The sequence below is a fragment of the Miniopterus schreibersii genome, assembly GCF_964146895.1.
Source record: "Miniopterus schreibersii genome assembly, chromosome: 19".
In the NCBI taxonomy this organism is placed as follows: Eukaryota; Metazoa; Chordata; class Mammalia; order Chiroptera; family Miniopteridae; genus Miniopterus; species Miniopterus schreibersii.
The window spans coordinates 31,029,628-31,092,088 of NC_138119.1; the positions used below are offsets into that span (position 1 = coordinate 31,029,628).

Sequence of the window (62,461 nt, forward strand, 5' to 3'; positions counted from 1 at the left end):
TACTAACTACTCACTTGCTTAATATCTTGAGCATTGCATCAGGACCGTGAGAATGACTTTATAGCCACTTAAATTAGTATCAGCTCCCCTCCCCCCCAGACACACACACAGGTCCAGGTACAGCAGTAAATCCTGCCAAAAGTCACTCCAACTCCAGCCTATTCCCCACAACTCCTGGCACATTCAGGCCATCCCTTCCAGAATGGGAAAAGCTGCCCACCCTGCAGGATCCCCAACATCAGATCGCCAAGATGGGGCCCGCCACGGGTCATTTTACCCATCCCTTATCCCTGGGCTATATTGCACTGGACTCAGAGAGCTTGCAGGGCACACTTCGGGAAGGGAGGTTAGAGATTTTACATCGTATCTCAGATGCCCAGGGAAGTCCTTCCTCTAGTCTGACTCCCATTCCTTCTTGCTACAGTTTTAGTGTTTTCCCTCTTGTTTGGCCCTCCTTGAGAGCACTTGATGGTGGGTACAGCAGACTCATCCCCCTGTATTCCCGCCTCACAGCCTAGAGTCAGCCATACAGGAAAAGTGGCAGCAAGACCATGGGTCCTCTTGCCTTGCGCCCTCCTGCCCCTCGCTTGACCCCTCTATTTTCCCCACTCTGAAGACTGTGCAGTCACAGCAGGCAACAAAATCCCCTTTGAGCTCCTCTGCCTCCTGATCTGGGCTCTGTCTGGGCCTGCTGCTGCTGCGGTAACGCTCACCAAGGTGCAGCGCTGATTCCGTGAGAGCCGCGCCCTGGCTTCGCTGCCGCACAGGGACCGCGGGGCTCTGAGCACACGCAGATGCGAGGGCTCCAGCTCTCACTGCTTCAGCTCTGCCATCTCGGGCAAGTTACTTGACCCCAGTTTCCCCATCTGTAAAAGGAGGTGGCACCTGCCTACCTTACAGGTACTTGTGAGAGTCAAACCGGATGATGTCTTCGAAAGTGCTTTGTAAGCTGTTAAGTACAGCACAGAAACGAGTAATTATCATTCACGGTCACCAGCATGCTGGCCTCAAAAACTCAGTTCAGAACTTCCCAGCGCTGCCCAGCTTCCCTGGGTTTATCCCACTGAGCTCCGATCATTTATGACCTCTGGAGTTGGTTCGGAGCCTTGAGATTTTGCACTTGCTGACATGCTGCTGAATAATATTTTTGTACCACTTTCTATTTCCCAGGGAAGACTGTAACCTCCATGAAGACAGAGGATATATCTTGTATGTCCTCCTGCATCTCATGTAGGAATCTGTACACAGGACAGAATGAACAAACATGCATTGAGATTCTCCGTTATTTATGCCATAGCTGCATTACTCCCAACAAGTTTTCTGCATACATTAAAAAAAATTTATTGATTGATTTTTAGAGGGAGAGAGAGAGAGACATTGAATTGCTGTTCCACTTATTTATTCATTCACTCATTGCTTCTTGTATGTGCCCTGACCAAGGGTCAGACCTGCAACCTTGGCACATCAGGACAATGCTGCAACCAACCAAGCTACCCGGGCTCTGCATAAAAATTGAGACTCAGAAGTTAAATAATTCACTTGCAGGGTAAGGTTAGTATATCCTAGCATCAAGCCTGATTCATAATTGTTACTTAATAAATGTTTGTTGAATGAGAGCTGAATGACTGGATGCATAGTAAGTGGCATTGAGTCTGTCTGGTCCCAGAGTCCACACTTTTTCTACTATAACACAGAGCATCTCATTGACTAGCTGGTAAAAGATCTCCGTGGGGGCGTGGAGCTGGCGAGCTCTGCTGCCTCTGGCTGTCCCTCCCCATTCTCCCAGCCACACGGAGTTAGCCCCTCAGGCATCTGAGCTCCAGAGTAGAATTCCAGGTATTCACGGTGAAGCAATCACCTCCTTGCTCCAGGCATTTCACAGCCCAGCCCTGTTAACTAAGTGTCTTTACCATTTAGAGACTTGGAGGGAGATTGTCTGCTTCACTCCTGAAGCCTTCAAGGGAAGGGACAGCATTACCATCTTTGCCTCTGCCTCACTGCCCCAAACGAGTCCCATGAAGCACCTAACCCCAGTCCCAATCTGTCCTGTTACTTCCATTTCTAAAATTGAGCAGCTCCAGTTCTAGGCTTTGCACTAGGCTCCCTGACTCGTGTGTTCTGCTGATGCCCCCCAAATATGGGAGGCTAACAGACACAGTTCTGGCCTTTGAGAGGAGAGTGGGTGGGTTTCACTGACTCTCAGAGATGAAAAGAACTATTGTGCTCACCTGGTGCCTGGGAGCCCTGCAGAGCCCCCCACCCTTCACGCTTAATCTACTTAAAGCTGCTTCGGACCTGCCCCTTAGTGAACTCACCTATGATCTGGCTCCCCATGACTCCCTCCTCCAGGTTGGCCCTCTGAAGCCATTCCCTTTCTCCACGGACTTTGGAGTTGCCTGTAGAAAAGTCCTCTTTCCATGGGCAGAGACCCCAGCTCTCTGCTCAGCCAGATCCCAGCGGTGTCGTGGGGGCCTGCATTTACCAGCAATACTAAGCAATGACAGTCAGGGGGCTCACTGGCGACCTCACAAACCAGAGGCCATGGCCCTTCCACAAGCTTGCGGTTTGAGAGGGAAGATGCGGCTTATTTCAGGAGTTTCCATTTCTCTCCTGTGCCCACGGAGTGTTGGGCGATGGCGGAAATATGGCCGGGCGTGTGAGGACAACCCTCCAGTTCCTTCTTCACCTTCTCAAACCCTGCTCCATCTTATTTCTTCACCCAAACGGTTCCAAACCCCTCCCTCACAGAGGCCCTGAGGGGCTGGGCTTCTCCTGTTCGGCCCTGACCTCCCTCGCCCCAGCCCTCTGAACAGAAGTGGGGTGTAGGAGTCCACGCTGGAGCAGCCCTGGGGTGGTTTCTCATTCCATTCTTCCTTGGCTTTATTTTCTTTATCTCCTTTAAAAATGATACTTATTGATTTGTTTCTTTCTACTTACAAAGGCAATTTATGATCCATATAGAAAACTCTGAGACACAGAAAATTTTCTCTAGGGCTCCCCACCCTCACCCCCACTCCCACCCCACCAGGGGCACTCTCCTCCACTTAAATCAAAATCATCCTTTCCAGTCACAGAAAACCAGTATTCAGCCCAGCCGAGCGTGGCTCAGCGGTTGAGCATTGACTGAGGATTCAGGTGATCGGGGTTCGATTCCCGGTCAGGGCACATGCCCAGGTTGCGGGCTCGATCAATGACTCTCTCATCATTGATGTTTCTCTCTCTCTCTCCCTTCTTCTCTCTGAAATCAATAAAGATATATTTAAGAAAAAAAAAGAAAACTAGTATTCACCTTTTGGTTATGTCTTTTTTTTTTTTTTTAAAGTTTATGTTTTATTCAGATTATCTTAATTTTTTGTTTGTTTTAGAAAGAGAGGAAGGGAAAGGGGGGGAGGGAGAGAGAGAGAGAGAGAGAGAGAGAAACATTGATCAGCTGCCTCCTCCATGCCCCCGACTGGGGATCGAGCCTGCAACCTGAGCATGTGCCCTGACCAGGAATCGAACCACAATCTCCTGGATCATATAGGCCCACGCTCAACTGCTGAGCCACTCTGGCTGGACCTTTTTTTTTTTTTTTAAGTCATTTCTTCTCTCTCTTTGGCTCTGCTGGTGGATTTTTATACATTACATATAAATTTAGAAAATTTTAACCCAGCCAGGATGGCTCAGTGGTTGAGCATGGGCCTAATATGATCCTGGAGATGGCAGTTCGAGTCAGGGCACATGCTTGGGTTGCGGGCTCGATCCCCAGTAGGGGGCGTGCGGGAGGCAGCGGATAGATGACTCTCGTCATTGATGTTTCTCTCTCTCTCCCTCCCTTCCTCTCTCTGAAATAAATGAAAACATATTTTTAAACATTTTTTAAACTTTAGAATGTTAGATTTACAGAAAAGTTTACCCTTCGACCAATATCCCCTGACGTTAACATAACCATAGTACAGTGATCAAAACTGAGACATCAACGCTGGTGGAGTGCTATTTACTAAACTGCACACCTTATTCCATCTCCACCAGTTTTCCACTAATGTCCCTTTTCTGTTCCAAGATCCAGTCCAGGAGATCACTTTGCATTAGTATATACCTGCTTTTAATTGATTTTTTTTAGAGAGGGAGGAAGAGGGAGAGAGAGAGAGACATCGATGTGAGAGAGACACATCGATTGATTGACTCCTGTACCTACCCTGACCGGGGATCCAGCCAGCAACCCAGGTACGTGCCCTGACCCGAAATCAAACCCGAACCTCCTGGTGCATGGGACAATGCTCCAACCAACTGAGCCACACCAGCCAGGGCTATACCTATTTTTTTAAAAAGGTGTATCCCACTGTAATTACTATTTTGTAGCTGGCTGTTTTCCTCGGTAATATATCATAAACATTTCCCCCGTCAATTAAAATTCTCCTGTCATCACCACTTTTAATGGCAGCATAATGTTCCATAATTTGCCATAATTTGCTTAGCCAATAACTTATTGTTCTATATTTAAATTGCTTCTAATTTTTCACTGTTATGATGAGATGACCATCATGCACATACTTTTGATATACGTATCTGATTATTTTGGGACAAATGAAATCCCAGAAATGGAGTTGTTATGTCCAGGGGACCCATCCCTCCCACTTCCAAGTCCATCGCCAGGATTTGGCCCTGCTCTTTTATACTTAAAAGACTGCTCACCCCTGACCCTAAGGCGGGCAGGGGAAGAAGCAAAGAGACCTCAAAGGGGACCACAGCCTTTGGATGGTGGAGATGGCAAGGAGATGGGAACATCAGGGGAACTCCAGGTGCCTCATGGCTTCTCAGCCTTCTTCCAGGGTAACCAGCCCCAGTTGGGTAACATATTCTGTAGAAAGAGAATAATGCTTGCTCTGAGCCCAAGGATAATGGGAAGGGGCCGTGGAGGGAGGGGGAGTAGAAGCTGCTAATGCACTTTTGCCAGCATCTTTGGTTTCTCCAATATTCAGCCAGACTATTAGCAGTTCCCCAAGGATGGCCTTGCTCCTCGCGTCATCCCCCATTTCCTATAAATGGTAAGTAGCAAGGGAGTAGGGTGTGTGTGTGAGTGTGTGTGAGTGTGTGGTGAGGGAGGGAGAAGGGAGGAAGGGGAAGGGACATAATGGTTTTTCTACCACTGACTTCGTGGGGAACTGAGACCCAAAGAAGCATTTACTTGCCCAGAATGGCCCAGCCTGTGAGGAGTAGTATGGGTGCTGGGACTTTCTCTAAGGCTCGGAAGTCACTGACCAGGCTAAAAGAGGGATTGCTGCCTCTGCCTTGTTTCTGGAGCCCAGAGGCTGGGTGGGGGTGGGGGTGGGGGTGGGGGTGGGGGAATAGTAATTGAACTGAGGAATTACCTCACTTTATCTGAAAATAGTACCCATCTTTTGAATGTCATAAGGATTAAATGAGTAAATATGTAAAAAGTATTTAGAACAGTGCCTGGCACAATCAGTAATAGTTAATTATTATTATTATTATTATTATTATTACATGAGGAGGCTTAGCCAGCAGAAAAAGGGGGAGGGAGCATTTTTACAGCACCTTGTACAGGGCACGGCCTGGACAGTGCATCCACCTGGCTTGGTACAGAAGGGTCACCTGCATTAGGGAGGTGTGACCTGGCACTTACCCAGGTGAACAGGCCACTGGGTGGGGTCCAGAATCTCATACCATGCTGTTTGCTCACAAGGCATAAGGCTTCTAGGCCTCTCGCAAAAAATGAGGGAGGGAAGAGGGGGGCTCCTACTGCTCTGAGGCCGAACAACTCCCTCTTGCTCCTAGGGTTCTTTCCCCAAGCCTGGGAAAATACCACGTGCACTGTCTCTTGGCTTTGTAATTTTCCAGCTGACCTGGAATTCCCCCTGACTCCTGCCCTCCTTTGTGGGGCAGTGGGGACACCAGCTCAGGGACCCAGTCTCTCTGTCAGCCACAAATGGGTATGCCAAAGGCTTTGGAAAGCTACTGGGAACCTGGAGCATCACCTGCTGGAGGGGTAAGTGCTTCCTAGTTTTCAAGTTAAACTTAAGTGACTCAAAAGAGATTTTTTTTTTTTTTTTTTTTGGTAAAAATTGAGTTTTAGAGAGAGAGGAAGGAAGGGAGAGGGAAAGAGGAACATGCATGTCCCCGACCAGCGATGGAGCTGCAACTCGGAACAGAATCGAAGCTGCAACCTTTCATACATTGGAAGACATCCAACCAACTGAGCCACACAGGCCAGGGCTTAAAAGAAGGTTCTTTATCTTTCTTTTCTCTGCACTCTGCTTCATTCTGTGTTTCCCAGGCCACCAGGGCTCTGCTGTTCCCCTGTCTCTTCTCTAGTTCCCATTCTTCTTGGCCTTCCAGCGGGAGGTGCCCTTGGAAATGACCTGGCCAGTCCTCCTTTTAACAGAGGCCCAGAATAATGAAGGGACTTGTTCCGCGTCATACCTGGTTGGTGGAACAGCCAGCATTGGAAGCCAGTGCCCCCAACACCCAGTCCACAGCCAACTAGGCGTATTCCTGTGATTTTGTAGCATTCAAGTCTACAATCCGCAGCAACTGGATTTATCCATCCTGATGAAACTCCATGGAGGAAGAAAGACCGGAGGCCAGCCTGGGCCTCCCGCTCTCTGCCTCCCGCCTGCATTGTTCCACGCTTGTCAAAGGCATTCTGCAAACAGGTATCTGCTGGGACCTTGTTCAGCAGCTGACAAAGGGAACATTTTACTGGGAAGTATCAACCCCTCGTCCCCACACACACCCTAAGAGAGAAAAAAAAAAGGAATTTGGCTTGTAACTTCAGGAAGAGGGATTGAGTTAGGTATCAGGAAGCTCTTTCTGCCTCAGAGAATAGCAAACAGTGGAAAGAGTAACCCAGGGAGAATGTGACATCTCCTTTCAAAAGCTGATCCTAGGTGGGTGGGGTGCTGCTTTGCCTGGGGACAGGGGGATGGCCAGGGGGGCACTGCGGGTCAGGGTCACAGACTGGCTCCCGAGAGGGGAGGCGCCCCGCGGTGCCGGGTGGCTTTTACCTAAATGTTTGGGTGGCGAGCGGCGAGGGGGCGGTGCACTGCCCTAGGTAATGACAGGCCAGTCTGGGAGCCACGCGGGGGCTGCCCGTCGCGGTCGCGGCTACAAAGACAGCCTGGAGACCTGGCGCTGCCGGCGCTTGGGGACCACCCCACCCCTCGGACCCCCTCCGGCCCGCCTCGCCCCGCCCCCTCCTGGCAGCCCCAGCGCGCATGCTCTCTCCCCCCGCGGAGTAACCTGGAGATTTAAAAGCCGCCGGCTGGCGCGCGTGGGGGCAGGAGGAGGCCGAGCTCGATCGCTCGGCCCCGGTGACAGCCGCTCGCCTCGGCCAGGTAGGAGCGCGCCCCCTGCTCCTAGGGGACTGGGTCCCGGCGCGGGAAGGGGAGGGGCGCTGGCCCGGCCCAGCGATGTCGCGTGCTTCTCGCCCCGCGGGCTGGGACCGCGCGGTGGCCGTCTGGGCGCCGTGTCCCCTCGAGTCCCAGAGGAGGTGGCTGGACGGCCAGGCTGCAGAGTGCGCGGCGCCAGCTCGGGTCCCCGCGGGGCTGTTCTTTCTCGGCGGAAGGAGGGCTGCGCTGGAGGCGCCGGGGCCCCGCTGTCCCCGGCCGGGCGGCGGGTGGGCGGCCGCGGGCGGGCGGACGCGCGCGCGCTCCTGGTGCACCTCCCGCGTCAGAGTTTTCTTTGGAAAGTTGCAATATTTTCTTCCCTTGTCTCGGCTTCACCGGAAAGGGGCAGATGAGTCACCGCGGCGCGCACAGTCCCGGACTTGGGAGCCGGGAAAGGGGCCGTGGCCGGGGCGCCGCGGGAAAGGTGACTGAGCCCTTTGGGACGTTAATCTGGGGGCCAGGCTCCGGGCAGGGAGTTGAGGCTGGAGTGCGTGCGTGTGCATGCGTGTGAGTGTGGGCGCGCGCGTGGGTTCCTCTGCGCCGCCTCAGCCGGGGTTACCCCTCGGGGGAGGAGGGGAAGGAGAAGCTGGGCGCTCTCCTCTCCTGCCTGCCGGGGCTCGGGGCTCGGGGCTCGGGGCTCGCGGCTCGGGGCTCGGGGCTCCGTGGGGAGCATCTGAGATCAGCAAACAGGTGTGATGAGGTGGCACCTGAGCCCCTGCTACAGCCCCTCCGGGCCCTAGGCTTAGGCTGGGGCTGCCTGCTGGAGAAGTCCGCGGGACCTGCGGGGTGTCTCCAGAATGAGGGTCAGTCCTTCCCATCGTCTCCTGGAGCCCTGTGAGTTGCTCTTGCCCTTGACCTCTGAATCAGCTTCCATCTTCCTGACGCACACTCTTGACCTGCTCAGCTTTTCCTCCAGCCCAGGGCCACTCCCCTGTGCTTCCTCTTTTCTCAAGAGGCCAGAGTTGGGGGTAGGGAGAGGTTTGGCCTGGTGGGTACCTGGTGAGGACTTGCCCTTCAGCTGTTATACAGACCTGGTCCCAGTGGAGCAGGGACTAAGAATAGCCCAGCTGCTGTCTTGCTGCCCTGGAGGCTGCAGCTGGGCATAGCCAGTGGACCAGGACCCAGAGTGACCCTTGCTGGGCTCCTGGGAGCATTGATCAGGGATGGGGGTGAGACCCTGGGGGCTTCTGGCTGCTTCTCCTGATGCAGCCTTGGTGTGGACTCGCCTGCCCAAGCCTGGGGAACAGGCTGGCTTATGGGGGTGGGGAAAGGCAGGGGCCAGGAGGTGCAGGCTGGATAGAAAGCCCGAGGAAACCCATAGAGCAACTTCTCCTAGGGAGTGAGTGGGACCATTTGCGAGGTCACAGGCCCTTTAGTTGGATGGGTCCCATTCCCTCATTCCTCTCTTATCTCCTACCCCCAGGCCTGTCATGGAGCCAGGACTCTGTTGCTCTAAAAATGCTCAGAAAAATGGAGCTTGAGTCAGCAAAATGAGTCTGAAGATAAAAATACAGCTGTGGATGAACGTGCAGCTGTGGACATACGGGCCCCAATTTAGTGGGGAGTGGAGGGAAGTTTTCCTATGCACTCCTGGAGTGAATGGTGAACTCCCCTGCCTCTCCTGGCTCTCTGAGTTTCCCTGAAAGAGGAAGACAGGGAGGAGGAGGAGCTGGCCAGTGATCCTTGGTGGCCCACTGAGGTCCTTCTGGGCCACTGGGTGGTGGAGGGATGGTGTGGATTCCCCTTTCTCAGCCTGTCCAGGCCTCTGGAGAGAAGAGGCCAAAAGGCGGGGATGGCTGAGGACTCCAAAAGTGAAATTAAGCCCTAGTATCTGGACCATTATCGTCTAATAGCACAACATTATAGATAAAAACCCAGACTGTCAGAAAGACAGGGTTTATATCTTGGCTGCTCTACTAGCTATGGAATGTTGGACAAGTTACTTAACCTCTTCTAAGTTTCACTGTCCCTGGCTGCAAAATGAGGATGGCGATAACACTAATAATGACCATACCTACTGCGTAGCTTTATTATTTATTAAATAATAAATATAACAATGTAAGCATTTATAAATAATAGTTCTATATAATATATAAAACATAAAAACAATTATAGCTTTATTAAGTCACACGTATAGAGCACCGGACTGACTGTGTTCCTGCTAAGTGCTCAGTAAGTGTTCGCTAGTATTAACCATATCAGTATATCTATCACCTGAGACTGACTGGGCAGTGGCACCCGGCCTGGGACTCCATTCTTGGGCTCTGCTGTAGACCCCGTGTCTTTGGGAGCGAGGTCTCCTGGACTTTGGGGAGTCAGTATGACTAGGGAGGAGGCTGAGCTCTAGAGCCCAGTTGCCTGGGTTTGAATCCTGTTTCCTCTTTGGAAAGTTCCTTTACCGCTCTGTGCCTCTACTTCCTCCCCTTAGAAGAAGGATGCTGGTACCTACCTCACAGTATCACGAGGATTAAATGAGCTAATGAAGGTAAAGTGAGCTTGAGAAATGTCAGCTGCTGTTATCTGGTCACAATGGAGACGATCATTGTGGTTTACAATTAGAGACCAGAGTTTCCTAGCAAGGGAATTACACCATACATAACTATATGCGAACTGTGAATGACACATATGCAGTGAACTTGTGGCCCGGTGCAAAGAACACACCAGGGCTGGATGTCTTGGTCTCTCCCTGTCAATATTGTGTGTGACTTACTTTTTAATCTGTCCAGTCACCCCTGCCCCACTTACCTCCTCTCGTTAGTGGTGATGGAAGTGAATCATGAAGTGATAGAGATGGACATATATTTTGAAGGGTAAGAGCCTTCTGTGCAAAAGGTTATTTGTTGTGATTTTTAGGGAAAGTGTATGATAGGGAGGAGGTGCTCTGAATGTGGGTTCAGCTCTCTTCTCTCTCCACTGGGACCCTTTGCACTGCTTTCCGGTGTCCAGAAGAAAACCCAGCCTCTCTTTCTTTTGAACAGTCAGTGGCCCTGTTTGCTGGACAGCGAGGGTAGAGGCTGGACCAGTTGGTACCAGGCCCAGTGTCTCGAGCGCCGATGCCACTTGACTCCCAGCAGTAGGGCTGGAGTGTGGAGCTTTGTCCAGTGTATTAAATGTCCCTGTTTGGGGGCAGGGGCTGGTGACAGAGCCATCACAAGATGATCCTGATATCTGGCCAGAACTTCCTGTTTAAGCCCTTTTTCGACTGCCTGGTCTGTTTCCTCCCCGGGGAGAGAAGTGCCGCTGACCCTGAATGACTTGTTGGCCTCTTGCTTCTGATGTTGGAGATGGGCCTTTTGCACCTGTTGACTTTGGTTTCTGTGTCTGTAAAATGGAGATGATAATATTCACCCTGCAAGGTTACTGGGAGGATTAAACAAGGTAGGCACATTTAGCAAAGTGCCTGCACAGACCAGGAGCTCGGTACATGTTTATTTCCTTCCCGTTGTTAATTCTGGAGACAAGACTCTCTGGAAAGCTGGGATAAGACAGCAAGAAGGGCCCCATAGCCCCACAGTCCTTCAGTCACCAAAGTTAGGCCAGGCCGAATTCCTAGCCAGATAGGACGCCCTCAGGAGCATCCAGCCTGAGACATCAATCCTTCTTTCCCAGTGCTCTCTGTTGCACCCCCCTGCCTCTCTAATCTCAAACATCCTTTGAGCTGACAAATAGTGTCCAAGCTGGCAGCACCTGGACTATTTCTAAGGATGTGACAATATAGCTTCCTGCTCCTGGCTCCAGTCATTAGAGAGAGCTGAGCACTTGAAAATCTTGCATATGGCCCTCCCATGAGTCCCAGGGACACTGTTAAATCACATCAGGCAGGAACCCTGATTCAACCTCACCCGTGAGGCCTTCTGTTGAGCACCCCTCTTCTCAGGGCCTGGGCAGGGACTGTGCTCCCTGCTTCCTAGGAGCTGAAGGTCTAGTAGGGTGGGGGGCAGGGAAGGACTGCGAGCCAGACCAGGAGGACCCTGGGCTATCAATATCCAACCCTGGTGAGTGCAGGCGAGATCTGAGAGAAGGGGGATCCTTGACAGCTTGGGCGCCAGCCCTGGAGAAGGCAGGGGACTTGAGCTGGACAGGGCTCAGGTGAGAGGCAGTGGAGCGCAGGCAACTAGAGCACGATGACTACTTTGGAAGCAAAAACAGGCCTAGTGATGACGAATATCCTCATCTTGGACCCAGATCTGAGATCAAAACTCATCCCATGATTTTGGGTCTAGTATCCTCTCCACCACACCTCACTGGGAGGGCCAAAGGACAGGTGGGTGGGTGTGGAAGTCCCAGGCCTCAGTGGCTACGTTTTGCAGATATCTACCCTTTTCTGCATAGGTCCCACCAACTTATCTTTCAAGGCTCAGCAACATGGCTGCCACCTCCTCTAGGAGGTCCTAGAAGAACTGAACACACCCCATTCAAGGGACTTGTGTCTCTGCGCCTGTACCAGCTCACTGCACTCGGATTGCATTTGCCTCTTCTGCTAAAGGGGCTGCGGTCCATTGTTCCCAGCACCTTCACAGGGGGCTGTCACATAGCTGGGGCTCAGTGAGTGTTGGATGGATAGTGGGTGAGTTTTAGTGCTCTTTGATGCTCCTTTGGGGGAGGTTAGGTTGCACTCACTGAGGCATACTTCCTCCAAAGGTGGGCAAACTAGAGCTTAATAATAATAATAACAATAAAAGTCTTTTTTTGGAGCCTGCTTGCACCTGGCTCACCAGTGACTTTTTTTTTCTTTTTTTTTTTAACCCTCATCTGAGGATATTTTTCCATTGATTTTTAGAGAGAGTGAAAGGGAAGAGGGAGGGAGGGGAGAGATAGAGAGAGAGAGAGGAACATCAACATGAGAGAGACACATGGATAGGTTGTCTCCTGCAAGTGCCCTGACTGGGGCTGGGGATCGAACCTGCAACCCAGGTATCATGCCCTTGACTGGGAATTGAACCCGTGACCCTTCGGTCCAGGGGCTGGTGCTTTAACCACTGAGCAACACCGGCCAGGGCTGAGTGACTGTTTTTGAGGACACATTTCCATAGGACTGAGTCTGGCCCAAGCCCTCTGATGATAAATGGAGCTGGTCACAGACCCTAGGATATCAGGGCTGAAAGGTCCTTAGAGACTGTCAAATTTGAGATCCTAGAGGCAGGACAAGGCAGAGCTGCGACCAGCACCCTGTAGGACTCCCAGCTCTGCTCTGCTCATCTGTGGGTCTACCTAGGTCCTCTATCCCTCAGTCTCTTTCCTGTAAACCTTACCTGTAAGGGAGGGCAGGCTGCAGGTAAAGGACAAGGGTCATCTGTGCACAGATGGGGAGAGCTGCCTGGACTGGCTGACTGGCAAAGTTCAAGTTCACCAGGAGGGAGGCCAGTTCAGGTTTCACTTTGCAGGGGCTGTAGGAAGAAAAGGGAACAGGGGGCAGGAACTTCCCAGTGGCTTGGAGGATGTGCCCAACTCCTCATTCTCCCATGTCCTCTTTCCCCACCCTGGACTTAGGCATTTCTTGGGACCACTGCCCCACATTGTAGGGAAGCATTTATTGTGGCCCAAGTAGAGAAAGAATTTGGTTACTAATTTCAGCCAGGAACAGAGTCCAACTCTGAGAGGGCAAAGGGAAGAGGGCAATTCTGTCCCGAGATGTCATGGTTACTTGGCTCAGTTTCAGTTGACCGCTGACCCTTGGCACTCTGTTGTACTTGAGCAGTGTGAAGGCAGGTAAAGGAGGAGTTTTTGCGGGGGGGGGGGGGGGAGTGGCTCTTCTCTACCTGGTTCCCCCTGTCCCTCAATGGAGGGCTATTACCCTCCCCCCCATGGCACGTGGCCTTGTCAGTGAACACTCACTGGGCACCTGTCCGTGGAGAGCACCCTCCCTGGGCAAGGTGGTGGTGGTGGGTGTGAGATCACATAGCTGTACAGTTGTAAAGACCCCGAGACAGCACCTAGACTAGTTCTCATTGTACAGGTGTGGAAACTGAGTCCCAGAGAGTTTCGTGATTGTCTTGTCCAGGCTACACAGCTATACAAGTTGCTGAAACTGGACTACACTGTCCTGGCTCCCAGTTCAGAGCACTTTCCAGAATTTTCAAATGGTCTGACTTTTTCATTCAACCCTTTTTATCTGTACATCCTTGGGCATGTTAATGGATTTCTCCGTTTTCATCCCTGGGCAATAGGAATATTAAGTAGCACCTACTTTGTAGGATTATACAGATGGCATGGATTAGAGGGAGAGGGTATGTCAGTTACCCAGCGCACTCCAGACACCTCCTGGACAGTTAGTAGGTATCGGCGGCTGTGATGAGTTCCCCTGTGGGTGGCAACCACCCTGTCTTATAATAACGGGGTGTTTATTCCTTCCTCCACCTGCCTTCGCGGCCTCAGCCTCCGAAAGCTGGCAGGTCTGCTGCAGTGACCTCTGCTCACCTGTTGGGGCCAACACCTGGGGAGGCATTTACATTCTTGGCATTCCTCTTGCCCCTGGGGGCTGAAAGAGGCGCTGGTGTGGGTCGGGGAGCCTCCAGGTTGAGAGGAGAATGGAAGGGAGAATAAAGGGGTAGCTGGTCGCCCTCTGACCTCTGCTGCTCCTGTGTGGGAAAGAGAAGGCCCTCTCCCAGGTTGCTCTACCCAGGAAGCCTGGACAGCTGAAGAGTCTGCCAGGGACTTCCATGCGCTTTCTGTCAAACACACTACATGACTATGAAGCTGGTCATATTGATCCAAGTTTTCTTGCCTGTCAAATGGGTCCACCCATTATACCCACCTCATCGGGCACTTGGAAGAGTGCCTGGCATGTAGCGCCGCAATGTTAGCTGCTATTATTAACTGCAGATGGGAAAACCGAGCCTCAGGGAGGTCAATTAACAAGGTCACACAGTCAAAGTGATGGAGTTGGCATGCAAACCCAGGCCAGGCTGATTGCCAAGTTTAGGTCACCCTACAGAATCTGCCAGGTTCAGAGGACTGTGGCCCCTGGGGTGGAAGAGAGATCCAGGTTGAAGAATACTGGTTGGTTTGGCTTGGAGGGTACTTGGTCAAGATGACTCAGTGTGACCTTGAATCCCAGCTGTTCTCAGAAAGGAAGTCTGGTTGGGAAACCCATTGCCCAGAATTAGATGTGTGCTTGTGTGGACTGTCACCATGGGATTGCCAGGTGACCCCTGGGAGGGGTGCTTTACCTCTACTTAGGCTAGCCAAGGTGAGGGTCAGGCCTGTCACTGGATTGGAGAGGGGAGGGGAGATCAGAGCGAGCTTGGGGACTGTCCTTCCCCTCCCTTCCCCCAGCCTCTGGCATTTGTTTCCTTTCAGAAGCTGGGCTGGGGCTCCCAGACAGGGCAACAAAAGCAACTTTCCTCCGAGCCACTGCCACCTGTTGGGCTTTCACACATTGGGGGTGAGTGCGGGGAGGGAGCCGTTGCCCTTTTCCCAGTGTCTGTGGTGTGCCCCCTCTGGCCCCCCAGGGCCTGGGATTCTCTTTGCTGCCTAACGTGACAGGGCTCATGAGCTGAAGGGGGTGGGGGGCCCACAGCAGCTGGAAGGGGAATTGAGTGGGAAGGGGCTGGTGCTGGCAGCCGGGAGAGAATTTGATGGATTACTCTGTGGGCCTAGAGGTTTCTCCCTAATCCCCCTTTGTGTCCCAGCCTGCAGCCCCCTCGCTCTCTCTGACAAGCTGCTAAGCAGAAGGCTTCCAGTCCCAGTGAAGAAAAGGCAGCGCAGCAGGCGAACTCTAAATCCCTGGCCTCTGGGCCCTGGGGGAGGCAGGCGCCGGGGAGCAAGGCTGGGAGGGGACTGATCTTCCTCCCTCTGCCTGGCCCTTGCTCTTTCCTGGGAGTCCCTTAAGGTGCAGAGGTTGCATTCTGAGTAGTGTTTGCAGGTGTCTGTGGGAGCCCCATGAGGTTGTGGGACTTGGCTACTTGTGAAAATCACTGCCTTTCTATAGGGTGGGGTCAGGAAAAGCAGAACCTCGCTTCTTTGCAAGTAATTGAGCCCAGAGAATCAAAGACTAAATGTGGGAGGGCACTGAAGCCGTGCACAGTCTAATCCTGTGCCCCTTCCACCCAGCTGCCCAGGTAGGAATTCCCACAGTCTGCTGCCCCTAACGGTGGCGGCTCATTGCCTCACAAGGATGCTCATTTCAGGTTTCCTGGCTGGCCAGCATGACATCTTTCTGGGGTGTCCTCGAGGCTCCCGGTAGAGCTGCCATGAGGGTGGAGCTCATTTTGGAAATGCAGTGTCCTGGGTTTTACTAGGTAAGCCCAAGGACGTTGGTCCCCAGGGACTGAGGCAAAGGGGTGGCTGGTAAGGTGGCTGGGCTGGTGAATCCCCAGACCTCTTTCCTGCCCCCAACCTAGAGGGCCTGGGAGAGCTCCACTTGGAACCAGATTCTGGGGCCCAGTCCTGTGTGGAGGAAGGGAGTCCTTCCCACCTCGAGGTCTTGCAAGCCTCCACCTCTGGGCCTGGGGTAGGACAGCCTCGGGTAGGGTGGTACACTGGGGAGACTGGCCTAGAGTAACCCCACCCCTGTGCCGCTGAGTCATTACCCCTCTGGCTGGCCTACCCTGTCCCCAGTTTCCTCCTCTGCAGGGAGGGGGAGGGGTATAGGAGCGAGTTCCCCTGGAGCTGTGAGAAAGCCGGCCGTCTTTGTGAGTGTGGAGGGAGGAGGGCACAGTCGCCTGCTCTGCGGGGTCAGGGTGGGGGCTGCTGCCGTTTGATGTGCCTGGGCGGGGTGTGGGGACGCTGCCCGAATAAAGAGGCCATAGAATTGCTGCCTGACACTGGCCCACCGTGGGGCTGCCTCGGCCGGCTCCCTCTGGCCTCTGTCTGTCAGTGTCAGCCGAGGGACTCCGCTCCCCCCAGCTCCACTTCAGCCGTGCGTGCGGGGTGGCAGGAGCCCCTTTGAAAGCCCTCAAAGGCCCCTTTATACGTCCCCCTGACCCTCCCTTCCATAGGGAGCTCCGGGAGTGGGCTTGGTTGCCTTCCTCCCGCCTCCTCCACTCTGTCATCAGGATTTTGGAGAAAGTTCAGGCAAGCTTGTTGCTGTCACTCAGCTTCAGTTCCCCTTACTCCTCGCTGGGCCCTAACCTGAAGTGGGTGTGACCGAGCCCACTGCCTGCTGGGGTGCACGCGTTGGAGCACAGGCCACGTTTAGCTCTCGGTGGCTGGGGCTGGATGGACGAATGCAAGTTCGCTGATCCTGCCAGGGCCCTTGGCTCTCTGGCTGGGGTCCTGCTCCCCCAGGGGTGAGGAAAGATGGCCTGGGGAGGAGCTCCAGGAAGGTTCTCAGAGCTCTTGGGTTTCCTCCAGCCTTCTTGCTGTCCTGTCATCAGGGGCCAGGAGAAGAGGGAAGATATCTGGAACTTGAGAGGCTCTTGTCCTAGAAGGCTGCGGTTCCTTTCCACGAGGTCAGGCCAGACTCCCCCTTTCAGTACCTCCACGCCCGCCTCTTCCCACCCCTCCCCGCCAGGTGTGATCAGAGTCTGGTTCTTTGAGTTGATCTTCTGTTTGCCAGGCAGGCAGAGTGCTCCAGGAGCGGCGAGCAGGAGGATTTGAGTCAGAAGCATCTCTGAGACTGGAGGATATAAGGGAGAATTGGATCCCGCCTCCCTTCCTGAATCCCTGAGGACAGGGGAGCTCCCCAAACAGGGGATTCGGCAGTGCTCCAGCACTTGCAAGCCTTAAGATACTTGTGCCCTGGAGCTGCATGTAGGAGTCTAGCGGGACAGTGGTGCTTGTCTCCCACCTCTCTGGGCCTGGGAGCCAGAGGGCCTGCACTGCTCTGTCTGAGTCCCAGGGAGGAAGGCCTGGAGGGACTGCCGGGGCCTGGAGTTAGTGCTGTGGGTGCCCTCTGTCACTTCCTCCACCCTGAGGGCCCTGGAGTGGGGATGAAGGGGGCAGACTGGGGCACTGGGCAAGAGGCAGGGAGGAGAAAGGGGGCTTTGGAAGGGAGAGCGTTCAGTTGGGTTTGGAATTCCTCAAACACTTCCAGGACGGAAAGAGGAAAGCCTGAGGGTGGTGAGAGTGCCCTGGAACCCCCAGGAACAGTAGAAATCAAAAGGGGGCGGACGGGCTCAGCAACCTAAGAACAGAGTGTGCAGAGCAGGACCTGAAGTCGGCGGACTTCCTAACCTACTCCCTTCAATGAATTCCTCACCTGGCCCAGCCCCTGGTTTCCAGGTCGAGCCTCCGCGGGGTGGAGAGAGGTGCTGCGGAGGGGAGGCAGCTAAAGGGCCGCCTGGGTTATAGGCGGATGAGGGGACATTCCTCTTATCGCCCCTTTGTACCTTTCTCCTTTGTGGGCTAAGGAGCTGGATTAAGGGACGGAAGGAGGCAGGTGGGGTGATTAATAGTTGCTGGAGAGCTGCAATTTATTTTAAACAAGGGAGAGCAACCAGGGCTTGAAAATGGGGGCAAGTTGTGGGTGAGGTTGGGTCTGACCACTTCTGTTTGCTCAGGGAGGACCTGGTTCTTAAAAACCCAGAGCAGGTGAGCGTCCAGGGTCCGCCCAGGCTAAAGGCAGGGAGTGGAAAGGGCTGGAAGCCTTTTCATCCTGAACCCCTCCCTCCAAGCAGGAAAGCACCCCTGGTCTCTGTGAGGTCTACTGCTTTCCTTCTGGGGGCTGCTATGGCAGTGCAGCCACGGGGGGGGGGGGGGGCTTGGCTCAAACGGAACCTACAACTGCCCAGCTAAAGCTGTCTGGTGCCCCTGCCCCCTTGTGAGCCAGTGTCCTACACTCCCCCTCCCGTGCCACCGAGTCTGCGCCCTCTCCCAAAGCTGCCGGTCTGGGTCTGAGTGGAGCTTTGGGGAGGAGGTGGCCCGGGCTTCTCCGAAGCCCCTCCCTTCCTGATCTGCCAGCTGCAAAGCCCCAGAAGGCAGTTATGGGATGGAGACCTCTTACCCAGGATTGATAGCCATCTGATTTCTCTGTGGCACAGCGCAGAGAGCACCTACAACTCCAACTCGTTCTGTAACACACAAGGCCCCGTAGGGCTGTCATTTGAAAAGATAAAAGAGGTTGGGCGCCAAATTATGCGACACTGGGTGAGATTGGAAGAGGGGATGAGTGAAGGCTGAGGGTGCTCCGGGTGGGGAAGGAGACTGGAGCCAGGCCCTCTGCCACTGTGGATTTCACACAGGAGTGGTGCCCTTCACCACATTTATAGGACTGAGCCAGCCAGGCAAGGGAAGGCACTCCCCACGCCAGCCACCAGTGCCGGAAGCTCTGTGCACCCACCTCCTTAGAAAAGGATGACAGGTTAGAGGCCTCTGGCCTGTTCACACCAGGATGCCCCTCCTATACCTCCTCTTCGTGGGTGGCTGACTTGATCTTCCCTCTTCTGTGGTCACTTCTGAAGGAGGCAGACTTAGCAGGTGCTGAGGGCCAGCTGCCTGGGGTGAGGGGGCACAGGATGGGTGCTTCCCCCATGGGTCTGTATGCATAGGAGCCAGGCCTGGAAGGAGGGGCTGTGGGGACTTCTCTGCTGAGAATGGAGTTGTTTGGGGAGCAGAGAAAGGCTGCCGGGGAAGTGGTGGGACATCCTGCCAGCCCAGGGTGTCACAGGGCATGGCAGTTGTTGACAGTTGGTGCGGTTTCACGCCTCCGTGAAGCTGGGACCTGGGAACTGCCTGGCCCAACTGTGGCCCCACTGTCCTGTGACAGGAGAGCGGCACATACGAGAATGTTTCTTCTCCGTGAACAGTGAGCGCAGGAAGAAACTAAGGGAGAGGTTTTCAGGCCCAGGCTCTTCCCAAGGGGCGCCCTTTCAGTGGGTCAATGACAGATTCAAACCCACCCAACAAACCACAGCCTCTCCTGCCTTCCCCGGGTCCTGTTCTTGGAGGTGGGAGTTATGGTGCAGTGTGGCTCAGGCGGTGCAGAATAGGAAGTATTGCTCATAACAAAAGGGGAATTGAACAGCCAGCTTTGGGAAATGGAGAGAGAAGCAAATAAGCCCTGTCCAATGGAGGGTCTCCAGGGGCACCTTGATAACAAGGCCTGGGGATCTGGGAATTCAGTTCGTTTGATTTTTTTTTTCCCCATACTAGCAGGCCAGGGCAATTGTGAGGGTGTTCCAAGACAGAATAACCCACATTTATTTAGCTCTGGAATGTTCTGAGGTTTAAAAATAATATTTACCTTACTAATTATGTCAGCCTTGGGCTGATATTAACATGTGTTTCCTGATTGGGCAGTAGGGGGTGGCACCTAGGTGTCAGGGCCCAGCACCAGCCCAGGAGTGAACAGGATTCAGAGCAAATCCTGGAGACCTGGTTCCCAGGACCTAACACTCAGTGTGTTTGATTTGTACCTACCCTTTTAGGATCTGAATGATATGTCCCCAACGAGGCACCCACAGCCACAGGCGTTTAGTATAGGCTGAGAGCTGGACCTGCACAGAGGGCTGGCAGAAATGGGCTCCTGCCTGAGTCCTGGGCAGTCTGTGGCAGCAAGGAGGAGAGAGAAGCCTGGGCGTCTGGAGCGGGGCTGGGATGAAGCAGTTCTGCAGTGAGTGACCGGATCAGAGCCCGGCCCGCCTGGCCCACCATGGTCCAGAGGCTGTGGGTGAGCCGCCTAGTGCGGCATCGGAAAGCCCAGCTCCTGTTGGTCAACCTGCTGACCTTCGGCCTGGAGGTATGTCTGGCTGCAGGAATCACCTACGTGCCGCCCCTGCTGCTGGAAGTGGGGGTAGAAGAGAAGTTCATGACCATGGTGCTGGGTGAGTCGCCACCTCCTCCTGCCCCCCTGTTTCAGATACATGCCACCTGGAAATAGGGCCATGGTGCCTCTGCCCAAAGAGCCCCTTGTGGGGAGAGGTGGCTGTCTGCTGGGTTGGTGTGGCTGGGGACAGGGGTGACTCTGGGCTGAGGGGGGTCCCAAGAGGAAGAAAAGAGTACAGGGACATGCCCTGGTTCCCACTATACCCCTGCATATAGGAGACACTGTAGAAATGGCCCTTTCCTTTGGCTAGCTCTTTATAATTTTATCTATTTTCTCATCTAATGCCTTCAGCAAGCGTTTGAGGTTCTCTAGTCCACAGAGAAAATAATGTAAGAAGTTAACTGACCTAGCCAGGGTGTACCCTAGCTACTGAGTAGTAGCCAGAGCTCTTGCTTACCCGTGGGTCAGGAGCTGGGCTGACTGCAGAGGAATTCTGCAAAAGCTGCAGAAAGCAAGTAGTCAGGATGCAACTCCCAGGAAGAAGGGGCTCTGCCAAGGTGACAGGGCCTGGAGTTGGACCACCTATTAAAGCCCTGCCTTCCGCCCTCCCTAGCCTTGTGCCTGGACACAGATATCACTTATCAGTTGCTCCATGCCTCAGTTTTCCCATCTGAAAATGGGATGTTAGTGATCCTAGCTGTAAGGAGTAGATTAGACTCGCTGAAGCACTCAGCATAGTACCCAGCACAGGATCGGTCCTCCCTGTAATAGTGTCACGGCCATTTCCATCCTTCTCAAGGTAGTTGGGCCCCCCCCCCCCCCCGTTTAGGGCCCCAGCCTCTGGCTCATTCTACTTGCCCTTCTTGCAGGCATCGGTCCAGTGCTGGGCCTGGTCTCGGTTCCACTTCTAGGCTCAGCCAGCGACCATTGGCGTGGGCGCTATGGTCGCCGGAGGCCCTTCATCTGGGCCCTGTCCCTGGGCGTCCTGCTGAGCCTCTTTCTGATCCCGAGGGCCAGCTGGCTGGCAGGGCTGCTGTGCCCGGACACCAGGGCCCTGGAGCTGGCCCTGCTGATCCTGGGAGTGGGGCTGCTGGACTTCTGTGGCCAGGTGTGCTTCACCCCACTGGAGGCCCTGCTCTCTGACCTCTTCCGGGACCCAGACCACTGTCGCCAGGCCTTCTCCGTCTACGCTTTCATGATCAGCCTTGGGGGCTGCCTGGGCTACCTCCTGCCTGCCATCGACTGGGATGCCAGCGCCCTGGCCCCCTACCTGGGCACCCAGGAAGAGTGCCTCTTCGGCCTGCTCACTTTCATCTTCCTCCTTTGCATGGCAGCCACGCTGCTTGTGGTAGAGGAGGCAGCCCTGGGCCCAGGCGAGCCAGCGGAAAGGTTGTTGGTCCCCTCCAGGCCAGCCCGCTGCTGCCCATGTCGCGCCCGCCTGGCTTTCCAGAACCTGGGCACCCTGTTTCCGCGGCTGCACCAGCTCTGCTGCCGCGTGCCACGCGCCCTGCGCCGACTCTTTGTGGCTGAGCTGTGCAGCTGGATGGCATTCATGACCTTCACGCTGTTTTACACGGACTTCGTGGGCGAGGGGCTGTACCAGGGTGTTCCCAGGGCTGAGCCAGGCACCGAGGCCCGGAGACACTACGATGAAGGTAAGGCTCAGCGGCCAGGGGCGGGGCTCTTGTGGAAGCCGCCATGGGGGGGGGGTGCTCAGGCATAGGGGGATGCCCACCACCTGTGCCTGGGCAGGTAGCTGTGTACCTCTACACCTTGACTTCCCCATCAGGAAAATGGGCCCAGTCTGTGTATGCGGCTCCTCAAGGGTACAGAGCAGCTTAGCCTGCAGTCTCCGTAGAGCCTGGGGCTGCTCTGGGAGTTTGATCAGGGTCTTTGTCCCAACTTGACAGAAGAAAAGGCTGAGCTGATTTAAAGTCCAAAGGGAGGGGAGGAGTTAAAGCTGGAGTGTTTCAGGTTTGCCTGACCCTAACTTCAGTGTGTCCTCTGCTCCCCCTGCTGACTTTCCAATCCCCTTGCCAACACCTCACAGCTCAGGTGTTCTGGAACTGTCTTAGAGCCTCTGGCACGACTGTCTCTGTGTCCCCTCTCACTGTCCTAGCTAGCTGGGCACTAGCTAAGGTTCCTTCCCAATCAGCTCTCAGAATCCCTTCCTGTGCCCTTAGCCAGCAGCTCTGGCCTCATTCCCTGAGGTCAGTGGAACAACCTAGAGGGAAGGTGCTGGGGAGCAGGGCTGATCTACAGCAGGTCTTGGGCAGCAGGTGTCCGTGGCCCCTAATTCTGAGCACCCCCAGATTGTATCAGACCCCTCCCCTTCCCTGCCTGACCGTCTCTTCCCTGCCTCCCTGTCCAGGAGTCCGGATGGGCAGCCTGGGGCTGTTCCTGCAGTGTGCCATCTCCCTGCTCTTCTCTCTGGGCATGGACCGGCTGGTGCAGCGATTCGGCACCCGGGCAGTCTATCTGGCCAGTGTGGTGACTTTTCCTGTGGCTGCCGCTGCCACGTGCCTGTCCCGCAGTGTGGCTGTTGTGACCGCCTCGGCGGCGCTCACCGGGTTTACCTTCTCCACCCTGCAGATCCTGCCCTACACACTGGCCTCCCTCTACCACCGGGAGAAGCAGGTATCACGCTGGATGCGACCCTGGGCGCTGGGGCTTGTGGAGGTGGAGTGGGGTCAGGCGAGAGAAGTTGGAGAAGGCAACCTTTGATCAGAGAGGAAGCCCACGTAGCCCTGGGGCAGAGACCAGAGACCAGAGACGTGGGCTGCGGAAGGAGGGTGTAGATTAGATTCTGGGAATGACTTCCTGGTGTCGGGATTATAAAACACTTGAGTGGATGATTGCAGGAAATGCAAAATCCTTCTCCGGATCCTGAGGAGTCAGCTCACAAGCCCTCAGACTGTGCTGGGCTGTTCTGTGAGTGGAGGGGCTGGATCAGGTGACCCCTGGGCCTGGCTTCAGCAGATGGTGGGTGGGAATGGCCTGGTCTTGGCAGCACCTCTCCTTATACAGGGAGGGGCCGGGAGAGGCACTGTGACTGACCTGTGCCTGCTGTGGTCTCCTAGAGGGGATGGCTCCTCACTGTCCCCTCTTGTGATTTATCGTCCTCTTTCTCTCTAACTCTCTTTTCTTTTCCTGCCTCACTCCTTCGCCTTTGCTCCCTTCCCTCACCCCCATGGCAGATCACAGCCTGATACTACTTGCCTGGGCACTTTGTAAGTCAGGGGCCTCACACTAACCAGCCCCTCCAGGGGGGCCCTTATGTGGGAAGCCTCCTGACCCAGGCTGTATGGTCAGCTTTGTCTCCTCTGCTGGCCTCACTGAACTACAGCCCAGATGGGCAAGAAGCTGGCATGTCCCCGGGGAAGAGATGCAGGTGTGCCCTCAGAGCTGCCAGACTAGGGAAGATGTGTTTCTGCTCTTTGTAGGACATGAGTGGAGCAGCAGAGAAGCACTGAGCTGGAAGGCTGGTTATCCGATCGGTAGCTGTGGGGGTGGAAGGAATGGAGGGAGGGGCCTGGGCTTTGGTTGAGGGAACCTGGTTCCTGAGACCCCTGTCAGCACATGATAACCTTCATCAGCCTCTACTCTTCTGCTGCCCTGGCTGCGAGCTTGGGGGCTGATGTCCAGAGGCCAGGCTTGGGCACATGTGCTCGTGCCAGAGAACATATTGGGGGCTGGTCCTCCCTTTGGACTGAGGAGCACCTTTATCTCCAGGGCCTCTCTAGCCTCCAGCCTTACTGGTCTTTTCAGGGGTAGCAGGCAGGGAGGGGAGGCCCATTCCAGCGGCCGCTGAAGGCACACGTGGCCCTGTGCATTGCCTGCACCTGCCTTTGCCCGTGTCCACGAGTTATGGGTTCCCCAGGGGTCAGGTTTGAGCTCTGCCATGGATCTGCCATCCACCTGTTCCAGGAGAGGCTAGAGGAAACCTGGACTTCTAGTTTCAGATTTGTCCTATCCCTGCCCCGCCCCTGCTCCCAGTCCCGAGGAGGGTTCTGATTAGACCCAGACCAAGCAGGGTCTGCTCAGTTTTCTGACCCGCTGCCTGATTTTCACTAAGGCCTGTGGCCTGGTTTGTTCTCATAGCTGGGGGACTCCCATGCCTGGGTACACACCTGTTCTTGTCCCCTTTTCCTTCCTCTGTTCCCCCAGATGTTCCTGCCCAAGTACCGAGGAGATGCCGGAGTTGGTGCCAGTGAGGACAGCCTGATGACCAGCTTCCAGCCAGGCTCCAAGGCTGGATCCCCCTTCCCCAATGGACACGCGGGTGCTGGAGGCAGCAGCCTGCTCCCCTCCGCACCGGCACTGTGCGGGGCCTCTGCCTGTGATGTCCCCATGCGCGTGGTGGTGGGCGAGCTGCCTGAGGCCAGGGTCGTTTCAGGCAGGGGCATCTGCCTAGACCTCGCCATCCTGGACAGTGCCTTCCTGCTGTCCCAGGTGGCCCCTTCCCTGTTCATGGGCTCCATCGTCCAGCTCAGCCAGTCTGTCACTGCCTATATGGTGTCAGCTGCAGGCCTGGGTCTGGTTGCCATTTACTTTGCTTCACGGGTAGTATTTGACAAGAGCGACTTGGCCAAATACTCACTGTAGAGTACTTTCCACCCACTGAGGGAGAACCTGCCTCACTGGGTCCCGGCTCCCCCTCTTCAAGCTCCATAGGGCTGTGGGGCTGGCCTCCCAGTTTCTATTGCTGCCAAAGTGGCGTGGCTCTCTGCTGCCACCGCATGGCGGTAAGGTGCATAGCTGCACAGACAGGGCCCTGGGGCTTCCCTTCCACCTCTCCTGTCTTTAGGGCTGTGGCTGACTCCAAACGGGCCTAAGTCTGGATTTCTACAGGGAGAGAAAGTCAAGGCATTCGATTAGCACCATGCACTGGAATTCAGGACTCTGGCGGGCTTACCCAGGCTCAGGGTTAACAGCTAGTGACCTGATCAGGACATACCAAGAGAAGGTATTTGGGGAGCTGAGTAAACTCAGCCACCATGTAGGTTCCCCCAGGGTTGCTCTAGGGTGAAACTTTCCTCCACAGGATTTGAAAGTATGAAAGTTACTTGGGGGGCAGATTTCTGAGGGGAGAGGGGACACTGGCCCCACAGCACTGCCTTTCCACTGATTCCCCCAGCCCTATGTTTTATCAGGACATGGCTTGTTGGCCCCTGTGTGTCCATCATAGGGACACAGGCCTTTAAATATTTAACTTATTTATTTAACTAAATACAGGGGAATCAATTCCCAGCTTTGCCTTGTTGGTGTCTAGGAGGTGACATCCTCAACGACTGGGTCCCATGAGATGGCTGGTTATTGGGCTAAGTGTTGCCAGAACCTCCTGTTTTGGGGGTGATTGGTCTGGCCCCCAACTGCCTAACCCAGGAGCTTGGAAGCTCTGCTCACCCCAACTGATACCCTAACTCCTCTTACCCAAGGCTGGGTGAAGGCAGAGGGCTGGGCTTCAGGTCTCAGCAGCCTCCCTAGCCTCCCTTCCTCTCTTGGGCCAGCCTGCCCCGCCCCACTCCCCTCTGCTCCCTCTGGGACTGGGCTGATGAAGGAGCTGCCTACCCCCCACCTTTCTTCACTGGCTTCACAGCCTCCCTTTGGGGCTGTTTCGGGACCAGAAGTACCCAATATGGCTCCTCGAGCCTTTATCCGTCTCAGCCCCCACGGCATATCTGTGCTTGGGGACTCTCGCACAGAATCTCAGGAGCACCCCCTGCCTAGGCTAAGGCGGGCATATCTCTGGGGGGTTTTAAGTGCCGTTTGCAATAACGTCATTTCTTATTTATTTAGCGGAGTAAATATTTTATACTGTATGTGAGCAATCAGAATATAATGTTTATGGTGATGAAAATAAAGGCTTCTTATATGTTTAACTGGCCTGTATTTATCTTTTCTGCTGGGGAAGGACAAGATTTCTCCAAAATTATCCTCCGCTCCCTTCTCGTGGAAACAGGTGTGGGTTTTTTTTTGGCAGCTTCAGTTCCCAACATCACCAGCAGGTGGAGCCATAGACCAATACTCGGTGGTCCTTTGGTGATTGGGTGTGGCTGTGCCTCCCCCTGGATTGGGGGGTGCCCTTGGGAATGTTGGGGAGAGGAAGGAGGTGGGAGAGTAGGAAGTGAAGGGGAGTGGGGGCATTTTCCTTCTGAAAGGGCTCATGGTGTGTCCAAGGAGATGGAGCAAACACCCATTATCAACCACAGCAACACAAACTCCCCTGATACAGGTGAAGGTTTTGACCCCACTGTGCCTTGGTCCTGCCCCTTCTCATCTCCTTCACCCTTCCTGCCAGGCTCAGGTCAAGTTCAGAGGCTTCTCGGCCTTGTCACCTCCCTGACCTCTCCAAACTTGACAGGTCTTCTTGTCCCTTAAATTCAAGTAGTTAATAGCAAAAACTAGCTTTATTTATTTTTTTAAATGTTCTATATTTTATTTAATTTTTTATTATGGAAATTTTCTAACATATGTGAGTAATGAACCTGGTATAATGAACCCAACTTCAGCAGTTATTAACGTTCTGCCACTTTTGTTTCATATCCGGGAACACCCCCCCAGGCCCCTCCTTTTGTGTGTGTGTGTGTGTGTGATATGTATATATTTTAACAAAGAGCTTTATTTATTTATTTTTCTTATTGGAGAGAGGAAGGGAGAGAGAGAAATATCGATGTGAGAAATACCGATCCGTTGCACTCTGCACACACCCTGACTGGATATCAAACCCGCAAGTGGGGCATGTGCCCTGACTGGGAATGGAACTGGCAACCTTTTGGTGCATGGGACAATGCCCAGCCAACTGAGCCATACCACCAGAATCTATTTTTAAAAGATGAGGACTCATTTTTTAAAAAACATAGCCACATTACTATTATCAGGTCAAAAAATAGTAATTCCGTAGTGTAATAAAATATCCAGTCAGTGTTCACATTTTTGTCTCATGAATTATTTTGTAAAGTTTTTGTTCAAATTAAAATCTAAATAAGTTCCACACATTACAATTGGTGGGTGTGTCTTTTAAATTCTTATAATCCTTAGGCATCTCCTCAATTTTTTTTTCTCCTTGCAATTTATTTGTTAAAAATGTTGGGATTATTTGCCCCATAGATCATGGTTATATTTCACGTTTTTATTGCCCCTGTATTTTCTGTTACATTGGTAATTAAAGTCTGAGACCGGACTAGATTTGGGATTTTTGTTTGTATTCTTTCAATTCAAGTTTCTCTCGCACTGAAACAGGCCTCGCCCAGAGGCTGTGTGTGTGTGTGTGTGTGTGTGTGTGCCATGTCAGCCTGTGCCACCAGAATGGAGAACCTGGCCCACCAATGTCTTCATTTTTCTCCCTTGGACTGGCAGCTTCCTCCTCACTGTGCCAACTCTTTCAGAATTCACAAGAGGAGACTGCAAATCCTTAGGGAACAAGAGGCTTGGAGCAGAGGCTTTTCTAGCACACGTTTTCAATATTTAGGACCAGACAAGCCAGCTCACAGGCAATTGGGGCCTCTGTTGGTAGTTCCTCAAGTTTTAAAATATGAGAAGCATAGAAACATCAATTTTCTAAAAGCACAGCAAGAAAGGCATAAAGCAGGAAGTGGACTCTGGAAAGGAGGAAGAAACTAAGGAGGCACAAGGACATCACAACTAAGTTTCCTGAGCCCTCTCCACGTGGGGTCCCAGACACGTGCAATTGGCTCACCCCCTTAAGGAACAAACATGTATGAGTCAAATGTGCGTAGATGTGTCAGGCAGGATGTACGTGAAAAATGCAGAGCATGAACTAAAGATACTAATAGAGTTTAGGGGATGGAAAAATAGGATTTTTTGTGTGATGGAGAAAGAAAGGGTCAGGCTATTCCACAGCCACCTCTCAACCCCCCTCACCCTGGATCCTGCCCGTCTCCCAGAGGGGGGGGCATGCAACCCTGGGCCCTGGACTGTGGTTTGAGCCCAGGAACCGGGGAACAGGAGGCTGGCTGGGGTCAGGTGGGCAGGGCCCCATCCTTGTGCATTCATGGATCTTCCTTTCTGGCCGGGAGCGCCCCTCCCTGCAGAGCCAGTGCCAGTGGGTGGGGGAGCAGGGTAGGGGTGCGGAGTATGTCCGGGGCAGCTCGGGTCTCAGGTTACTTCTTGTGCTGCTGGGGAAAAAGCCCTTGTTTCCAGGGTGAGATTTGATTACAGTGGCCTGGCCTGGCTGTTCTGCCACTGTTGGCCTGAGGGCTGCTCAGAGCTGGGACTTTCTGACACCCAACACTGTCACTAGATCTCCGCACACATTAGGGGGCAGCTTGTCACTTGACCCCAGTCTGCCTCTTACTAGCATCTGACTTTCAACAAGTCATTCTGCTGTAGGTACAGTGAGGGGTTAATAGATCATCGCCATAGAAACGGCTCTAGAATTCCATGACTTCACTGTTCTGTGACACTCCCCCCACCCGGTAATCTAGCAATTTCCAGTCCCCGTTAATGCTCTCTTCTTCCTTCCTTTTCATAGAGAATATCTGCCTACCTTCCTACATGCCGGACCCCACTGCAGCTCAGATGAGGCTGTGAGGAGCCGGCTGGGAGCAGCCCCGTGCCCGCTTAGGGACCCGGGTCCTGGAGGGGAAGCTGGCTCCAGGGACACCAAGGTGTGGGTGGGCCAGTGAGCAGCAGGCTGGGGGGCAGTCACCCTGACACAGAGAGCACCCCACAGGCTGGCCTTTATTAGAGTGACACAGGAATAGCATGTAGCAGGGAGGCACTCGCCCTCTTTCATCAGCGACAAGACCGAGGCCTGCTAAGATGCTGTGACTCGTCCAAGGGCACACCGACTCGGGGCTCTTTCTGTTCCACCATTGCCCAGTTTAAAGGTGGGAGGGAGGGACATCGAGGAAGCCTCTGCATTATCTTCACAGCTTTTCTGTAACCATATTACCCCAAAAGAAAAGGGTCACTTTGTTTTTAATGTGGAGGACTTTTGTACTGTGTCATCCCCTTCTGATAAGCACCAATCGGTCATCAACCTTTACCGCAGACGGATACCTGATAGGCCCGGGGTATGGAGATTGCGGGAGTCCTGGCTCGCCCAGCTCTCCGATTTCCCGGGGGAAAGACGACATGTACAAGTGAAAGGTTATTTCTAACAGTGCGAGGCAGGATGACAAGCGCCACCAATGCATGAAAGTACAAAGGGGGGTGGCGGGAGAAACCACTCCTAGGGGCATGTTTTTAAATAGGGACAGACTAGTCTACAAAACAAGTTCAGTGTTTCTGACTTAATGAGCACTTGCAGATACATAAGCACGTCCACGAGTCAGACGTACGTTTTCTTAAGTCTTCATGCATTAGTCATAGAGAAAACCACCAAGACTTATTGATTCTGCATCCTAAATCTCCCTCCCATCGATCACCTCGTTGCCAACCCTCCCTGCCGCCGTCACATCATCTCTCCCTTGGACTAATACATTAACCTTATTGATCGCCCTCTCTAGTCTCAGCTCCCCCTGACTGCTGGCCATTGAGTGCCTGCCTCCACTGAGCTGCCTGCCTCACGCTCAGGCGGCCCGGGAACCGTGGGAGACTCGCCTGCACGCGCCAACCAAGCTCCGTCCAGCTCTTCATCTTCTTCGCCTGCCACTGTCCTGTTCCCTCAGTGCCCCAAACCCCGCCTCCGCCACAGGGAGCTTCTCCCCACTGTTCAGCCAAACTTGCCTCTGTTGAGCCTCAGGGCCTTTGCGCATGATGCGTTCTCTTCATGGAAAGCCCTCTGTCTCTTCTCTGTCTACTGAAACTGTATTTATTCTTCAGCTTGGCTTAAACAGCTCTTTCCCTGGCTCCCGTGGTGTTAGTCATGCCCCCTAAGTCTTCCTGTAACACGCTGCCCCTGTGGTACCCACATACACCGGAGCAACTACGGAACATGCGACAGGACTGTGGTGAGGGCCGCGGGGCCGGGGCAGTGCACCCAGGGGCCCTAGCGCAGTCGGGTGAGGCCTGCTGGTGGGGAACCAGAGAGGGCTTCCTAGGAGAAATGAAGCAAAGGTGAGATCTGAAGCCCCAACAGGAACTCACAGTCTGTTCCCCCACCAAGTTCTTTAAGAGCAAAAGCTGCATCTTATTGTGTATTGTTTCAAATCTAGATCTGTAGCTACACATCGGAGATGCTCGATAAATTTGCTTGCTTGATTAAATGAATCATTGAGCAAACAAAAGAAATGGGCAAATGAAACCCATCTTACTTTTGAGCAAATGGACAACCGCCGCTTAACACTCCTGCTTCTGACACTAGGTGGCTGTGCTGAAGTGCAGGCTGGGTGGTGCCTTCACAGGTCACATGGTTTATAGTAGGACTTGTTTGGACTTTTACACTCAGTTCAGTAGTACTGTGTAAGTGAAGGGCGGTTTCACATTTTTTGGATGAGTCTGTGGTTCTTGTTTCAGTATGCTACAGAAAGAAGTATTTCATTTATTGTCTATGAATTTTATGGGTAATATTTTCCTTAGAATGCTTTAATTTTTTTCTCAATGTAAAAAAAGAAAAAAAAATTACCCCAGCTGGCATGGCTCAGTGGTTGAGCATTGACCTATGAACCAGGAGGTCACAGTTCAATTCCTGGTCAGGGCACATGCCGGGGTTTCAGGCTCGATCCCCAGCAGGGAACGTGCAGGAGGCAGCTGATGGATGATTCTCATCATTGATGTTTCTCTCTCTCTCTCCTTTCCTCTGTCTGAAATCAATAAAAACATATAAAAAATTAAAAAAAAATTAGAGTTGTGAAGTGGGAGTGGAAGGAAACTGTGGGGGTAATGGGCGGGAGACAGGGAGAAAAGGTAGTGTCAGATGGTCCCGCTTTATGTCCAGTTCTTTATGAAAGAACTTCCCCATCTGCCGTCTCTCTTGTTCACAGCCAGGGCCAGGCCTCCTGAGAGACCACAATCTACTCCTCACAGTGTGATAGTTAATTTTATGTGTCAACTAACTGGGCCTCAGGTGAACAGATATTTGCTCAAATATTATTCTGGGTGTGTGTGTGAGGCTGTTTTTGAATGAGATTAACATTTAAATGGGTAGACTGAGTAAAGCAAAGGTAGGTGGGCCTCGTTCAATCAGTTGAAGGCCTGTATAGAACAGAAAAGCTGACCTGCCTCTGAGTAAGACAATTCCTCCTTCCCGACTGCATTTGAATTGGGACATCAACTTCTTCCTGCCTTCGGACTCCAACTGAAATATCAGCTCCTCCTGGGCCTTGAGCCTGCTGGCTCCAGGCTGAAGCCATGCGTGGTCTTCAGGCCTTGGGACTTGGACTGGATCTACTCCCCTGGCTCTCCTGAGTCTCCAGCTTGACAGCTCACCCTGCAGATCCTGGGACTTGTTGGTTTCATCATCGTGTGAGCCAATTCCTTATAATAAACCAATAGGAAACCATCTATTGACTAATGGCTAATGAGTCATGACTAATACAAAGAGATTTTATTAACATCAGATAAATCACTGACTCACAGATGCCAGAGCTGGCGCTCAAACATCCCTCTCAGTTTACAGACGATGAAACTGGAGCCCAAGAAGGAACGTTCTTGCCACGGCACCTTCCACCAACCTGGGAAAACAATGTACTGACATGAATTCATAAGAGCATATGAATGACTTGGTATGATGCTTTTTTTTTTTTTTATACGATGCTTTTCTAAAGAGCAGTTTTTGATGGGGGAAGGTAGGGGTACAGGGTGAAAAGACAGACATAATTCCTACCCTCTTGGAGGTCCTTGCTCAATGAGAATTTCAGAGATGTGCAGAAGCAAACTACACACAATGCCATAGTTTAGTTCTTTTTTTTAAAAAAAATGTTTTTATTGCCCAGTGGGGCGGGGCTCAGCAGTTGAGCATTGGCCTAGGATCCAGGAGATCATGGTTCGGTTTCTGGTCAGGGCACATGCCGGGTTGCGGGCTTGATTCCCAGTCAGGGGCGTGCAGGAGGCAGCTGATCAATGACTCTCTCATTATTGATGTTTCTATCTCTCTCTCCCTTTCCCTTCCTCTCTCTCTGAAATCAATAAAGATATATTAAATAAATAGAAAAAGGTTTTATTGATGTTCTTTAGAGAGGGGAGGGAGAGGAAGAAATAGAAACATCCATGAGAGAGAAACATCAACATGGATGGGCTGCTCCTGCATGCCCCCTGCTGGGGATGGAGCCCAGGGTCCTGGCATGTGTCCCGACCCGGAATTGAACCAGTGACCTCTGGCGCATGGGGCAATGCTCAACCAGCAGAGCCACACTGGCAGGGCCACAGCTTGCTTCTCGAAAGTGAAAGGAGGCATTCAGAACAATGGGAGGTGGTACAGGAGGGGCAGGCCGGCCCACAGACCTCACCACTGTCGGCTGTGTTATGCTGGGAAGCTGAGGCTGCCTATCTGGGGTGGGGGGAATGACTGGAGCTGGCCCAACCCCTAATTTCAGTGAGCCCCCAGAATATTTCTGAAAATACAGGCTTCTAGCTACTGCCTGCATGTTTTTAAACACGGCATTTTCAGTGCATGCCGTCTGCTTCCTGGGTTACACTGGGAAGTGCTGCGGGCTGAGGGGGTGGCAGAGTGTTTGGGGCAGTGAGGCAACCAGTCACCTATTTTCAAACCTTATGTGTAACTTTTTCGCTTTTTGCTTGTACGAAGCTTACGACTGAGTTTTCTCTTTGGGTCAACAGCTTGCAAGAGAGAGCCATGCTCTGCCGTGTGGTCAGCATCCTAACTGCCCAACCTCTTTAGAGCAAGGGCCATGGGCAAAGGTTAAAGACACTTGAAAGCCCATCACACGAGGAGGGGGTGAAGGAAGTGGAGATATGTTTAGCTTGGCATCCTCAGGAGGCTGGGGAACAGTCTTCAGCTCTTTAAAGGGCTGCTCTGTGGAGGAAGGAATCGTGTTCTGTGTTCTCTGGAGAGCAGGGGGCTGGAGAAGGCACAGGAATACAGACATTGATCGTCAAAGGGTAAACGGAGGTAGGGAGATCTCTTGGAACATGGGCTGGACAAGTGCTCGGTACAGGGTCATGGAGGAGATTCAAACATTAAGGGATGGTTGGTCTACATGAGTTTGAAGCACCTAAGCACCTTCTGACCCTGAGACTCTCTGATATAAGGCTGTGGACAATGGTCGGGCCACAAGCAAAGACGCGTGAACAGGCTCAAGGATGACCATTCCTTCAACTGAACGTGTTGGTCTGTGGTGTAAAGCAATCTATTTGGCGAGAGAAAGTAAGGTTCCCCACCCCAAGGACACAAACGGCTATAATACAAAAGAGAATGTTATATAGGCTATGAAGAGGTCCGTGTTTTTCTTCTGTTTCTGTTAGACACACCTTGTTTGGTTAGGACAAGGTGGCGGAGCGTGGCTCGAACCTAGGAGACTGTTTTCGGACAGGAGGTGTCAGCACGAGGGAGACGGTGGGTGGGAAGCAGAAAGGGGACTAGCTGAGGAAGGTGCTGGGAGTGGTGGGCCCCACGATGTTCAGGGGGAGCTCTCTTGCCTGTAGCCCTGTCACGTAGCTGGCACATCTAGTTATCACATGCTGTGGGCTGAATGTTGGTGTCCTCCCCAAATTCTTATGTTGAAATCCTAACGCTCCAAGATGCTGGTACTAAGAGATGGGGGTGCTTAGGTCACGAGGGTGAAGCCTCCATGAATGAAATCAGTGTTCTTACAAAAGACCCCACAGAGCTCCCTGGCCCCTACTACTTTATGAGGACACAGAAAGAAGGCCCAGCCATGAACTAGGATGCAGGCTTTCCCCAGAACGTGACCGTGCTAGTTCCTTGACCTCGGACTTCCCAGCTGCCAGAACTGAAAAATAAATTTCTGTTGTTTATAAGCTACTTCTGTGCTATTTTATTAGAGCAGCCCGAACGGACTAAGACATTATGGAACATTTGACTTATCCAACACACTTCCTCTGCCCAGACACCATGCTCACCAGTCACTGACATGGTCATGATTTGACTTTTCATGGTATTTTTCTCAGGAAGGGTGTAGGACAGAAAGACGCTGTCAGGCACTTATCTCAGTGTTGTCATTGTTTACTTGTCAGTCTATTACCCTAACGCTTCTTGTAGTCCTCTCCTAGCACAGTGCCTGGTGCTTTCGAGAAATTCCATGGGATGGAGGAGACAGTCCAGGCTGAGGGAGCTACATAAACAGAAGGCTGGAGTCCTGGAAGTGTGAGATGTCTTTTGATGGGCCACAGTGTATGAGGCTGGAGATGAGGCTGAAAAGGGGCCAGAGACTGTGAAAGGTCACTAATCAAAACAGGGAACACTGAAGGGTGATACAGCCCTTAAACCTTGCCCTTCACAAGTCTGTCAGGCTAATGTTTGAAAGCAGAAGAGAAATATCAATCCTTTGAACACTCTAAAACAGATGAGTGACATAATCAAATGTGTGTTTTAGAAAGTTTCCTTGTGGTAATGTGAAGGATGGGCTGGAATGCCTGGACTGGGAGAGAAGTTAGGCGGCTACTGCAATAGTCCTAGCAAGAGATGGCGAGAGCCTTGCAGACAGGTATGAGGAGGGGACAGATGTGAGATATTCCAGAGATTAGATACAACAGACCATGGTGGCCAATTGTCTACGGAGCGTGAGGAGAAGGAACTGCTAGGGATGAGGAGATGTCTGGGTAACGCTTTCAACTGAAATTTGGAAGGAGGATCTGGTTAGGTGTGGCAGGCATAGGTAATGAGTCCAAATGGTAGATGCTGAGATGGCGGGGTCAAGAGGACATCCAGGTGGAAAAATCCTGTAGGAAATTGGAAACATGGATCCAGAGCTCAGGGACAAAGGTTAGGGGTCATTAGCATTTGAGGCTGAATGAAGCCTTCCTTCAGAGAGAAAGAGGTCCATCATGGTGTGAGGGACAGTAGTCCCTGAGGCGAGGACAGAGCCCATCCCGCAGAGCTGGTGGAACAGAAGCCCCAACAAGACAAAAACTGGCCAGAGAGCACGAAGGAGAATCATGGTAGCCAAGAGAAGGTGCCAGGAAGGGATATGTGAGCCTGCTTCGGAGGTCAGGGGACATGTACCTAAGGAGGTGATGTCTAAATGGATCCTGAGGATGAGAAGATGGGTAATGCCTGAAAAGGGAGGGTCAGATCTGGCAGTTAGGGTGGCTGCAGCCTCTACTAGGGAAGGGTCAAGGGTGGGGACAGTAGACACAGTCAGTACACTGAACAGTGAGTGGAAAGTGGGAAAGCAGACAGGGCAAACATAAGCCATTATTATTGTTATTTTTAAATATGTTTTTATTGATTTCAGAGGTAGGAAGGGAGAGGGAGAGAAACATCAGTGATGAGAGAGCCATTGATGGGGTGTCTCCTGCAGGCCCCCTACTGAGGATCGAGTCAGCAACCCAGGCATGTGCCCTGACCGGGAATCGAACCTGAATCTCCAGGTCCATAGGCCGACGCTCAACCACTGAGAAGCGCCGGCCAGACTAAGCCATTATTTTTTGAGGTCTGATACTGAAAGGAAGGAAAGAGAGGAAAAGATGGGCTAAGCGTCGGAGAGGGAAGTTTTCTGAGGATGGGCGAGACTTGGATAAACACCACACTTCCCCAGGTCAGGCATGTCTGAGCCTCCGAGCTTCTCTCTGCCATGCCCGTTGCCTAGGTGACCTGGTCACTCCATAAGCATTCATGGAGCAGCTCCTAGGGTGGGTAATGTGCTGGGTGCGAAGGTCAACAAGGCCTCTGGAGGACCCAGTCCAAAGGGTTGGAGAGACAAATAAGAAACTTGAGGTCAATGTGGTGAGTGCCACAGACAGGATCAGTATGTACACCGCAGAAGACACTGGAGGTCACACTCCTGGTGTAGGCGTGGGGGGGACTCCCTAGAGCAAGTGACATCTGAGTTGAGACCTGGAGTCAAAGACAGCCAGGTGGGGCAGAACAGGGGAGAGGGCGTTCAAGCAGCACGCGTCCCTATAAACGCCCTCCCCAACCTTCCCTAAATCCCAGACACCCTGGACTGCCTGCGATATTCCCCGGTGAGAAAATGATGTTCCTCCCGACCCTGCTCCCAGCACCTAGTTTTCACCCTTATTTATCTAACAGCCCTTCCTGTACCATCTACTAGAAACTTCTAAAGAGAAGAGGCCGCTGTCAGTCATCTCTGTGTCTCCTAAAGTATCTCATGCAGCACTCGGCACAGCTTATGGGATCTGAAACCCTCTCAGGCCCAAGGACCAGGAGCACGGCTGATGCATTTTCAAGCGGCTGCTGGGAGGGTTAAGGCACCGAGGTAAAAAGGGTCAGGAAAAGTAGACACAGGAAGAAAAATAAGGCTGGGATGAGGGGAGGGAAGGAAGCAAACGAAGGTAAAGGCATGACAGCGGAGAGGGGCACAGGTCCAGGCAGAGCCTCACCAGAACTCTGCTCTGCGAAGCCTTGGCCTGGGTTTCCTTCCCGTCTTGGGAGAGCCCCTGTTCCCCCTCGACTTCTGGGCTCTCTCACTGGGACCTGATTTCTAGACACACTCGACTGCATTTTCTGGGAAGTGGGGAGAAGCCGAGAGAAAGGAGGGAGAAAGCAAGCCCTGCAGCCCTAACAATTTCCCCACTTTACAGGGTGATCCTAGACAGCGTTCAAATGTCCTTCCCCGAAAGTCAGAGGGAGGGGAGCTGGTGGCTGTCATGCTTCTGAATTGTCTACACAAGCCAAGTTCTCGAGCAGGCAAAACTAATTTTGTTCTGCAGCTGGATAAATAAAGTAAGGAAGGAAAGAGCTGGCGTTACACATTTCTGAATTAGCACCAAGACTCCGCCCCTTTCAGGAAATGTTCCCTGTGCAGCCAGACTGGTAATTTCGCTCCCTCTCCATTCCCTCTTCACCCCAGAAAGGGTTTCTGGGTGCTTAGAGCGGCATGTCTCCCTTCAGCTGTCAGCCCCACTTGGCCCTCCCCATCACCTCTGGATCCTTAGCTGAATTTTTTGTCTACGTCAGTAGGATTAAAAAAGATAACGTGGGAGAACTCTTAATATTGATGGAAGTCGTGGATAGTAAGGATGATCTCTGAACATTGCTGGTCCAAGATGGAAAATTCCTAGAATAAAACCTTTGGGAGTTTATTCTGTAGGAAACAGCATAGTATGTACAGCATAGTACATAGTAAACAGAATGTAGTATTGTACATTGGTGGTTCCTGAATTACTTGTAATTGGAAAAGAAAAATTTTCCAGCTGGTTATCATAAAATATACAAGAGAGGGAACAAAACTTCTGGCTTAAAATGCAGAGCAATATGTATCCTGCAAGGAGTTGGTCAAACTACCAGGTCTCCTCCAGTCACACATGAGGTGGGCTTCTCAAGCTTTTGCCAGTTGCACCTTTTCCAAAGGGCAGTTAGGAATAAAGTGATCAGTTGCCTCCTTTCTGTAGTACATACTCCACATCAATTTCATAAGCCTAGAAAAAGTACATTCATGAAAGATCAATAAAATTGATCGTTCGTTAAAATACGTTAAAAATATTAGTAGAGGAGGAAAGAAGCAGACTGGGTATAGATTTCAAAGACTAAAATCAGATGAAGTTATTCCTGAGATGTGTTTGTGATAGGTCATTAGATGTATGAGATAGTTGCTATGCCCCAGGCACGTAACTGCAGTAACTCATGTCTTGTCATGTCCTCTCCAGAAAAACAACGTGTTGTGTGAGGATTACAGCCAGGGCTGAAAGATGCTGCCGTGAGCTTTCCCCATAATCTAGGGGCCATAAGTACTTTGTTCAAGGACCTGCTCATGGGTTTTCCTCTGGACCTTGAATACCTTCCGATTATAAGCCTTATTATTGGGCATGAAACTCCTTTGCCCAGAATAACAGCCTTGATGAAGATATTTCCAAGCATCACTTCATTGGTTGTCTTTGGTGAGTTTTAGGGCCTCAACAGGTAGTGGGGTTAGCAAATGCTGCCAAATTCAATATACAGCTAGTCTGCATTTTATTTTTAAAGGCAGCTTTTCCTTTATTTAAGATTTAATCCCCACATCTACAATAATTATAGGGTCATTTAACAAGAGCTCAAAGCAAATTCGATTTGAGACAGTCCTCAGTAGCTAAGGCTAAGATTAGGAATCCCTCTATCTGGAAGGAAAAGGACCAACCGAGGTAACAAAAAAGCACAATCACTTTGGTTGACCAGTATAACCACTTTGGAGTTTGCAAAAACAGAACCATCTGTTCTGTGAGGAACCATGGCGAGAGATTCTGTATTTATAGAATCCTGAGTGGGAAAACCAGGCACATGAATAAACATTTTTTGCCCTGAGTTCACTAATCTGGAACCTTTTCTTCTACTTTCTGTCAAAGCGTACCACGATGTTGTTGTTTTGGTTTTTTTAAAAGTCAATTTAAAAGCACACAGACTTGCTATGACTAATTTAAGAACTCCCAAAGTAGGATCTCTTCCAGAAATACATTGCAACTGACAATACTGTCAGCTCAGTCTAAAGGGGTTATGATACAATGGTGGGCCCTGAGGCTGAATCAGGTGTTTACTGCTCATGAGGGCAGAGCAGGGTGGAAGAGCTCCACAACCATGAACTGTTCTTGGTATGGGGCTTTAAGACGAAACCTTTCTATAAACCTTCCAATAGGTGGACCTTAATCAGCCTACCTGAGAAATTCCTATGTTTCCTCTTGGGTTTCTAAAAGGGAAGCTATTGCAAGGAAGCATTTTATATTAGGTGCCAAGAGTGCTAGGCTGTTTCATGTATTTCATGTTCCTTTAGAAACACATTATTTCTTACATCCTTTGGTAAAATTATTTTAGAGACGCTAACATCTTTTGGTAGTGTTGCTTTTACAGGAATACCTCTGTGTATTATAATTTCTCTGTATTATGGTGGAGAAAGTTGGAAATCAAAGGAAGTGATTCTGTTCCAAAAGCCTATAAAGTAATGATCGGATCACGTTTCACTCAGTGAATTCAATTAATTTTACCCTGAATCCAGCTGTGGGGAGCGGGAGGAATGGCGTCACCATTTACTGGGTGTCTGCTGTGTGCCAGGTAATACACTAAGCACATTATCTCATTTAATGTTTTCCGCAACGCTCCTCATTACCATCTGCACTCTTCCTGAGGGGCTGAGGTTCAGAGAGGTTAGGCAACTCACTGCAGGTCACACAGCTAGTAAATGGATAGGCACAAGAAGTAACTCAGGCACTGGCCTGTTAAATAGAACAGGCGATCAATTTCTTGGAGATTTTGTTCAGCAGTTCAGCTAATTAATGACTGTGCATCCCTTCTGCTGCTAAATTATTCAAGTAGCCTCTTGTACCAAGTGTGACCTGGTTCCTTACGAATTATACTTAATGAGAACCTATGGGCTAGAAACTCTGCTCGGTGACTTATGCACCTTCCGTCCTTCCATCATTACAAGTCTAAGAGATGGAGTTCTCCGCTTTTTAGAGACGAGCTGTTCTGGGAGGTTAAGAAAGTTGCCAAGATCTCCAAGTTACTGAGGGGTACAGCCATGACTGGATCCCGGGTCTGACTCCAACGCCAGAACCAGCTTCCCCCGCGACACCCGTGTTTCCACGTGTCAGTCCCCAGGCCGGAAAGCCTCAGCGCTCATTTAATATTTATCCAGTGCCTGCGGCGTCCCGGGATCGGGCCCTCGGGTGGGAAAGCTGCGGGGCCCCAACTTCAGCGTCCACGCTGCAGGGGAGACGGCGGCACCCGCAGCCCGGAAGGGAGAAAGCCTCGCGCCGCAGCTCAGCACCAGGAGCCCGGGTCCCGGGCCGCCCCGGGCGCCGCCTCCTTGCGGGGCGCGGGGATCACGCGCGGGCCGCCCAGGGCCGGGCGGCGGCGCAGGTGCGAGGGTTCGGGCCGCACGCTCCACACACAGCCACTGAGCAGCAGCCGGGCGGAGAGCGGCGAGCGGGGCCGGGGGAGCCCTGCCCGCCCGCACGCCTGCGCCCCGGCGCCCCGAGCCCCGGGTTGGGGTGGCCGCGCTCTCAGTCCCGCGGGGGGAGCGGCTCCGCCCCGCCCCGCCCGCCCCCAGAAGTGACGCGGCGGCTACGGCATCCGGGAGGGGCCCGAGGCAGCAGGGGGTTCGCGAGGGGCGGCGGCGGGGCGCTGGGCAGAGCGGCCGCGGCAGGAACCCCGAGCGCGCGCCCGCGGGTAGCGGCCAGACGACCGCGTGCGGGGGCGGCAGGGCGGGGCGCAGGAGCCGCGGCGGGGCGGGGGCGGCGGGAGATGCGGGCGGCTGCGGGCATCCAGCGGGCTGGGCTCGGCCGTCGCCGCCTTCTCGGGCTCCGCCGCGGTGGTCGCCGTGGCTGCGGCGCCGTCCCCGAGGTCCCCGCGTGAGGAGGCGGCGGGCGGAGAGCAGCGGCGTGTTCGAGGCGGAGACCCAGAGGGAGCCCCGCGCGGCCTCGGTGAGCGGCGCCCGCCGTCGGGGTCTCGCAGCCACCGCCCGCCCGAGCGGGGAGCGGGGTCAGGGGGCTCGGGCGCCGCGGGAGGCGGGCGCGAGGCGGGGGCTGCGGGGGCTCCCCTGGGACCCGCCCCCGGCGCGGTCCCCGCGGGTCCCGCCCTGTCCCGCGGCGCCAGCCCGCGCGCGCAGGTGGACCCAGAGCGCCCGCCGCGCGCCTCTCGCGCCGTCTTTGGTCCCGCAGGTCCCTCGGGGGAAAGGCGGCGGCATTTCTGTTTGTTTTTGCTGGGGCTGGGGGGAGGGGGCGAAGAGTGGGGCAGTTTCGACTGTGCAGTGACAGGAAGTTGGAAAATGAAAGTACAGTAATTCAGGGCTTACCGAGGCCGGTGCGGCGGCGGCGCTTCCTCCGAACTTTGATCTTCCGTGCGGCGCGCGGTCCCCGCGTGTCTTCCTTTCCCCACGCCCGCTCCTCATCCGGTGTCAAGTTTCATTTTCTCCCCTCTCGCCGGCACATCTCCCCCCCCCCACTTTCCGCTTCACGGGTAGCTGGGCCCGCGGCTGCTTAATTCTGAGGAAGATCAGTTGCAGTCATCTTTTGGGGGCGGAATAGGAAATAAGAGGTATTGTTGAGGGGAGCAGTCAGAAGGTATGGGCACAGCTGGCAGTGCCCCGGCCCCTTGCTAGTTGAAGTTTAGGGCATTTGAATAAAGACTGAGTTTTATTCATCAGGTGATTGGGTCCGATCGTCCCTCCCGCCCTGTGGTCTTCACTCACCGCCCCACTGCGTGCAGAACTTGGTGCCTCCATAGTTAGGACTGTCAGTGGTGTGTTTTTTTAAAATGTAGTATGATTCACCCCGCCCCCTTTGATTTTATTTAAACGTTAAAATTGCATAAGTGGAATTCATTACATTAGGGAAATCCTGTTTTCAGTTGTATTGTACCGGAGCAGAATGCTTTTAATATTCTCTTAGTGTAGGCTGCTCTGCAGTTAGACACCTGGTTCTTTTTTGACAACCACGGTGATTATAATTCAAGACTAGTCTTGATACATTTTGTAATTTGGTATTGTCTCATTTAAGCAGCGTGCTGAATTGGAAGACATTTGTTTTTTTGGATCTTAGGTACTGTTTCTGAAAAACAGTTGGGCTGTGGGTCACCACAGCAACTAGACTATGTGTATTATAAACATATTTAGGGTGGAAAAGTTTTCATTTAATAGAGACTTCCTTTCCCCTAATAAGTTATTTCAACATGCACAGGGATGAGTCTATTATCTTTGAAGTGTTGAGGCAGAAGCAATTAAGTTTCCACCATTTAGCCCCTCAAAAATTAGATTCCTTCATTTGGATCAAGTATTTCCCTCCCGAATTATACTTCTACTGAAAAAAACAAAAGCTTTTAAAACTGTAATTAGCCCTGGCCACTGTGGTTCAGTGGTTAGAGCATCGCCTACTCATCAGAGGGTCTCTGGTTCAATTCCTGATCAAGGTCATGGACCTCTGCTGCGGGTTTGCTCCTGCCCCAAGATTCTGCCCCCCCCCTTCTACTCTCTGTAAAGCAATGGAAAAAATATCCTCAGGCGAGGATTAAAAAAACAACACCACCCCCCCCCAACTGTAATTGTAGGAAGCCTGAGATTTTTGTAAGAAGGAAAATAAAGGGTTACTTTATTTATTTATTTTTGACTGATGGGTGGCAAGAATGAAAGTAATTATATTTTCTGACTCTTCATTTCACCTTTGTAATTTAATAACTGTTTTCTGGAATGTTTTTCCTTTAGTTCTCTCTATGGCTGAGGAAATCATTGAATTTCATATTAAATAGCACGCTTTCAGGAGCTAAAATGAAGAGGTTCAACTTAGCCTTATACACAGAGGTCCCCCAAGAATAACCTGCTGTCAGAATTGAATGAAAATGCTTCTTGAAGGTACCCTCTGAAAGTATCCAGTTTATGTCTTTGTTTTGTGCAAAAAAAATTCTCTCCCAATACTTAGTCCAAAACCACAAGGCCCTTTTTCTTTTCTTCTCGAAGCCTCTGTCCCAGAGGCTGGTGAGGAATAGCATCGGCTCAGGGGCATCAGCATTTCCCACAGCAGTAGATTCCGCCTGAAAATATCAAACAGCTCGATACACGGCGCTCCCCTGATAGCCACGGGGGCACCTTGGTTATATACTAAACCCGCAGCACCTTGGGAACACTTGCACTTTGGGGGACCTCCCCTTTGCTCAGATGGCACCTGTGTGCTCCCTGTGGAGCTGCTGAGGTTGCTGTCTTTTTGCAAGTATAGCTTATCTGCTACATACCTGTGGGGCTCAAGCATTATCTACATGAGAGGTATCAAGACTCTAGGATTTGGTTTTGGGAATTTTTCCAAAAACGTGGAATTATAGGTTCCAAATTTGTAGTAGTAGTAACTTTCTTCTTTCCTTCCTCTTCCTTCCCTTCCCCCCACCCCCTCCTCCCATCATCATGATCATCCAATTCACACATTCACACCCCTAATCCTATAAACATTCTTTTTTTCTTCTTTTTTTAATCTTCACCCAAAGGAGGGAGGGAATTTTTTTCCATTGACTTTTAGAGAGAGTGGAAGGGGGGTAGGGGAGGAGAGAGAGCCAGAGAAGTGGATGTGAGAGACTGGTGGATTGGTTGCCTCCCACACTCACCCTGACAAGGGGCGGGGGGGTGGAACATGCAACCCAGGTACCTGCCCTTGACCAGGAATTGAACCCAAGACCCTCCGGAGCGCAGGCTGACCCTTTAACCACTGAGCCACACGGACCAGGGCTCTGTAAGCATTCTTGATGTGAAGATGATATCTGGAATTGGGGCTGAGTTCTTTAGTTAAGCTGAAATTTACTAGGGAGTAGTTTTAACAGGTTTAGACTAATAAGTAATTGTTTAAATGAGGAACACATGTAGTTAAAAAGTAACTTGCCATGAACAGGCATCAGAAGAAAGGCCACTGGTAAACTCTGAGAAATGTCAGGGAGCCCCGTGCCCCCAAATGCTTGATGGATATAATGAAAACTGCTCTTTTAACCCAGCTTAAGTGAGGTTTTGGGAAACTGATTTCTAGTGGGCTTGGTTATTTAGCATTAAAGTAGCACTTCATAGTTGTAGGTTACTTAGTACCTAGTATGGAACACTACCTTACAGCCGACTGTCCAGGTCTCAGTGCTGCTGTCCATCAGGGGAAGTGCTTTCCCTAATGAACGGGGTATGTGGCCTGCGATGGAAGAGTTGGATTCATGGCCTCAGCTTCTCCATGAACTCTACCTGTGGGGGGCTTCTCCTCCTTTCTGTTCTTTATTTTCCCATCTCTACTTTTAGATGACAGTACCTCTGTATAACCCGCTTTCAAAGTGATAACTCTGGGGATTGTTGGAGGACATTTGGAGGGTCTCAGAAAAGTTCTAGAAACCCAAATACTTTCCGCTTCAGTTCCTCATCTGCCCTTTCTGGGAGCACACATAGGTGACTCCTAAGGATCCTGTCTGTCCTCTGTGAGTTAGGCCTTGTTGGAATTGAGCTTCTTAGGCCTAACTTTTGTAATGTTTGTTTTTAATATCTTTATTGAGATATAATTCACATACCATAAAATTTACCTACTTAAAATGTAAGATGAAATGGTTTTAGTATATTCAGAGTTGTGTAACCACCACCACAATCTAAGTTTAGAATATTTAAGTCAGTTCACACCCATCCTGCATCCTTCAGCAACTGATCTACTTTCTGTGTCTAATAGATTTGTCTATTCTGGACATTTTATATAAATGGAATCAGACAATATTTGCCCTTTTGTGTATGGCTTCTTTCATTTAGCATAATGTTTTCAAGGGTCATCCATGTTGTAGCATGTGTCAGTACTTACTCTGTTTTCTGGCTGGATAATCTACTGTATGATTGTACTACATTTTGCTTGTCCTATTATCAGTTGATGGATGTTTGGGTTGTTTCTGCTTTTTGGATATTATGAGTAATGCGGCTATGAACATTCCTATACAAGTGTCTGTGTAGACACGTATTTCCTTTTTTATTGGGTATGGAGCTGGGAGTAGAATTGCTGGGACATGTGGTAACTCTGTATTTAGCATTTTGAGAAACTTGAGGCTTTCACTTTCTCTGCAGCCTTGCTAACACTTGTTATTGTCTGTCTTTTTAATTGTAGCCATCCTAGTAGGTGTGGAGTGGTATCTGAGATGGTTTTCATGTTCATTTCCCTAATAATTAATGATGTTGAACATCTTTTCATGTGCATATTGGCCATTTGTATATCTCTGGAGAAATGTCTTTTGAAATCCTGTGCCTGTTTTCTGCTTTTTCTTTCATTGTAAGAGTTCTTTATAATTTTTTTGATACAAGTCCCTATGATTTGAAGATACTTTTTCACATTCTACAGATTGTCTTCTCACCTGATGGTATTGTTTGCGGCACAGAAGTTTTAAATTTTGATGTAGTACAATTTACCTGTTTTTGTAGTATTTTTTGTTGTAGTAGTTGTTAATCCTCCCCTGAGGATATTTTTCCATTGCTTTTCAGAGAGGGTGAAAGGGAGGGAGGGAGGGAGGGAGGTAGAGAGAGAGAGAGAAACATCAGTGTGAGAGAAACACATCAACTGGTTGCTTCCTGCATGTGCCCGACCAGGCGCTAGGAGCGAACTGCAACCCAGGTAGTGCCCTTGACCAGGAATCAAACCCGCGACCCTTTGGTGTGTGGGTCAGTGCTTTAACTACCGAGCCACGCTGGCCAGGGCTGTTTTTGTAGTATTTTAATGGCTTGATTTAATTGTTTTCAAGTCCTATCCTGATGCATTGAGATCTTATTTCTAGATATAAAAAAAGGGAGGTTTTTGTTTTTGTGTGGGTATAGTTCAGTTACAGGCTTCTTAGGATGTGCTTATATGTATTTGGCCAGAGTTTCTGCCATAAAGGATTTTTCTTGTTAAAAAAGGTGTTTTGAAGTTTTATGAGGAAAATAACTTTGTGCAAGCCTTTCCTTGCTGCTCTGTTGCCTCAACCAGTGGCTATCAACTGGGATGATTTTGCTCCCCAGGAGGACATTTGGCAGTGTCTGTAGACATCTTTGATTGTCACAGTTAGACAGGAGGTGCTACAGGCATCTAGGGGGTAAAGTACAGGGGTGCTGTTAAACAGTGCAAAGGATGACAGCTTCCAGGAGCAAAGAATTATCTGGCCCAAAATCTCAATAGTTCGGAAACTCTGATCTAACTAGGAAGATCCCAAAATTGGGGATATTGAAGGACTTTTCAGTTCATGTCTTGATAATCAAGTAAAGGTTGCTAATGGAATAAAAGGTGGTTCGATCGCCCTGGCCGGTGTGGCTCAGTTGGTTGGGCATCCTCCCGTGTACTGAAAGGTTGCTGGTTCGATTCCTGGTCAGGGCACATGCCCTGGTTTTGGGTTCGATCCCCAGCAGGAGGTGTGCAGGAGGCAGCCGATCTATATTTCTCTCTTACATCGATGTTTCTCTTTCTCCCTCTCCCTTCCTCTTGCTCTAAAAATCAATAAACTATTCTTTAAAAAATAAATAAATAAATAAATAAATAAATAAATAAATAAATGGTGGATCTATGCAGGAGGAATCCTGTGGACAGGTGGTGACAGAACTTGCAAATTAAGTCAAGGAACATTTTGCCCAGTTTTCGGTGCTGCCAAGTTTATATGTAAATTATATTTATGATAATAGAAACGATTTGAAAGAGAAATACCAGTGGAGTAAAAGTAGAGGTAATCTCTATACCCATGGGCAACACTGAGACACACACATACACATCCTGGCAAGTAAATCAACTGGGCTGATTGAGATAGATGCCGAAATGGTGGTCTCCTCGGAGAATACAACAATGAATTTGTAAGATAAATTTAATAACCATGATACTCTAGTGATTGGTAATCATCGGGCTGCTCATATAATTTATGGCACTAGCTTCATCTCCCAGCAAGACTTTTTTTTTTTTTTTTAATATATCTTTATTGATTTCAGAGAGAAGGGAGAGGGAGAGAGAGAGATAGAAACATCAGTGATGAGAGAGTCATGGATCGGCTGCCTCCTGCACGCCCCCTGTTGGGGATCGAGCCCACAACCCAGGCATGTGCCCTGACAGGGAATCGAACCTAGATCTCCTGGATCCTAGGTCAATGCCCAACTTCTCAGCCATGCCGGCTGGGCAAGACTTTTCTTAAGCAGTATGGCCTGCTTGAGAGTTTAAACTCTGGATTGGATTGCCTAGGCTTAAATCTCAGCTCCATCATTTGCTTGTGTTACCTTAGACAATTTACTTAACTCTTATCGATCAGTTTTATCATATATAAAATGAGGCTACAGTAGTATCTGTTGTGGGCATGAAAGGAAGTAATACATTTAGAGCTCTTAAAACAGTACCTAACATGTTCTGGAATGTCGGCTGTTAATATTATTGTATCTCTTCTCTGTGCACCTCTTTCAGCTCATTGCTATGGACAGTGCTATCACCCTGTGGCAGTTCCTTCTCCAGCTCCTCCAGGAGCCTCAGAACAAGCACATGATCTGCTGGACCTCTGACAATGGGGAGTTCAAGCTTTTGCAGGCAGAAGAGGTGGCTCGGCTCTGGGGAATTCGAAAGAACAAGCCCAATATGAATTATGACAAACTTAGCCGAGCCCTCAGATACTATTATGTGAAGGTAAATACATGTCCACCTCAGAACAGGAAGTGTTCCTTCTCCTATGTTGAGGTTATAGGCACTAAAACCCTATTGTTTATTTTTTAATTGAGGTATAATTGAAATATAACATTATATTAGTTTCAAGTATACAACATAATGATTCGATATTTGTGTACATTGCGAAATGATCACTGTCCTGGTTTATTTTAACCCAGTTTATTTCAGAGCTTCTGCAACTTGGAATTAGGACAGAGAATGGAACTGTCTTAGCTGCCGTCCTGCAGACTTGTTCGGTACCCCACCCCCACTTGCATGTTTTATTCCAAACAACTGTCTTTAAAGAAAAAGGAAGGACAGGGTTGGAATAAGGAAAAGGAAATTTGAGATTTTGGAAGATAAATATTCTTGTGTATATCATGATTTACTTTAAAAGTTGTCATGTATACTTGTTTTTTAGCTTTACCTAATTTTTACCTTATAGTTTAATCCAGAGAGCACAAAGAAATACTTTAACGCATACCTGTTTATACGTAGAATTGATTTCTTAGTTAAAATTTTTAAATTGCTTATTATTTTGGATACACTTTGGGCACTGAGGGAAAATAAATGGCTCAGATGGGTAGAACTGGAATGAGAAGCTGAGACCTTGATCTCTCTCACCTTGAAGTGGTTGCTCTCACCAGCTTTGCTGTGTGGAGACGAGGGAAGCAACAGCTGGAATTTTTGAAGGAAATAGGGACCTTAGTAGAAGTCATGTGGATTCCTTTTTCCTTACTCAGCATGCGTATGGCATGTACCTTTGGAATGATTTTAGACTATAGATCAGCAATTTTTGACTTAATACAGATATTTGGTTGAGAGTGTTAAGCAATTAAAATCTTTCAGCTTTTACATAACACGTTAGTTCAGTTGTTAATAAGACATTTAAATATTCTTAACTTACGCTCCACAACAGTAGGCACTGTGTTGAGTTCCGCTAGGTAATTTAGATGACTGTAGGTGATTTTGAAGCTTGAAGGAAACTGCTTGTCCAATGGAGAACATCATTAGGCCAGCTTCTCATGAGCTAGGTAAGGTAAGATTATAAGAAAGCGTAAGAGTGCTTGTTTTGTTTATCTACAGAATATCATAAAAAAAGTGAACGGTCAGAAGTTTGTGTACAAGTTCGTCTCTTACCCGGAGATCCTGAGCATGGATCCGATGAAGGTGGGCAGGACCGAAGGCGACTGTGAATCAGCCTTGCGCTTCTGCGAAGCGGGCCGCAGCTCCGGGGCGGTGGCGGACACGGGCAGGGACAGGGCACCTCCGCCCGGCTCCAGGGCCTCGAGCCGCAATGACTACATCCACTCGGGCCTGTACTCCTCCTTCACGCTCAACTCTTTGAACTCCTCCAAGAGGAAGCTTCTCAGATCCATCAAGATTGAGAATCCAGCTGAGAAACTGGCGGAGAAGAGGGCTCAGGAGCCAACACCATCTGTCATTAAGTTTGTAACGACACCTTCCAAAAGGCCACCGGTTGAACCCAGTGCTGCCGCCGTTTCCCCTGGCTCAGGTATTTCTCCGTCTTCGGAAGAAACTATCCAAGCCTTGGAGACTTTGGCTTCCCCCAAACTGCCTTCCTTGGAAGCCCCAGCCTCTGCCTCCAGTGTCGCCGCTGCGTTTACCGCCCCACCTGTCTCGGCCGTGTCCCCTTCATTTCAGGAGCCTCCTCGAACGCCTTCGCCACCGCTGAGTTCCAACCCCGACATCGACACAGACATCGAGTCTGTGGTTTCGCAGCCCATGGACCTGCCAGAGAACCTGTCGCTGGAGCCCAAAGACCAGGACTCAGCTCTGCCGGAGAAGGACAGAGCAAGTAGCTCATCAAGGTCCAGGAAACCCAAGGGGCTGGAGCTGGCGCCCATCCTCGTGATCACAGGCAGCGACCCGAGCCCGCTGGGGATACTGAGCCCCTCGCTGCCTACAGCGTCCCTCACGCCAGCCCTTTTCTCACAGGTAGCTCGCTCTTTCTTTTAAGTGCCACCATTGTGTGCGTTCGCTCACATTTCCAAAGAAATCCTCAAGTTTTAGAACCTCAGGCTTTCATGCAGCTACTTAGGTTTGCCTTAGAAAGGTTTACATATGAGCCGTGAAGGTACCCAGCCCCTCACTTCAGCTAGGATCGCCGCAGCAGGTTCGGAGCGTTGTGTTAAAAAAATCCATTGTTCTACAAGTAAATAAATATTTTGGTTTCCCACCTCTTTCTATAGAAAATAAGTATTCTCTCTCTATATATTTTTTATCTTATAAATATTAAAAACACACACACACACACACACACAGTGATAATCTCAAGTTAGAAAACAACTGATTCTGAGAACCTTAAGAAAAAGCAGTGGTTGATGCTGAGTGGCGTTCCTGCAGTTACCATAGATACTTCTTAACTTGCTGAAGTGTAACATTTACGTAGATGGATTACTCACAGACCTCATTATCAAGGAGAAGCTATGTTTGGGACGCAGTCACCCGTTTGTTTTCCCTACCTGGATTCAGACTGGCTTCTCCGAGAAAGATCCTACAAAGGACAGGTTAGGAAAGAGTTTGACCTTTATCTTTCTTAAGTTGTAAAAATAATTTCTGAGTTTTTCCTCATGATAAAATTTCAGACTTGGAGACATTTTGAGTGGAGTAGGACCGTATTTGGGGCCAGGGCAATTTTTGTATTATTACAAGGGTAAAACGTAACCCCGATGCGTCATTTAGTGAATGTTTCTGCTTTGTGTGTCGCAGACGCCCATCTTGCTGACTCCGAGCCCCCTGCTCTCCAGTATCCACTTCTGGAGCACCCTCAGCCCTGTTGCTCCCCTCAGTCCAGCCAGACTGCAAGGTGCTAACACACTTTTCCAGGTAAGTGACGTAAAGCCTGTCTCTTGTAAGGGGCACATGGGAAATGAAGACAGAGGCAAAAAGACAGCATCCCACCCTTCAGTTTAAGCATTATGAAACTTCTATTTAATAAATATTCTCTACTTTTGTTTTTGAATTTCTAAGTGTTAATTTTGTAGCCAGCAAACAGCTCAGATAAATATTCACAGCAAAGTTTCCTTTTCATTGTTGACCATTTACATACATTGGAGTTGGACCAAGAATTGTTCAATACTGTAGTAGATTTTTGACCCCACTGAGTTTTTTGTCATTTGAAACTGTAGAAATCCTTTTTTATGAGGAAAAAACATATATACACATATATATTCATACGAACACATATATATGTATGTGTGTGGAAGAGATTTCTACACATAGGTTTCTCCTTTTCACTGAGGATAAAAAAAAAAAAAATAGAGAAAACTCCTGACAATAGTATGTCAAATACTCCCATTTACCCCTCAGAATGTATATTTATCAACATTTTAAACGTCTATTTTTAACTGACTGTTGTATTATCTCTTAACCAAGATCTTAGGAAAAGCCTTATAGCTTTTAACTGTTATTTTGCCCCAAACATCTAGACTTTATAACCTATAGGCTTTCTTATGGTTGATTCATTTACTATTTAAGGGTGACTCCTTGGAAGATTTTCTTACATTTTCTTTTGTAATTTAACTTTTCATTTGTTCTTTTGGAAACGAAATGTTAAAGAAAAAGAGGAAAGTAAATTAAAAATCTTTCTACCTCTGCATTTTTTGACAAGTTCTAAATTATTGAATAGAAAGCATTGAGAATTTTCCTTGTTTCATTTTTCTTTGCCTCTCGCAAACCGATAATTGAATTATAGAGTGAGCTGAGACCTTAAGTGAAGTTGTACTGCTCAGGTAGCTGCAGCCTAGAATCTCCCTCTAGCACTGGTCTCAGACTATATGATGGGGAACCCTTGTCTGCAGTGAGCACCCTACAACTGTTTGCACTAGTTATAAACAGTTAACAGGTGGCTATCTCTTTCTGGACCTCTTTCTGACAGCCTGTGATTTGCTTTGTAATGAAATACACTCTGTGATGCATATTGTTATTTACTGATTTTTCTAAAACCTTCGTCTGGAGTCGAGTTTTTAATCCTGTGCACCTCAGGATACGAGGGAAGGTTTAGGCTTGCGCTTTGCATTCTATCCAGGTAGGCTGGAGAGTGTTAATATTTAACATTCTTCTCTTTAAAGTTTTTGTTATGCGATCATGTTCTTCCACGGTAAACAGTTACTGCCTTTGTCCTCTGAGCCACTGCTGGCGGCTGTGGTGGTCTGCCTCAGGAAACAGAAGGGACAGTAAGTGGATGCTAATGTGTTTTATTTTCTTTCTCAGTTTCCTTCCGTTCTGAACAGCCATGGGCCGTTCACTCTGCCTGGCCTGGACGGACCTTCCACCCCTGGCCCGTTTTCCCCAGACCTACAGAAGACATAACCTGTGCACTTGCAGAGTGAGGGAGCCAAGGGATAAAGGGACAGAGACCCTCAGCATGGTCGCGTCAGTGAGCGATGGATAGTTCCACAGTGCTGATAACACACCGCTGTGGGGTTTGCCATTCCCCGGAGATGCCTTCTTAGGACTCCCTTCCAGGAAGACTCAAATTGGACTGTGCTGAAAAATGCCTTCATTGGAGTCTGAACTCCGCCTCCCTCTCTTTCTTTTCTTTTCTTTTTCTAAAAACTATTTTGAGCTTTGTGTTAAAGAAATTTTTGGTGGGGTTTAGCAGCTAGCTATGTTTTGCAAGAGCAATTAAGAACAAAGTTATTCCTTCTGCCTTATTGGGACCCTTTGGCCAGAAAAATATTATGCTTTGAGTATATTATTTAGAGAAATCTCAGTTAAGTGGAATTGGCCATATCTCTAAGACTCAGTGTGCTTTGTTGAATAACTAAAAGTGAGCTGTGCATAAGCAGTAGAGGAAAAAATCATTTCTATTCACAGGAAGATTGGGGCAGTACTATTGGGGTGACTCTATTTGCTGTGTACGCTAGCATGTGTAAAGCAACTCCGCAAGAGGCTCCTTATTTACATTTATTTAGAATGGGTCTCTCAGCCCATGTGGGATCTTGTCTGAACCTGTCTACCGAGCATGGAGCTAGTCTGTTTCAATATAGGGAGATTTTTAAACCTGGGGTTTAAACAGTGTTTGGAGAGAACAGCCAGCGAGAATCTGAGACCGCATACCTGGCCCGGAGATGTTGGCTGCCCTCTGGGTGTTACGGTTACGCACCCATGGGGTACAGCATGGTAAATGATGGCTTTCAGGAGAATAAGCCCAGGTTTTGAGATTGGGAGGCATCTCTGAGTAACAGATCCAATCGAGTAACTTGAAACAGCGTGGGGCTTTTCCTGGTTAGAGGCGGCTACCCAGTGTGAAGGACCCTTTCTCTTTCCTGTGCATTTTACCTCATTTTCTACTGTATATTTATCTTTTAAATTTTAGGTTGGGAGAGGTTGTGGTAGTTGTGAAGATGTAATTAGGAAAGTGAAACCAGAAGCGAAGCCTCCAAAGCTGTAGTGAGGTAAAGTTGTGCTTATCTTGTTGCATTTTTCTTTTTAAATTAGGGAGGAGCAGAATTCATTTGGAAATGATCAGGTAGAGGAATTAGATTGTTCATACTAGTGGTGAAACATTTAGGCCTTTGTCTTTACAGTACCAAATTTGTAAAGTATTACTTTATGGTAATCAATGCCAGGTGGGGACAGCTTTGCTCATCCCCCCAAACTGAATTGATACCAGCATCTCGGTGGAATTCTTGGCTTTAAAGTCCAGGATTAGATAGTACATGTGGCCACCCCTACCACCACTCTGTCCATTAAACTAGTCTTTAACCCTAGAAGTAGTTCCTGTAATTCAGTCACATGAACTAAATGGAATGAGGGAATGAAGAATTGTGGGCTCAAAATCACACTGATACAATCCAGCATCTTCCAGGTGTGTAATGATTTAACTGGGTTGACATCCAGTGTGGAGCAGCTCGAGCGTAAGGCAGCTGAGCTAATTCAGTCGTGGTGGAGGGACAATCTTCAGAGGGGGCTGCCGTTTAATTTGTGGCATTGGGGACCTGTGACTGCTTCATCCATGGCTCTCAGCTGGAAGGTCTGTTCCAGAGACGTGCAATAGTAGTGTTGAGAGGCCGTAGTGTTCAGCAGTGATGCGGAACAGACTTACTGGACTTTTTCCCATATTGAATCTTTTAGTTCATGTGTCTGTTTGAAATTAGACCTCTCAGCAGCACTTTGGAATAGTTTCATTAGGTCAATGAACATTTTGTACATTGAATAAGTAAATATTGATGGATTGACTTAATTAGATATTTAAAATTTTGAAAGCACAAAGACTATTTTTTGGAATTAAAGGAGAAAAGCCATTGGTTTGTTTTCCCAGATGATCTCTTTAATAATTAACTGTCTCAGCACAGGAGTGCCTGGGAAGCAAGGGCACCATTAAAACTGAGTCAAAGCAACTTCCTAGGAATAAGTTTTAGTGAATCCTCCCTTGGTAAACATCTCCTGGAAGCCTCTGAGAGGTGTGGGCCTTTAGGAAGCTCATGATGATCTGCTTTCTCTTTGAGATAGATGAATCTGGGGAAGGTGTGTGTGTGTGTGTGTGTGTTTGTTTGTGTGTCCTTTTTAAATGAAAGTTTACAACCTTAGCTCAAGTGTATGAGGCAGACTGTTCTATTTGTAAACTACCTCCTTCCTGGAAAAGTCTCAGCTTCATATTTTTTTGAACATCCACAGAGTTCTTAGCATCCAAAGGTGACTTACCACTTAAGACCAGAGCACTGGAGAGACTTACGTTTGGTAGCTGCAGCTGGTTTCCATCACTAGTCACTTTGCCAGGATGAATGTTGGTGGGCAAAAGTAGCCTAAGTTAACATAGGGGGAGCAAGTTGAATGAGTTTTTGAGACATCTGCTGTGATTATCTTAGCTTTCCATCTGCTCTGGTCCATATCTACTCAGTTGTATGCTGGAATATGTTTAACTACCAGGCTCTCTGAAGGGGAAAAGAAGCCCTTACATTGTAGCATTTGCTGATTTCCATGATGAGAATTAGTCCCCATAATTCTGATTTTAAGCTACCTCCTTGGAATTGAAAAGGGATGCGCATAGCCACACCCTCAGCCAGCAGCCCACTGCATTTAGTCCACCCTGGGGTGGTGGATTTTCACATAATTCCTAAAACATTTTTTGTTCATATGCTGATTTTTAAAAAAACAAAATTAAAACCACATGCCTGACTTCAGTAATTTTTTTTATGGTTTGTCACAGTGCTTTTGTGATGTTAGATTCCTCATGGCATATTTTGTGTGTTCAAACAAAGGTGGCAACTTCCATTGATTTTTAAAAATTTTTGCATAATGAAGAATCCAGAAACCCTCAAAAGGTCAACCTTAAACTTCTTAGAGTTAAAATAAAGGTTTAATTTTTCTACTTTTTATGATTAAAAAATAAGTGTAATGCTTTTTCTTCAAATTTTGATGGGGGAAGTAAGCCCATGATTTTTATTTTTTTTTAACTGGAAGAATTTCTTAAAGATTTACATACTATTTTAGAGATCAAAAAGGCAGGACTGACTGTTGAATCTATTTACCTGGCACAATTTCTAGTTTTCTCCATATTATGTGTCACTTAGGCTTAGAGGAAAATAAATCAGAGGCTTGGAATTCTGGAGCTGTAACTGCAGGCTGTTGATAGTATTACTTTAGTTCCATTAACACCTGGCATTGTATGATGTCCAGTCTAATGACATTGTTTCTTCCTGACCTCAGAATTTGTGTTTTGATTCTCAAGTTCTAAAAGGCAGTTTTGTATGTTTCTAGTGAATTGAAGCACACTAGAGACATTCATTGGCATTTCAGAAAAGCAGTCTCCAACCTTTTTGAGCACACACCTTGATCAGTAAAAGTTTTTAAACACAAATTCCCTAGTGCAAATTCACACGTGTATTTATGTCAAGTTATATACCACTATACTAAAGTTACATGTACATTATAAGACATACACAAAAATTGAAATAGGATGGCGTAAGTAGTAAATCTTGAGGCCCTGGCCAGTGGCTCAGGTGGTTGGAACTTTGTCCCATCCACCAAAAGATAGCAGGTTCAATTTCCAGTCAGGGGACATAGCCAGGTTGCAGGTTGGGGCGCAAATGGGAGACAACGGATGGTTCTCTCTCACTTCGGTGTTTTTCTTCCTCTCTCTCCCTTCCTCTCTCCAAAGTAAAAAAGAAAGTAAATCTTGAGAAGCTCTAATATTCCTTCCTGCACCAGTAGCTTGTCTCACAACACATCACTGACTCAGGATATTGCTTCTCAGCCTAATCTTGAAAAAAACTGTAGATGCTTTTGTTGTGATGTATGGAGAAATCCTTACATATTTAATCTGATTTTCATGTAAAATCTCTAGTAGGGACTTGGAATTTTTCAGGAGAGCTTGTCAGCAACTTTCTGAAATTTCATATTAATTTTTCATAAGTTACCAAGTTACCCATTACCGAATGTTTCCCAGGGCTTCCTGCATATTATTTTGGACAGCCTGTGATCTCTGTTTTCTCTTCATGTTAGGTATGACTGTCTAATGTACTTTTATTTTACTACTCTGCTTACAGACTTCTTTGGTCTTATTAGTGTTAAATTTTACCAACAAATTCAGAATTATTTTAAGTTGCTTTATGTTAAAATACATAATAACCTCCATTTCACTGCTGCATTAGTAAGGGTTTTTTTTCTTTTTATTTGTAACATTTCAGCATCTGAAGAAATGCTTTTCTTGATGGGTCCGTTCTGTGTACCACTGCATTTATTTTATTCATCCATGCCAGACCTCTAGTCTTGTGCTGAGCTGCCATTCTTAGGTGTGTCAACAGGTGTGGAGACCAGTGCAGGTCTCTGTGCAGAAACCCAAAGCTCTGAGGAATTACCAAACCAACAACAGGAAAGTTAAGAAGCCTCAGGATCTATGCAGTCTGATACCTTAGGGTATGTCAGAATGTATTCCTTCTAGAAAGGAGTTGAGTTAATTGTTCAGTCCGTGGGAGTGAAGCGGAGTAAACCATAGTCCCGTTTCTCCAGCAGGTGCTCTGGCCAGAGGATGGGTTCCATGGAAAACTCCCTTCTCGGTTTTGGGTCAGCAAGTGTTTCGTTACTGTCTTTTCATGCTGCTGGCACGGCCTGAAGCAAGGTGCTCTGCTGTTCTCTTAGGTCATCCAGCTTCTGCTTACTAAAGTCACTGTTTTGATCTTAGAATCTGGAAATCTTGTGGGCGGTAGTGTATTAAGCAAGAAAAGAGGGCGGTTTGACTTCATTTCTCATACTTGGTGGAACCTGTTAGTAGAAAAGTCATGTTTTGGCCTGTAAGCAGAGCAGATCTGAAAGGTGAGTAGCGTAAATGTTCCATCTGAGGCCGTCAGTTTCTTCAGGCTACTTTTTTGAAAGAAAAAAAAAAAAAATCACAAGAGGTTGACAGCCTGTCAGGCAGAATACAGCAGTGTCATGGGTGTTGCCGTTCACACTTGGCCATTGTGAGAGAGGGAACCCAGCGTGGCCCGAGTGCGAGGGGAAACGTTGGCTTTGAGCTTTCTACAGAAACCAGGAAAGTCAAGCTGTCGTTAACATCATTTAAAATGCAGCCTTTAACAAGAAAATTCATGAGGGATACGATCAAGCACAGTAAATCTCTTGAACTGTAGCCTTTTAAGTATAATATACATCAGGAAGTTTTGTGCAGTTTAAAATTTATTTTTAAATATATAATTAGGAGACGAGAGCATTTCTTTCCGAGTATTTTGATTATTGGCTGAGTACATATGTGTGTGTGTATGTACCGATGCATTGACTGAGTGTGTGTGTGTGTGTGTGTAAGTAAATCTGTTTTTCAGAGGAAACATTTATTATTCATCCTCTAGGATGGCTCCTGGGCTATTTTATACTAAAACTTTTTTTAAAATGGCGCACTTTGCAATTGCCACTTTTAAAAAAATTAATGCCTTGCACATTTCACTTTTTAAAAATGCATAGACTCATAGGCCTTAAAGACTTAATTGCTTGCCAGTATTTTAGAACTACAGCACTATATGTGATATATGTTAAAGTCATATTAAACTGTTCTCTTAATTTCACGTATTAAGCAAATAAGGATGTCCTTTCTTAAAATTTCTACATTTACTTTTGCTTTTGTGTAAAACCCTTATTACATTGGGTTCTAAGTTTCTCAGAGGGGAGGTTTATACTATATTTCTGAAATACCGATTTGACCATGGATTGATAGAATAGTGGAGGAATTCTGACATTGTAGCTTAATTTCTCCTCTTAAATTGTACACAATAAGTATTAGAAACCTCATAGTATCTTGGGCTGAATGTTCTCAAGTTTGCCTTGTTTTCCATCTCATAAAGGCCCATTCTGGCTCTTGTCCCTTCTAAGGATTATGGGCCATGCTAGGACAGGCCTGGGGTCTTCTGGAGTGTGGGGGTGTCCTGTGGCAGGGCCAGAGTTCTAGCCAATGCAGTCATTCAAGTATGCCTAGAGTTCAAGGCTGGGAATGCCATATATTGGTATTAAATCACTTGGCACTTTTTTGGACAGCATTATTAGCACTGTTTTGTTTTTAATAACTGGAAGCACTTAATGATTATTTTGTTAGTCTAATTTCAACTTACGGATACTGAGGGCCAGGGAAGTAAAGTTTATTTCTCATTTATGTTTTCTGGAACTTAAGACTGTTTGGAGAAGGGGTGAATGGATTACCTAATGAGCCATCCTTCTGCGCTCTGTAAGGTATGCTCTTTTGGCTAGGATGTTTTAAATAATTTACAAGCTTTTAATATTCTGCTTTGTTGAAATGTATGATGTTTAATGATTTGCAATTGTTAGGTTATACTCAACTGTAAACTATCCCATTTTAATTTTTTTTTTTCTGTTTGTTTACTGTCTGTTACGTAGGGGACAGAGTTTCTTTGAAGACATCCCATATTTTTTGTGCTGGAGGGCAGTAGTTCCTGTGGCCTGTGCATGTACATTATAGTCACTGCTTATGGGATACAGTAGCGTATTTGATGGCCTTCCCTGCTCAGTATCAGTGAATGAAGATGCATACGTGTAAAGCTAGGAATTGGTACAATTCGTTTTTGATGGCTGGAGGCCCGTTGATTCACGTTAGCCGTTCCATCCTGTCTAATTAGGGTCATATGTGTTTTCACTTTTTTTTTTTAATATATCTTTATTGATTTCAGAGAGAGAAAAGGAGAGGGAGAGAGAGAGAAACATCAATGATGAGAGACTCACTGACCGACTGCCTCCTGCACGCCCCGACTGGGGATCGAGCCCGCAACCCGGGCATGTGCCCTGACCAGGAATTGAACCCCAATCACCTGGATCGTAGGCCAGTTCTCAACTGCTGAGCCACGCCTGGCCGGGCTGTGTGTTTTCACTTTTGCCTTCTAGCAGTTTCGTTCATCTTTGGGCAGGTAAAATTAGATGCGAAACTCAGTCCAGCCACTTTGCTACTGGTTAGCTTTGGTTTGAGGCAATCAAATTTTTGACTAAAATCAGTTTTTTAAAATTATGCCCTTCAGTCACCAAATAATCGAGCTGATTAAAAATAAAAAGTGTTTTAACTTCGTATTTTGAAGAGCAAACAATTTTTTTATGAGCCCTACTGGATCTTAAGTGTGGACATCACTGGAAAATTAAATGATGTTGAATAATAAACTTTTCATTTTCATCCACCCAGTCTATAATTCAGAAGAAAAGTCTGCTCTGGCTTTAACACAAAAGACGTGCAGTTTTTTATGTCAGCATCTTCATTTCAGGAACTTGTCAGGGTGCTTTCCTGAAACCTAGATCAACTCAACTGAGATGACAGTCACTTACTTTTTATCCCTCCCTTGTTTATTTTACTGAAGCCTGTCTCATACATCCAGTATCCACGGCTCTTGTATAAATAGGATACTTGCTTCTGTATAAAATGCAAGTGCATACCTACCCACGGGAAAGAAGAACTGGTCAGGTGTCATTAGTCACTTGTCTTAATTTCAGTGTAATTTACATAAGGGAGACTTCCAAAGTATTAAATCACTTTTTTTCTTTGTTTTTTCCTAAACAAAAAAACACAATTAAAATGATGGTAACTGCTAACATTGACTGAAGTCACATTAGTTTTGATGTAGCAGAGAGACTGCCATCGCTTCTAGCTGTGCAGCCTGGCTTAGCTAGCCTGTTGGGAAACAGGGGCGTTTCAAGGTTGATTAGGGTGACTGTGGCTCAGTCTTGAGTTGTATTTATTTGCCACAAGGAGACCTGACACCAGGTTTAGGTAGGTGAGGGCTTTGTAATACTCTGCTTTTCAAAGAAAAAACGTGTAGTTGATCCTCAGTGCATCTCAGACATTGCTCTGAATAACTAATCAGGCGATCACTGTTTCTATCGCTTCAAGTTTTATGCAAAAATTTTGTTAAATTCTGTAATGATGATATACATCTTATTAGAAAGGACGCATTAAAGAACTATTTTATGTAAGAACTGACAGGAATTTGCTTTGTATAATGGCTAGCTGGCTTTAGGAAAGCACTGTAGCAAATTTGCTAAAGTCCAAAATTATATAGATATGTTAATAGATATATGTGCAACTCGATATGGACATTGTATTTTTTTAAATAAATATTTTTAACAGAACGACTGTCCGAATCAATTATTTATTTCCCCCCTCTCCCGTCCATGGAGGTGGTCCCCGTGTATATCACCCTCCACGCGAGTGCAGGTAAGGAAGGAGTTCCCTTTCCCAGTGGCCGTCATTACAGCTGGTCTTTATTCGATGTGTGTCTGCATGAAAGTATTTAAAACCTGAGTTGGGGTAGGTGGTGAAAAGGGGAGACTGTAAGATGATTATTGATATAAAGAGGAATTAAAAGAGAACTGACTGGCTAGAGAAAATATTCACCATGTGAAAAGTAAAATTTTACTTTTAAATTTTATTTACATTTTTTAAAGTTTTAAAAATTTTAATTAATGCTCTTATTCAAGCCCTTGTAAGAAGCAACTTTTGCTTATTTCTGCTCTACGCCCTGTTTCTTCATGAGTTTTTTAGATTAAAAACTGGAGCCCTCAGCTCGTTTAGCAAATGAAAATTAGGCCTCTTCAGAACTGGGTTCGGGGGGAAAGTGGGGTTAATAGGTGGCAAGATCCCATCAGAGAGTCCTGTGCCATATCTCCAGGTAAAAATAAGAGGGTGGAGTAACATCGGTCTGTGGGGAACAACAGTTTACTAACCCTGGTGAAATGTCACTTCAGGTGGTAGGTCACTACCCAGTGTTGAGCGCGGTTGGGCGACAACCACTTGCGAGGACTGCTGGATTCCCCTAAACCACTCTTCTCAAAATACATGACCTAATGCAGTGCGTGAGGTCGAATAAGTTTGGGAAGGGGGTTGTCACCCCTTGGAGATTCAAAATGCGTAACAGGATATTCAAAGCTCTAAGAAGTCTTTCAGTAAAAACAAACTTGTTTATGTACCATTTTCTAACCTGACTCATGACACATCCTCTTTTGAGAGGCATAATGTCTGTTTTGCAGTCACTTTCTGAGTTTTCTAGATGCATCTAGTGACAGACTAACACCCTAATGCGGGGTAATTTTCCAGGGTTGGCATTGTCAGGATGGAGATAATCATTAACAGTTACAAGATTTCACATTGCTCATCACTACAAAGCGCTGCACTCACTGGACTGTGCCCTTTAACTGAAGGAATAACCTTGAAATAAGAGGACAGTGTATAGTGAAAGGGAAACAGGAAAGAGAACTTCTAATAGGCGGGAAGCACTGGTGTCAGGAGGCTGCTGGAACAGCAGAGTTGATTTTATGATTCCCACGTGTTTTGGACACATTGTCGTTGACAGAAACCCCTCTTTGGTCAAGGTCACCGTCCATGTTGCCAGAGCCAGTGGCTGATGTCCAGTGCTCAGTGGACCTGGTGGCAGCACTGATGACTTCCTCCTTAGATGCTCTTCCTATGCCTTCCAGGAAACCACCTTCTCTCCTGAACTTCCCTGTGCTTCTCTGGCTTTTCTCATTTGCTCTGCCGCATCCTGTTCTGTTTTCAAACCTCTAGGTGTTGAAGAGCCCCAGGGCTCAATCTTCCAGTCTCTCTACATTCACTCTCTAGGTGGCCCTAAACACTATATGTATGTGACATGAAATTTATATCTTGGACTTGACTTTTAAGCTTCAGACTTTCGTATCTACCAGCCTTTGACATCCAAGATAGCATCGTGACATGCACATTCTGAAACAACTCTTGAGAGCTCGCCTCTTGTCTTTCAGTTAAATGGCTTCATCAGATACCCAGTTAGTTACTCAAGTCAAATGCATTAGGGTCAGCCTTGATCCCCACCTTTCTCTCTCACGTGAACTCCACAGTTCACTCACCAGCAAATTCTGTCAGTTTGACTTTCAATATAGGTTTAGCGAGCACACCCACGCCTTTCTTCCCTCTCAGGCGTGCATCTCCTAAACTCTAAGGGACCCCATGAGACTTGCAACCAGGGCCTGTCTCCAAGGCCCCTTTTCTCTGACTTTTCCAGTGAGCCAAAGCAGCCACGCCTAAGCTCTCTCCTATTGCTTCTTCTATAAGCCCTTCCTTGTTTCACTGTCCCCAGCTTTAATGTACTCTCAGAATACATGTATATAGCTTTAATCCATCACTGTCCAAGCCACCATCTCTTAAGTAGTTTATTGCAATTGTAACCTTGCCTGTGTCCACAATTTCATTCTTTCCCCTTGCCTGTTCACAGGTCTCCTAATAATCTCACATAACTAAAAAAAAAAATAAAAAATCTATATTCCTAACATGGGTTATATGATCTGGCCCCTAGCTTCCACTCCAACCTATTTCCTGCCACTCTTCCCCTTCCTCATGCACGTAAACACACGGGCCTGCCTGCCAGTCCTCAAATACTACAAGCGTATTCAGTCTCAGGCCCTTGCACTTGCTGTGTCCCTTGCCTGATACAATCTTTCCTGGGTACTTGGATGGCTTGCTCCTGTATATCATTTGTTTCTGCACAAATGAAACCTCCTTAGGAAAGCCTTCTGGAGCATCTCTTGACATTCCCTCTCCCCCCCTTCCCTGCTTTATTTTTCTTTGTGGCACTCAATTCTCCCTCATCCTGTGGCAGGTTATCTCTGTTTACTGTCCATATGTCTTCAACTGGAGTGTAATCTCCGTGAGGCAGGGACTTGCATCTCATTTTCTGCTCTATCTCAGCACATAGATCGGTGCCTTGAGCATAGCAGGTGCTCCACAAATCGTTTTAAATGAATAAGTGAATTCTCTCAAACACCCGTTCCACTATGCCTCCCTTCAGTGAATCTGGTGTACTGATGCTGGGCTAGATTCCTGCAACTAAAGAGCAGAGGGAAACCTGGAACC

The 62,461-nt window shown here is 49.0% G+C and overlaps 2 protein-coding genes across 6 annotated transcripts; both read left to right on the top strand.

The window, feature by feature from the left end:
• The first annotated feature begins 6,609 nt into the window (after nt 1–6,609).
• SLC45A3 (solute carrier family 45 member 3) lies at nt 6,610–25,914 on the top strand. 4 transcript variants are annotated; one of them, XM_081120949.1, is made up of 5 exons: nt 6,610–6,656; nt 19,697–20,092; nt 20,904–21,689; nt 22,406–22,671; nt 24,202–25,914. In XM_081120949.1, exons 2-5 carry the CDS (start codon nt 19,921–19,923, stop codon nt 24,637–24,639), a joined length of 1,662 nt encoding a protein of 553 aa, XP_080977075.1. In that variant the 5' UTR covers nt 6,610–6,656; nt 19,697–19,920; the 3' UTR covers nt 24,640–25,914. The 4 variants fall into 4 exon arrangements, with proteins under 4 accessions (XP_080977075.1, XP_080977072.1, XP_080977073.1 ...); XM_081120946.1 differs by lacking the exon at nt 6,610–6,656 and adding an exon at nt 7,235–7,337; XM_081120947.1 differs by lacking the exon at nt 6,610–6,656 and adding an exon at nt 14,724–14,772.
• A 14,390-nt stretch (nt 25,915–40,304) lies between these two features.
• ELK4 (ETS transcription factor ELK4) lies at nt 40,305–59,705 on the top strand. 2 transcript variants are annotated; one of them, XM_081120506.1, is made up of 5 exons: nt 40,305–40,431; nt 46,897–47,112; nt 48,217–49,089; nt 49,864–49,980; nt 51,367–59,705. In XM_081120506.1, exons 2-5 carry the CDS (start codon nt 46,906–46,908, stop codon nt 51,463–51,465), a joined length of 1,296 nt encoding a protein of 431 aa, XP_080976632.1. In that variant the 5' UTR covers nt 40,305–40,431; nt 46,897–46,905; the 3' UTR covers nt 51,466–59,705. The 2 variants fall into 2 exon arrangements, with proteins under 2 accessions (XP_080976632.1, XP_080976633.1); XM_081120507.1 differs by lacking the exon at nt 40,305–40,431 and adding an exon at nt 42,283–42,353.
• Nucleotides 59,706–62,461: the final 2,756 nt, after the last annotated feature.

Bases quoted from the DNA above. Each gene is read 5' to 3' on its own strand.
- ELK4 (XM_081120506.1), top strand. From the start codon at position 46,906: ATGGACAGTGCTATCACCCTGTGGCAGTTCCTTCTCCAGCTCCTCCAG. The intron at 47,113-48,216 runs GTAAATACATGT...GTTTATCTACAG, and splicing joins TCAGATACTATTATGTGAAG to AATATCATAAAAAAAGTGAA. The intron at 49,090-49,863 runs GTAGCTCGCTCT...TGTGTGTCGCAG, and splicing joins CGCCAGCCCTTTTCTCACAG to ACGCCCATCTTGCTGACTCC.
- SLC45A3 (XM_081120949.1), top strand. From the start codon at position 19,921: ATGGTCCAGAGGCTGTGGGTGAGCCGCCTAGTGCGGCATCGGAAAGCC. The intron at 21,690-22,405 runs GTAAGGCTCAGC...CTCCCTGTCCAG, and splicing joins CCGGAGACACTACGATGAAG to GAGTCCGGATGGGCAGCCTG. The intron at 22,672-24,201 runs GTATCACGCTGG...CTGTTCCCCCAG, and splicing joins TCTACCACCGGGAGAAGCAG to ATGTTCCTGCCCAAGTACCG.